Source organism: Diceros bicornis, chromosome 11 (genome assembly GCF_020826845.1).
Source record: "Diceros bicornis minor isolate mBicDic1 chromosome 11, mDicBic1.mat.cur, whole genome shotgun sequence".
In the NCBI taxonomy this organism is placed as follows: domain Eukaryota; kingdom Metazoa; phylum Chordata; class Mammalia; order Perissodactyla; family Rhinocerotidae; genus Diceros; species Diceros bicornis.
Genome location: NC_080750.1, coordinates 66,257,870 through 66,328,751, shown reverse-complemented (window position 1 = coordinate 66,328,751; position 70,882 = coordinate 66,257,870). Strand labels below are relative to the sequence as shown.

At 48.8% G+C, this 70,882-nt stretch overlaps 2 protein-coding genes across 6 annotated transcripts in view; one reads left to right on the top strand and one right to left on the bottom strand.

Annotated features, from left to right (window-relative positions):
- The window catches only part of CLU (clusterin), a 15,956-nt gene extending 2,762 nt beyond the window's left edge, over positions 1 to 13,194 (bottom strand). Inside the window, exons 1-6 of one of the 2 annotated variants that reach the window (XM_058550463.1) lie at positions 13,127 to 13,194; positions 9,458 to 9,589; positions 8,043 to 8,191; positions 4,940 to 5,110; positions 3,021 to 3,432; positions 1,848 to 1,952 (exon numbers count right to left, since the gene is read on the bottom strand). In XM_058550463.1, coding sequence (XP_058406446.1) covers positions 1,848 to 1,952; positions 3,021 to 3,432; positions 4,940 to 5,110; positions 8,043 to 8,191; positions 9,458 to 9,551 — 931 coding nt within the window. In that variant the 5' untranslated portion in view covers positions 9,552 to 9,589; positions 13,127 to 13,194. Of the gene's footprint in view, positions 1 to 1,847; positions 1,953 to 3,020; positions 3,433 to 4,939; positions 5,111 to 8,042; positions 8,192 to 9,457; positions 9,590 to 12,713; positions 12,906 to 13,126 lie in introns of those variants that run through there. The other variant, XM_058550464.1, reaches the window with a different exon arrangement.
- A 13,274-nt stretch (positions 13,195 to 26,468) lies between these two features.
- SCARA3 (scavenger receptor class A member 3) lies at positions 26,469 to 70,543 on the top strand. 4 transcript variants are annotated; one of them, XM_058550454.1, is made up of 6 exons: positions 26,469 to 26,678; positions 44,890 to 44,946; positions 46,219 to 46,338; positions 51,164 to 51,262; positions 52,243 to 53,286; positions 68,704 to 70,543. In XM_058550454.1, exons 1-6 carry the CDS (start codon positions 26,672 to 26,674, stop codon positions 69,153 to 69,155), a joined length of 1,779 nt encoding a protein of 592 aa, XP_058406437.1. In that variant the 5' UTR covers positions 26,469 to 26,671; the 3' UTR covers positions 69,156 to 70,543. The 4 variants fall into 4 exon arrangements, with proteins under 4 accessions (XP_058406437.1, XP_058406436.1, XP_058406438.1 ...); XM_058550453.1 differs by having other exon boundaries at positions 44,848 to 44,946; XM_058550455.1 differs by lacking the exon at positions 44,890 to 44,946.
- The last annotated feature ends 339 nt before the right edge of the window (positions 70,544 to 70,882 follow it).

The window sequence follows — 70,882 nt, the reverse complement described above, 5'->3', positions numbered from 1 at the left end:
GGATAAAAACTAGACTATTGGTGGTGAGCACGATGCGGTCTATACAGAACGTGATATATAATAATGTACACCTGAAATTTACACAATGTTATAAACCCTTATGACCTCAATAAAATAATTTTTTTAAAAAACTGTTTTTCTCTTCCTAAATTTTTCAAAAATATCCCGAAGAGGGCACATCAGACTCAGACAGGTCAGGGGAAAGGAGATCTTTGCACACCACAGAGTCGTAATCATTTATATTAAATGATTATATTAAATAATTGTATTAAATGTAATCATTTGTATTAAAATAAAATAAAATGTTAGGTGGGGCAAGAAATAGAATTACTAACAAGAAGCCAGGTTGAAAAAGATATATAATAAATACCCTTAACTCTTTTGCCGGGGAATAACTAAAAAATAAGAAAAGTCGCTGAGAACTGAGACTCCGTCTAGACAGCGGGTCTCACCTGGGGGCAATGCTGCGCCCCAGGATATTTGGCAAAGTCTGAGAACATTTTCGGTTGACACACTGGTGGGGGGCTCCTGGCATCTAGTGGGCAGAGGCCAGGGGTGCTGCTAAACATGCTACAGTGTACAGGACAGCCCCACGACAGACGATGACCCAGCCCAAAATGTCAACAGCCCCCAAGCTGAGAAATCCTGGTCTAGAGAGGCGGCAGTTCGCGCACGGTTGCGAGCACCTTAAATAAGAGGTTGTGAGTCTTCCTCACTGCAGAGAAGGTGCCTGTTTGGGGAAGCCGTGATCAGTGACCGTTAAGATCAGTGCTAGGGTGACGGTCCAAGCCTGGGCATCTCACATCTCTTCTTCTGGCCCTAACGTGACTTTCTCGTGGTGAGGTACTATGTAATTTATGATATTCTAACTGTGATATTTCATGGGAAAAGCACAAAAGGCTTGGTTATGTACTCATCTTCACTTCTTCATACATCAGCCTCTTACAGCACTTGTATTTATTTGTCAGTGGCTTCTAAAATTACAGGAATGAGGCTAGGAATATTTAACTAGACTCTGAAGGCCTCCCTGGCAAGCCCAAATGTATTAAGTAAGAGCAAAGCCACAAGGTCGATGGGCTGTGTACAAGGGAAACAGTTAACTCTTTCTGAGCACAGACTGTCGTGTGCCAGGAACTATTCTAGGTGCTTCCATAGCTGTTCCCTCAAAGTAGGAAGAAACTAGTCAATGACAACCAGGGGGACTGCTGCTGGGAAGCTAAGGGCCCCCTCCCAGGGACCCTGTGTGCTGGGAGAGAACAAAAGCAGTGGTTCAGGACACGTCCCAGACACTTGGCTCCCCACACATGGGTGTCCCAGAACCCCAGGAAGTTACTTAACCATCTGTGAGGGAGGTTCCTCCTCTGTGAGACAGGGACAATCGTTGTACGCAACTCGGGGTCATTCTGAGGAAATGAGTAAATATTTGCAAAGCGTTTATAACACTGCCTGGCACAGGGTAAGTGTTGTTAAACAGAATGCATACCATCTAAAATTTCATGATCAGCAGGGAAAAATGAGGATGTCTACTATGCTTGGCCCTCGGGAAAAGAATAACTGGGGAAAATCAAAGGATGACGGCTTTTTAAAAAAGCACCGCCGCCCGTCGCATGGATTGCCTCTTGATCACACGCTGGGTGATGTGGCAGGCACTTCGGATACTGTCTCCCGACCTCAGGGACAACCCTGCCTCTTAACCCTGGACTACAGATGAGGAGCCCAGGCAGACGGAGCGAAGGACCCAGAGCCACAGCTGGGAGGCAGCAGAGCCAGAACCTGAGCTCCCGTCTGTCTGACCCCAGAAAGGCAGCCCCAGGGAGGTCCCAGGGACCCCAGGCTCCCTGACTCACCCACTGACAAGATCTCCTGGCACTTCTCACACTGGTCTTTCATCCTCAGGCACCCCGTGGAGTTGTGACGGATCTCCTTGCACACGGCACGGTCGTGGTTGTCTTCTGGAGACACACAAGAGTGAGTCATGCTGAGGGACCACACAGAGCCACACAGGGATGGGCCACCCCCATCTCTCCTACCCCTTCCACACCTCTGTTTGAGATGGTTCTTCGGGGCAGAGCAGGTTGGAATTTGGTTGTTGGCCTGATCAGGGCTCCCTGCAGACCACCAGGAGGTGGTCCCCAGGGCTCCCTCAGCAGGGCATGGCCCCCCACCATCTCCATCTGATGAGACCTCTCCTGCCTCCCCACTCCCTTAACTATTTGCACTGCTCTTTGGCATCATAACCCATTTTGCTCTGCGTTCTATCTGGCTTATTTCTCTCCCCTAGAAGTACAGCAAGTCCCTGGAAGGCAGGAATGGGATCCTCTGGAACCTCCTTATCACACGGGGCTCCCCCCATCACAGTTATGCAGTAGATGCTTGTTAAATTCACTGCCCTCCTATATTTCCAATCCATTTCAAGCCCAACTCTGGTGCCAAACTGTAGCATTTAGGGATGGCATTGGCCAACAGATGTCTATTGGTTCAATGAAAGAAATCACTTCTAAAAGTATTGGCTTTTCATGTCCACATGAGACTTCACTCATTCAAAAACTATTCACTGTGCACCCATTCTGTACCAGGCCCTAAGGTTACAGCCAGGAACAGCTGTCTTAACTGTAATATGGGCTGATTATATCATTTGTCACCAATGTTTGCATGGCATCCACCTAAAGCCACCTGAGCTCCCAAGAGAAACGGGTCTGGTTCCCTAGAGGGAGCAGTCCACGTCATGCCCACTAGTTGCTGAAAAGAGGATGGTAAACTCGAAAGAATACAGACTCCAAGTCCTGCAGGGCTGGATTTGACCGGGACCCACTTCACCAGCTGTGAAAGCTTGGACTCACTCCCTTACCTCTGTCAGAGTTTTCTCCTCCTTAAATGGGGATGAGCTCCCTCACGGGGCTGCTGGGGGGAAATCAAGGTGACACATGCCAACCCCCAGCATAGTTCTCAGCATCTAATGGGTTTCTCACTAAAATGTTAGTTCCCACCCCTTCTTAGGAAGAATGAGACACCTTTCTAACCTCCTGGGATTTCTGTCATGGGGAGCTGGTCAGGCAGACTGTGAAGGTGGACATCCATGGCCTGTTGGGCCTGGTGGATCATGTCGAAGAAGGGCTGGAACATGTCCTGGAAGTTCAGGCGGTGGAACAAAGGGAAAGGCATTATGTGCCGCGCGAAGCGGGACTTGGGGTTGAAGAAGAGAGAACCCCTACGGGACGGGCCGAAGTGCGAGTAGTAGTAACCATCCTGGGGCTCACGGGCGAAGAACCTGTCCTGGAACAGTTCGTCCATGATGCTGGACGCCCGGTTGAAGCTGTCCTGCATGACGTCCATCACGTGGGTCTGCTGCCGGTCGTTCTCCAGCAGCGAGTCAATGCGGTCACCGTTAATCCAGAAGTAGAAGGGAGAGCTCTGGTTCAGGAACTCCTCGAGCTGTGACGGGCAGAATGGAGACAGTTAGGAGAAGCTCACCACAGGCCCAGCCTCCTGCGCCTTCTCCTGGTCGAGATGGGCCAGCCCGGCCCCTCGCTGCACCTCAGTCTCTTCAGAGTTGCACAGCGTGTGACTGAAGGCCCCCCTGAGACTGGCTGCCCAGTCTCTGAACTGTCAGGTGATGCCCTTCCATTCTACCGACACCAACAGGGAAGAGTTTAGGAAGACCTGTGAAGGCCTGTCATTTCAGACTAGTCTGCTGTCCTCTTCGGCCACCAATGATCCCCACCCCTGCTCAGCCAAGGGTCAACTGATATACCTTCAGGGAATGGCAAAATTCATGAGTCTCAACTGAGGGAGGCCCACAGGGGAAGATGGAATCAATGTTAATGTACTAAAAATTCTTAATTCCTTCTGCCTAAGTGGACCCCGGGCTCTGCCATACCATGAAGCCGTTTGTTATGTTATCCAGCTAGTAACTGCTAGATAAGAGTCTTCTAAGAGATGGCAAACACCTGGCACAGGTGCTTTTGATGACTCCACATTTCTGCACTCATAGCAGACATTACCAATTGATCATGGCACTCTGGGCCCAAATGTAGCCAGAACTAATCAATTGAATCTGGCATGTGAAATAAAGCTGTGATACTGTGATTTATAATAGAAAATAAATATTTGGTCTTTGTCCTGACACAAAGCTCCTAAAACCCTTAGAATTTCCTGTGATGACAGCAATACAGATGTCAGCTAATGAGGTAACTTGTGGAAAGTCCCTAAGGATGGGGGCTGGTTGCCAGGTGAACCAACCATGAATAGAGGGTTGCAACTTTCAATCCCACCCCCTGATTTCCAGAGAGGGGAGAGGGGCTGGATGTTGAATCAATCACCAATGGCCAATGATTTAATCAATCATGCCTATGTAATGAAGCCTCCATAAAAACCCAAAGGGATGGGCTTGCGGAGCTACTGAATTGGTGAACACGTGGAGGTGCTGGGAGAGTGAGGCGCACAGAGAGGGCACGGAAGTTCCACGCCCTTTCCCCATACCGCCCTGTGCATCTTTCCACCTGGCTGTTCCTGAGTTACATCCTTTTATCAAAAACTGATAATCTAGTAAGTAAAATGTTTCTCTGAGTTCTGTGAGCCGCTCTAGCAAATTAATTGAACCCAAGGAGGGTGTCATGGGAACATCCAATCTACAGCCCGTCGGTCAGAAGCACAGGTGACAAACTGGACTTACTATTGATGTCTGAAGTTGGGGGCAGTGGGGTGGGGCAGTCTTGTGGGACTGAACCCTTAACCTGTGGGATCTGATGCTATCTCCAGGTAGATAGTGTCCAAATTCAGTTGAATTGTAGGACACCCGGATGGTGTCGGCGACTGCTTGGTGTGGGGACCCCTCACACACTGGAACCGGGTGCGGAATAACAGAAGCATATTTCATCTGGTTCTCCTCATTCCCCGCTCTGAGCCCAGGCCACCCTCCAGGAGCGTTTCCCCTTTTCACCTGGTGGCCAACCAGCCCTGAGCCGCTTCTGCAGACACGCGCGTAGAACTTCATGCAGGTCTGCTTCAGGCAGGGCTTACACTCCTCCCAGAGGGCCGTCATGGTCTCATTGCACACCCCTTGGGACTCCTTCAGCTTCGTTTCAGAATCCTTGGTCTCACTTAGGGCATCCTACAGGAGGACACAAGGCAGGGTTAGCCACACAGAAACCACAGGCTTCGCCCTTCCCACGCAGGCCCGGTGGTGCCAGACCTCCCTGCTCTGGCTCATGCATTCCCTCATGTGCCTACTTGGAATGCCCTCCCCACCTAGCTTTAAACATCCCCTCACCTTGAAGACCCAGCTGTTCCTTGACCCTTCCTGGCCACAAGACCCCATGTGGACATCTCCTTTTCCCAGCACCTCACTTACAGTCCTCACCCCAGCATTTACCTCCTACTTACACCTCATCTTCTATGCTCAACTTCTGATGTTTAAATGTCGTCTTCTGAAGCTTCTAGAGGCCCCCTGACTCTTAGCTTTCTATTGCAACCATGGTCCCCTGCCACGCCCCAGGAATAGGCAAGCTTTCAAAATCAACGTCACAACAACTCCCCAAACTCTCATGTGCTCCTGTCATTTGACCCAATAATTCCATAAGAATCTATGCCGAGGAATCCCTGCCATAAAGGGAAAATCCATATGTCTAAAGATATTTGTACAGTATTCGTTTATAGCAAAAAAAAAAAACAAAATACTGGAATGAATTCAGATGCTCAAAACTAGAGGACAAGTTAAGCAAATTGTGGTCCATACAAAGAGTAGATAAGCATTACAAGGGATGTTTATAATAAGAGTTAAATATTATAATAAGCATTTTTTATGTTAAAAACTTAGGGTTTTTTTTTTTTTTCTTTTTTTGTGAGGAAGATCAGCCCTGAACTAACATCCATGCCAATCCTCCTCTCTTTGCTGAGGAAGACCGGCCCTAAGCTAACATCCATTGCCAATCCTCCTCCTTTTTTTCCCTTTTACTCCTCAAAGCCCCAGTAGATAGTTGTATGTCATAGTTGCACATCCTTCTAGTTGCTGTATGTGGGACATGGCCTCAGCATGGCTGGAGAAGCTGTGCTTCAGTACATGCCCGGGATCCGAACCCGGGCCGCCAGTAGCAGAGCGTGCGCACTTAACTGCTAAGCCACGGGGCCAGCCCCCCAAAAACTTATGATTTTGAATATAGCAACAGTCAAAAAAGTATACAAGAAAAAAATAGTAAGCAATAGATCAAATGTTAACACTAAATTGTCCAAAGGTTAAAGAGTTATGGAAAAACTTTTCCTCTTCTACTTTTCCATATTAAAATCTTGAAAATGAGGGCCGGCACCGTGGCTTAGCGGTTAAGTGCACGCGCTCCACCACTGGTGGCCCGGGTTCAGATCCTGGGTGTGCACCGATGCACCGCTTCTCCGGCCATGCTGAGGCCGCGTCCCACATACAGCAACTAGAAGGATGTGCAACTGTGACATACAACTATCTACTGGGGCTTTGGGGGAAAAAAAGGAGGAGGATTGGCAATAGATGTTAGCTCAGAGCCGGTCTTCCTCAGCAAAAAGAGGAGGATTAGCAACGGATGTTAGCTCAGGGCTGATCTCCCTCACACACACACACAAAAAAATTGACTAACAGATAAATTATGGTCAATTCAGACTTGACTCTGCCCTATTTGGCGGACATTTTCCCAAAAGTGAACAAAATCAGGTGTCACTTTAAAAATAAATAAATAAATAAATAAAATCTTGAAAATGAGTGTATTACTCTTCAAAGAAGAATTAAGAAGACCATCCACACCCCAAAGCAAAGCTACACTACGAAGATCTGACCAGGAGGCGGTCGAGTTACAGATCTTCCCCAGCTCCCTGTCCCCTGCTCCTGTCCCCTGCTCCCTGTCCCCTGCTCCCTATCCCCTGCTCCGTGCTGGTGAAAGACAGGCCGCCACACCTCCTACCCAATTCACAAGCATCAACTACGCTGCTCACTTCCCTTCTCTCAGGTTCACATATTCCTCAACTGACAAGTAATAGAGTCTTTTTCCAAACTTGATGTGCTTTATCATAAAACCTGGATTGTCAACTATCAAACTTCAGTGATAATCACAAAATTCAAGAACAAGATTTGCCCCTCCTACCATGAGCTATTTGAGGATTCTCACAGAATGGTGAGAACTAACACCAATGCCAAGAAGGGGCGTTAAGTTTCAAAAAAAGTTAGAGTTGCATCCAGGCCAGCATTTCCTTAAGTGGTTTCCATGGAATTGTGCTAAAAGTTATCAGGAAAAAAAAAAAAGGATTCTCTGGTCAATTTGATTTGGAAAACACAGGATTAAATGAAGTTACATGGGTTTCTTCACTGCAGAACTTCTCAGAGCCTTTAAAATGCTTTTACTATGCATTGTGGATCATGAAGGTGGCAAGTGGCCCCATCTTAGCATCTCCTTTGTCAGGGGTAGGGTGACAATGAACATAGGTTTTTAGGATATCCTTAAGGAGACTACTGATTTTTTAAATAAGTCGTTTATTGAATTATAGTGTTTTAGTTTTATTGCATCATTAAGCACAGGCTAGACCCACCATGTTCACTGTTGGACTTGGGTGTCTCTGGATGAAGTAGTCCAGAACTCTAGAGAGACATGGGGCAGTACAGTGTGAGCCTGCCTTAACCCCAAAGGTATTGCCCCTACCAGATAAGCTTTCTGAAGGTAGGAAGTTAAATACAATACAATGCAATACAATGTGTGCCTCCCCCTCCTAACCCCTGACAGACCCTATGCAAAGCTGACCTTGGAGCTTGCACACAGCCAGGGTTTAGAGAAATCTATTGAAGTGAATCTGGGCAGCAGGCCCTGGGCCAGGCTTGTAACAAAACCAGATCCAGGATCGCACCCCTGGAAGCTTTCAAAAAGCAAATAAACCCTATTTCCTAACTAAAGCCCCAGTGTCAGCTGACCCAGCCCAGGAAGGACTCCACTCCCGGTCACCATGGCAACCTAGCAGGGTACCCAAGAAGCAAGGACCCTGCCCTCCGCTCAAGCAGGGGTCAAGGTGGGGTGGGGCCACCTGGCTCTCACCTCTTTCTTCTTCTTGGCTTCCTCTAAGGTGCCCAGCAGTGATTTGCGCTCTTCGTTTGTTTGTTCTATTAGGGTCTTTATCTGTTTCACCCCCTTGAGGGCATTTTTAATTTCCTTATTAATGTAGTTACTCCCCTGGGTGGACATTTCTGCAGGAGAAGAGCAGGGAGGTATAATGAGGGGAGAGGAAGAGATGGTGATGGGGATACAACCCTGGGACCAGCTGGAATGGTCAGAAAGGCCAGCCGGGTCTAGGCGCAGCCTTTGGACCCCAGCTTTGCCCTGACAAGGCTCCCATCGCAGGGCTCACTGTGGACCCAGAGCCTGAGAGTCAATTACGCCCAGCTGCTCAGAAACACAGACCATCGGAGTGGACACACCCCAGAGGAGGGACAGCCACGCCACGCCCCTGCGGCTCTGGAGAACGAGCCTGCCCAGCTGCAGAAGAAAATTTTCAAAGAAAACAATAATTCTGGAAGTGTAACCACTTAAGTTTCAAAATATAAAATATTATTATTTTGGATACAAGTCCTTTCGGAATTCAATTTAACCAAACATCTGAACTTCTTCTTTGTTCCAATGCACAGTGTCAGGTGATGGGGACACAAAGATGAATTAACAGCACCATTCCTCAAGGAGACTGTGATCAAGACACAACACCCTGTGATAAATGCAATGAGACAATGTCACCGAAGTACTAAAGGAGTAACAGCTAATGCTTCTGTGGTACTGATCTGGGGCCACGCGCTGAGCCGGACACGGCACGAGCATTTTATTTAACCCTCCCAGCACGTCATCATCCCCATCACACAGAAAGGAAAGAGAAGCCGGTGAGATCAAGATCCTTGCCCAGGGTTACACAGCCAGACTCATACCCATTCTCATCTCAAAGTTTGGGTTTTTAACTACTACCCAGGAGAACTGGTCAGCAAGTAGGACAAGAGTGGGGTGGAGGGAGGACAGGTTTCAGGAAAGGGCTGGCAGAGGAGGGGACCACCAGCTGTGCTCTGAAGGATGACAAGCCCTCATAGTGAATGCCATTTGGTTTTGTAGGTAGAAGCAGGGAGGAAACACGTAGTAAGTGCCACAGAAACTCAGAAAGGGGAGAGCCACAGAGGATCACGTGGTCCAGCCTTCATGGACCTTCACGGAGGAGGCATGGGGGCCGGGCGAGCAGAATGGGAAGGGAACAGCTGAACAAGATACAGCAGCCAGAAAGGGCTTAGCAGACACCTGACAATGCCTAGAAGCCAACCTGCCCACAGAGAGCGTAGGCCAGGTAGCCAGGGAGAAGAGGCTCAGAGAGGGGCCCGGGCAGAGCAAATCCAATCCGATGCAAAGGATAAAAACGGTCTTTAACCTTTGGGGCCCTGATGGAGGAAGTGTGCTAAGAGGGGCACGCCTGGTCCACTTACCCTGGAGCTCTCTGTCTGAGACTGCCTTGTCTCCCAGCACCTGTCCATTCTCCCAGGTCAGCAGCAGCCCCACCAACAGCAGGAGAGTCTTCATCTTGCCTCCTTCTCCACTTCTGGAATCCTAGCACGCCTCTGTTTGTAGAGAACAAGAGACTGTCATGGTAACAGCTCGACAGCCTGCTGATTTCCGGCCCAGCCTGCTGCCTGCAGCAGCTTCCCAGGGGCCCTGCAGAGGCCCTGCCCTGGGCTATCCTCTCGGGTGGCATCACTGTGTTTTTACCCACCATGGGAAATTGGGAAAAAGATCAGACATGGCATTGGACACCTTCAAAAGAAAGTGGAGGCAGTGGGTACAGGGAAGAACCACAGGACAGCTGCCTAACACAGAAGAAATAAGAACCCTGCAGTCAGAGCCACTGGGCTCGGGTTCTCCTCCTCCTCCTCCTTCCCCATAATAGCTGAATATGCCTGAGCAAGGGGCACGCGCTTTCTGCATCCAGAAAGGGCGTCTATCTAATGATACCTGCTCATATCAAACAAACCCTGATAAAACCTCTCTTGGATCACTCACAGCCCTATCCTGCCCCTCCACAGCGAAGCCTGCATCCCAGAGCTCAGACAGCCCCATGCCGTGCGCATCACTAACCCCCCTGCCCACAGCAGGCATGACCAATCAATCACAGCACTTTCCTCCCCCAGAGCCTCGACACCTAAAACTGCTTTTCAAGAGTCTGATGCAGTGACAGCCAACCCTTTGGGTCCACACAGGAAAATAAAATCTGTTTGCCATCCCTAGCATGAAACTTGAGCCAGGCTGCATGGATTTGGGGGTATAAATAAAGAGAAGAGCGAGGAGAGGTGGACAATTGTCTCCAGGGAGTAGAGAGGGAGGAGCAGAGTGAAACGGTGAACAGTGGGCCAAGGAGCAGCTGGGCCCCGACGTCTCCCCAGGAAAAGTCCCTCTGCTCTGCCAGGTCCCTGTCACATGGCCTGTTCCCTCTAAGCTCACATCAGGGTGCCCTGCCAAGGGGCTCCTGCCACCACTGGGCTGGTGCCTGGTCTTACACAACAGACCCTTTCCCAGAAGCTGAAGTTGTTGCATAAAACAGAAACCCCTCCCCCTGCAACCTGCCCTCCCCCCAAATGCTCATCTGAACTCACCCATGTCCCACAACAGACCAGGGAGGCCCTCCTTCCTGAAACTGTGCTCTCAGCGCAGCAGGCCCATCTGGACACTGGGAGAGCACTAAGAAGGCAAGCCTCTCTGAAGGGTAATTGGTAAGGTAGCAGAGTCGTGGTTCCCGAACCAGCCACACGGAGCGAAGGAGCAGCGTGGGAGAAGAGTGGGTCATCGCATTCCCCAAAGCCAGGGTGGGCGGCTGAGCCAGGGTGCTAGTTGAGGCCCAGCAGAAGGCCCAGGCTCACGGGTTCTGCCTCAGCTGCTCACTGAGGCCTGAAACACCTCAGTAGGGACAGATCCTTCATCACGCCAGAGGGAGGAAGCCAGCAAGGAACACTTCTCCGGGAGAGGCCCCTGATGGCAGTGACTCCTGAGAAATCCAGAAGACAGGGCGTTCGGCCCTGAAGAAAGGGGAGGCAGGGCAGCCAAAGGCAAGAGCACTGGATGAGGAGTCCAGAAACCCAGCAGCCCGTGTAGGGTCTCCCACCAGGAGCCTGGGGTCCATGGGGAGCCATCGAGCTCAGAGCCGGGAGAGAGATCAGTCTCCTGCCCAATCCCTCCACCTCAGAGGGGAGGCCAAACCCAGAGACAGGATGGGGCCCCCCAAGGCCTGCAGCAAGCTCGTGGCAACCCCAGGAGGACAACCCAGCTCTCCCAACTCCCAGTCCACTGTTCTTTCCTTGACACCAAGTCACTTCTATCTCTGAGCCTCAGCTTCTTCATCTGTGAAATGGACCTACTATAGACCTCAGAGATGTGAATGTGTTCTGTAAACACAAGGGTCTTATATAATCATAGTAAATTCTGACTACTTCAAAAATTGATGTAGGGCCAGTTGTGGGCATTGGCAATACCTGTCTGGGCAGTGGGAGGAGGTGGCATGTTTGGGGAGGGGCAGAGGAACTGAAACAGGCACAGAGACGCCACATGTGGTCCTTCCCTGACCATGTGGCTTTGCCATAGTGAAACGATCAGCTCTTTAAAGTACCTGCAAATCACCTGGGAGTCTTGTTACAATACTGATTCTGATTCAGAATCTGCTTTTCTAATAAGCCTGCAGGTGATATTGATACTGCTGGTCCAAGGATGGCCCTAGAACAGCGGCTGCGTGGCAAACTGCCCTCCCGTGGCAGTGACTCGCCTCCTCTCTCATCTCATCTCCTGGCCTGGGTGCCTGGCTGCCAACTACTCCGACCGGACAAACCACGCAGAGGCCCTTCTTTCCCCACCAATACCAGGCAGCCTCTTTCCCCCAGAGGGGGCCATGGGGGGGACACAGAGACCTAAGCAAAGCAGTCACGCAGCTAGTAAGCTGCAGGGTTTAAAGCCCAAGGCCCAACCTCCTATCCTACTGCCTCCCCAAATGTAGAAAACTAAACCACAAGGAAAAATGAGAAAATAATTCCCCGGTAATTCATACCATCCAGAGGCAAATATGAGCACTGAAGTATATTTCCTTCTATTTTCTATGCATTTGTATACAATGGGATCCTTTATACCCACTATCTTCAAATATTCTCTAAAAGCACACTTTTGTGGCTGTATAATAGTCTGTTTTCTGATGTACTCTATTTTGCTATCCCGCAAGGTTGGGCATTTAAATTATCTATAATTTCCCACTGTAATTATAATGAACACTCACGAGCATCCTTTTGTAGTGTCCGTACTTACTCTTAAATTCCTGACCTCTCTCTTAAAAGAAAATAATAACAATCAGCTTCTTTTTTTACATTAGGTCTAAAGATTCTGGAAGGTCAAGAGGCTTCGGTTGTAATTCCAGTTCTGACACCATTTGCTGTTTATCTTTGGAGAAGGTCCTAAACCTCTCCAGGCCTCAGATCATCATCTATAAAATGAGACGTTGAATCAGATGTCTAAGGTCTGACAGAGGCTGTGTGACTTTTCTCTGATGTACCCTGCTGCATTAGGAAGCAGAAGGAGTAGGATTTAAGTGATTGCAACATAAACTTAAATCAAAACATCATACTTATAAACACTATTCGAAGAGCTAGAGAATTCCGGAGCAAACAGGATGACTCATGCACGCAAGCGGACAACCCCCACTGAGAGCAGTACCTTTACAGGAAGATGCTGCAGGAAGGCCCTGCGTGCAGGCCAGCTCTGCCACTCACGAGCCTGGGCCTCCGGCAATAGGCGTCCGTTCTCCAAGTCTCAGTTTCCCCCACTTTGCAAGAGGATCATTACACCTGCCTTATTTACCCCACAGAATTGTGTTTGAAGCTAATGAGCACAGGGAGTCCTGAGGAGCAGCGTGGACGCCGCCCCCCACAATTCGGCCGCCGACTCGGCTGCCTGGTGACGGGGCTCTGGCCACCTCCCTTCCCCCGCTCCCCGACTCCATCCAAAGCGCAGCTCTGACAGCCCTGTGACTGCCAGCGATCGTCCTCTCCTCGCCTGGCTGCCTCCCCCGCCCGCCCACCGGTGCCCGTGGGGCTCTGCGCAGGGGTAGGGAGAGGGGAGAATCTCACCAGTCAGCAGCCCCGGCGCCGGTGAGCTCCTGCTGGCGACGCGGCGTGGTGAGCACGGCGAGGCGCCGGGCTTTATAGCGCTCGCTCTCGTTACACCCCCTTGGGGGCTGGCTGCAAACCTGAATGACTCACGCCCAGAGAATGCCGGGGAATGCACCGGGAGCTTTCTGGAAGCGGGCGCGGGGGGTGGGGGTGGGGGTGGGGGGATCCGGTGCAGCGCCGGGCGGGGGGCGCGGGGGGGGCTGTGCGGGGCGGGGGGTGCATCAGCACCGCGAATGGCCGCGCAGGCTCCGGGGAGACAGACCCTGGGATGTCGCTGCGCGCCGCTCCCCGCTCCCCGCTCCCCGGGGGCGCAAAGCCGGAGGACTGCGCCCCCAGGAGGGGAGAGCTTGAGGTAACGTGCACAGCTGGGCGCCCTGTCCTCAGGGTTCGAGGGGTCCCCTGCGCTCCTGGCCGGTCCCAGTCCAAAATAAAGTCTCACAGTTCCGCTGCCCTATTGAACGTTAATCTTTCACATTAAACAGGCGCCACTGCTCGTTTCATTTAAGGAGCAAAGTGAAATAATGAGGATGGGATGGAGAAGGTTGTTGTGCTACAGAGGAAAACATGAAAAATGAGATACAGACTTCCCGAACCATCACAGAACCCGGCGGTCCCCCGGCAGACCTGCTAGCCAGGAGGAAACAGAAACACGTTTATAAGGACGAACAGAGCATTTATGTGAGGAAGCAGCAGGCCTCCCCGGGTCCTTGATTCCCGGACCTAAGCAATTATTGTCCCCATCCACTGGGGACCCAGCCAAGCAGGGTGGGTTTCCCGGGCCTCTGACCCTGAAGCGCCTTTTCATTTTGCGCCTGGCCCTGCAAATTAGGCCACCGGTTTGCAAGGGGGCTCACTCCTCTCCAACTGCCCCAAATTCCCTCCACTGACAGGAGGACTTGTTTCTGCTCTCCCTTTGGCCGGAGGCTTTGATGTGACAGAGGGATGGGAGCTGTCACACCACCCTCTGGCAGGGGGGGCGGGAACCAACCCAGAAGCCCCTCAGGTATAGCTATTTCTTGAGGAAGAAGCTGAGAGCCACCTACTTTGGAGCCCTAGGAGGTTTGAGCACCAAGAGAAAAATCCAGCCCCCAGAAGATGGTTCTCACGCTGATGGGGGGAGATGGATGGGTGGGGCAGGTGTGAGCAGCCTGTACTGGGTGGCAGGCTTGGAAAACCACCTGAGATGAAAGGGCTTAGAGGACAGCTGTATGGTCAGGGGCTCAGTTTTCCTGTTCATAACTTTCCCAGCTTGACGCCCAGTCGCTCATTGCCCAAGGTCCAGGGGCAACCAGGACCCCACTCCTTTTCAGGAGGAAACCTGGAGAAAGCTTCTAGGCCTGTGAGGAAGTGGGGGAGCCTGAGCGGGGTGCGTGCAATTCTCCTACAGTCTCAGCTCTGCCTCGAGGTGCTGGGGGACCGTGGACCACTCCCTTTGCCCTGTGGGCTTCAGTTTCTTCATTTTGGACAATGAAGAATCTGGTATGTATCATCTCTAAGGTCCCCTTTAACCTAAACTGAGACAGTGCCAAGTGTGAGAAGATCATCAGCCCAGAAGAAAACAAAAATTCAGCTAAAACTTGGAGCAATATTTCTCTCCCAGGCTTCACTTTATTTTCCTTAAAAAAAAAAAAAAAAAGTCTAATTATCAATAACAGCTACATTTTCTATGGAAACTGCCTCCTCTTTAGCATATCAATGCCCGAGGTCAGAAGAATTGTTTTTGAGCCCGCTCCTTGTAACTTTTCTGTTCTGTGGCTCCCCCAGCATCAGGCACAGGCAGCATAAATCTGTGATAATTTTATTTTTAAAAATCGGACTTTGGAGGAGAGTCAAGGAGATCTGCCTGAGTCAGCTGAAGGAGGGCAAGGCAGGGGAGGAAGAAGGGATTTAGGAGAAAATAACATGATTCACAGGCACAACTGTGGTCCCCTGGGAATGATTATTTGATTACTCCAGCTACGAAACAAACAAGGCTCAGAGGATTTAACGTGAAGAAAACAAGTGTGCATTTTCAAAGTGCCATAATTGCATTAATGGATTTTGAATATTCTAAGTAAATCATAGAGGTCAACTGGTTCAACCCTCACCTAATACTTGATTCCTAACTTCCCCACTCCAACCAACATCCCCTCCAGGTGGTCATCCTGCCTTTGTTTGAATGCCCCCAATAACTGGGAGCTCACTACCTCCATGCACGCAATTCTCTAGTAAAGCTGTTTATAGAGTCAGATTCTTCTTTTGTTGAGTCCAAGTCTGGCTCCTGAGAGAGCTAGCCCCAAGCCCAGTTCTGTCTTCTGGAATCACATAGAGAAAATCCAATCCATCTCTCCCCTGCTAGCCCTTCAGACATTTGAAGGCAGCTAACTGGCTTCTCGCAGTGACCCAAGCTTGTGGCTGCCTGCCCTGTCATTGTTGGCAGACTATTCCCTAGCCCTTTGGCCTCTGGACCTGGCCTCTCTTGAAGCCCTGGGCCCAGCCCTGGGCCTGCTAATAATGGGGAGGATGACCACAGAGCAGAGCAGGACCACCCCTTCACTTGCCCAAACACTCTAGATAAGCTTTTGTTTAGCTGCTGAGTCACTTTGCTGATTCATATAGAATTCATCATGTTTTTGGCAGATGCTGCTGTTTAATCATTCTTCTCCCATCCGGGACTTAATGCAGTCGGGTATGGAGTTTTTAGCTTGATTTCTTTTCTTGGACTTGGGGACCATCTCTTGGAAGGGGGAAGGGGGAAAGTAAAGAGCTTTACATTGATCTGTCTATCTCTTTATGCTTTGCCCACATCTCTCTCCTGCTATAATATCTTTGCTATGTGCCCCTACCACTACCACCATGGTGGGGCTCAGTGCCCCCAGCATGACAGCTCAACCCTCACTGTTGTAACTGGAACAAGCTAGAAATGGACAAGAGCAGTACCCTGTAGCCTGTAATTAAGATCAGTCTCCGGGCTCTAATTATTTTAATGGGTGTATTCAGTCAATTACAGGTCCATGAAAAATTCATGGATAATAAAATCATACAATAAAATCAGCCCACAGCTGGTACAGAGGCATCCCAAGGGCTGTTTCAGGGCCTCCCTAAAGTCCAAACGTTCACCCCATCAGTTGCATTCTTATCTTCTCCTCTAGGATCTTTCGGGGAAAAATATGAGGCCAGCCTCTCCTGAGTTGCTCATCATAGACCCATAAGTAGACAAATATTACTTAAACTATCTTCACTCTTAATCATGTATTGACTGGCTATGTGGTCTATATTGCCACTCCAGAGTTGGTCAACTCTAACCTTTAGCTCCAATTTTTAGATTAATGGGCATTTTTTTAAATTGGCTCCCAGATGTACCTCAGGTGAAATCTACTTTTTCCATAAGCACCAGGAATCCAACTAACAATTATTTTAGATCAATGGTTCTCAAAGGAACTATACAACGGAATTACCTGGGAGCTTTAAAAATTACCACAGCCTGGGCCCCACGTCCAGAGGTTGTGGTGGATTAATCTAGGGTGCAGGCAGAGAGAGCATCAGGATTTTTTCAGCTCTCCAAGTAATTTTAATGTGTAGCCACAGTTGAGGACCACTGTTTTCAACTTTACAAATCCCTGGCTTACACTTTGTCTCATTTGATCCTCACTGCATCTCGGTGTCATCGTTAGAGTATGTGGTATTATTCTCACTATATGGATGAGGAGACTGGGGGTCAAAGGACTCTTGGCAGGTATTTGCTTACACTGAGCTGAAATCTGCCTCCTTATGTAAGTGAGCATAAGTGAAGCCATCTTATTATACTAAACGGCCCCAGTCCCTCCTCTGTGTGATTATTTTCTGCTCTGCACATACTCTAAAAAATTCACATGCTCTCCTGATTTATGACCTCTGTTTACGTATGTACTCCCCGATAGCTTGATAAATTAAAAACTTTGTTCTATGAGTTTCTCTCCAGGAACAGGCTGACCACAGGCAGGAAACATACCTACAAAGTATCCATCACAGCTGACAGAAGAATGGAACAATGTGATGCCTGGAGCCCATCAGGCCTGGAGAACAACCTCCCTGAACCCCCTCCTTACTGCCCATTTTCACTAAAACTGCCTCAAGATTCTGTAATCTTTGAAGATGGGTTTTTTGAGACATTAGTCACTTGTCTTCTGATTTGCTGGCCAGTCTAATCTAATTAAACTTCCTTTCTTGATCCCTAACTTGTGATTAATTGGCTCAGATAGCAGCAAGCAGAGTGAGCCCATTGCTTGGTAACACTTATAACTTCTCTGTCCTCTATCTCATTTCCAAGGTGCTGCATGTTAAGTCGCCCCCTCCTCTACAGGACAGCCCTTCAAACATTTGAAAACAAATATTGTATCTCAACTTAAATGTATTTCCTTATACAAGTGCTTTGCCCCTTCTCGTAGAGTGAGATTACCAGATACCTCACTCTGCTCATCCCTGTCCCCAGGGTGCTCCATTTTGCCATTGTCTCTCTTGTGGCTGTAGGAACAAAGACAAGACACCAGCTTTGGCTGGCCAGGTGAAAGGGTAGGAAGACACTTAGTACATGTGACTTCATAGGAAGCTCCCTGCACCCCCAAGGCACACTCTGCTTACTTTTCTACTACGTTCTAACACACTGTGCTTCTCAGACCAGTGTACATTGACCCTGGGGCAGGCTGTCCTGTGTTGGGAGTACAGACACAGAGGCAACTGGCTGCAGCTTGACTCAAAGGTTTAGGGAGAAAAGTTAATATTTAGTGAGTAATCAATTTTCTTTCCTTCTCTTTCTTTCTTCTCTTTCTTTTTTCTTTCTTTCTTTCCATCTTTCTTTCCTTCTTTCTTTCTTTCCTTCTTTCCTTCCTTCCCTCTTTCTTTCTTTCTTTCTTTCTTCCCTCCCTCCCTCCCTCCCTTCCTTCCTTCCTTTCTTTCTTTTTCTTTCTGTCTGTCTGTCTTCTTTCAATTCCTCTCTAAATCTCATGCTTCTAAATCAATGGGTGTCTATTTATATATACATTTATATTTAGAAGATGTGTGTACATATATACATGTATGCATGATATATATTACACATATAAATGTATATGGGATTTGGCCTTTTTTTTTTTTAAAGATTTTATTTATTTATTTATTTTTCCCCCAAAGCCCCAGTAGATAGTTGTATGTTGTAGTTGCACATCCTTCTAGTTGCTGTATGTGGGACGCGGCCTCAGCATGGCTGGAGAAGCAGTGTGTCGGTGCGCACCCGGGATCCAAACCCGGGCCGCCAGCAGCGAAGCGCACGCACCTAACTGCCAAGCCATGGGGCCGGCCCTGGCCTTTTCTTTTTAAAAATTAAATCACATTACACATATTGCTTTGCAACTTGTTCTTTTCCACTTAATAAAATATTATGGACAGGGCTCCAAGTCAATAATAGATCATCTAACCATACTATTCAGTAGCTATATATTTTATTCAGCCATTTCCCTGTTCCAATGTTTCTGTCACTGTAAGCTGTGCCACAATAAACAGCCTTCTGCATGCATCCTAATATGTTGGTGCCTTTATCAGTATAAGGTAGATTCTCAAATTGGGATTGGGAATAACAGAGAATGTGTAGATTTAATGTTAATATATACTGTCTCATGATTTTCCCAAAAGGGAGCAACACCTTCCGCTCTCTCTGAAAACGCCCATTTCCTGCGTGATCATCAGGCTGGATGTTGTTGTCCTTTTGAATTTTTGCCAATCTGGTGGGTGAAAATGACATTTTGCCACCTTAATCCCTCCATCTATTTATTGTTTTTGACTATTCATTTTAAAATAAAGTTTCCTTTTCTGTGACTTGCCTATTCGTATTGTTTGCTCATTTTATTGAGTTTTTCTTTTTTCCCTAGCAATTTATGGGAGCTCTTTAAATAAATAAAGTAATCCTATGTGTGTTGCAGATGTTTTTGCCAAGCTATCATGTGTCTCATACCTTTGACTATGGAGGCTTTTAAATTTTTTTATGTGGTGAAATTTGTGTATCTTTTCCCTTATAGTTTCTACATCTCTTGTCTTGCTTAAGAATGTCTTCCTCTCACTAAAATATAGACAGCTATTCTCCTAACTTTCTTCTAGCTTTCTATTGTGTTAATTTTTATATTTAAATATTTAATCCAAATGGAATGTGTGTGTGTGTGGTATGTGATGTGTGTGGGGTGTGTGTGTATGGTGTGTGGGGTGTGTGGTGTGTGTGTGGGGGGGGTGTGTGTGTGCGTGTGTGGTGTATGTGTGTGTGGGGTGTGTGTGTATGGTGTGTGGGGTGTGTGGTGTGTGTGTGTGGGGGGGTGTGTGCGTGTGTGGTGTATGTGTGTGTGTGTGTGAAGGAGGGAGGTGAGGCAGAGATCTAACTTCATTTTCTTTCAGACGTATAGCCAGTTATGTCAATAAGATTTATCAAGGAAACCACCCTGTTCATGCTGAGTTGAAATGCCAGTCTGTCATCTGTGAAGTTTCCCAAATAAACTTGGATCTGTTTTAGGACTTTCTCGTTTATTCCCCTGATTTATTTCTTTATTCATGTGTAACATATTGCTTTCATTACATAGCTTTAAAACCATATTTAACATTGAGAAGGTAATCTTCTTCACTCTTCCTTTACAAATTTTCTTGGCTATTCTTGGACACTAATTCTTCTGCATGAACTTTTGTCCACTTGAAAAAAATGGTATTGTAATTATATTTGCACTAAATGTACAAATTAGTTTCAGAAGATTCACATTTTTATATTCTTTCTTCCTATTTAGAAGCATAACATATGTCTAGAAGCAACTTAAACTATTAATTTTGTTTCTAAATGAATTTTTCTTTTATTGAAGTAAGATGTGCATATAACTTTAAAATATCAAATAGTACAAAAAGTACCAATGCAGTAGTCCTCTGCCACACTCCTCGCTATTCCTCCAGCCTGCCACCACCCCCACCCCCAATCCAGGAAAACCATTATTTATATTAAATTATATTTCTATTAATATTAAACAAATATTGTCTCATTGTGATATGGCACGCAACTTTTATATTATTTTTTCAAATAAAAGGAAAGACTTCAAAGATCTATTTGCTACTTCTGTCATTATGGTAGTGGGAATGTTAGAGAAGTCCTGACTGAGTCCTGACTAAGAAGTCCTGACTAAGTATTATACTGAAATTTATCACATTATAGTTCAAAGGTTTCCCCTCTTTCATTCAGCTTTGTGCTCCCATTCTCTAAGACATGGCATAGCGTGCAGTAGGTGCTTAATAAATACTTGTTATACTACCTGAATTAATTTTTCAATTAGCACAATCTAAGATCCCCTTTTTTTTTTAGCAGTCTCACTCTATTTTTGATTCATATCAAAACTATAATATCTATGAGGGTGGGGACATATCCCCGGCACTAGCACAGCTCCTGGCTACGAATTTGTTTAATAAATGAATGAAAGCCACGTATGGCCAAATATCAACTGGATCTTTTTCTTTGAATTACTAAACTTCATCCTTTGCTGGTGCAACTGATGGTGACTCTAAACATAGGTTTAAATTTATCTCTCTGGAATTTTATCTTATAAGTGCACTGTAGACACCTGTCAAGACTGTTGTGAATTTTGTTCTTCCAGTTTTGAATGAGAAACAAAGAAATAAGCATGCCTTCCAGGTCTTCATCCAGAGTATAGATAGAAATGTCCATTAGGACCTTCCCATGATTTTAAAAGCCTAACCTCTTAAAGGCCTGCTATAAAGAATTCCTATGTACAATCCCTTGGAGAATATCTTCCTCAAAAGCATTCAGGCCCCTCCAGCTCTGATCTTTCCACTTTAATATGTGTAGTTCCTCGGCACGCCGGTACAGGCATTTTTCCAGTCTTATTTGCAGTACCCTAAATCGCGAGATTCCCATAGGAACCCCTTTCCATTGTCCAGGAGATGATTTCCCTAAAAGAGTCTTCTCCTCCCTATAGATCATCAAGGCCCTTTTTTTTTTCTTTTACATCCAGCCCCAAATGAAGTCAGCCACTTTCTTCCTGAATTTATAATTGATTCAGATGAACAATCTAAGTAGTTTGTCTTTGCTAAGCCTTTATTATATTAACCTGGAAGATCTGTACAGGCTCTGAAGCATCCTTTGTAATTAAACTGCTTTCCTCAGAACTTCACCCTTGCAGAGTTCATACAATAAGGTCCAATTTGACACTGCGAAGCCCCCTTTAAGGAGTTCTCAGGCTAGAATTCGTATTATATAGCATCATCCACTGGTAAAGAGTGGTATTGCAAGGCACCTCTTGGCCATTGTATCCTCAAAAATTCCAGTATTGGTAAATGTAAAGTGAGGCAAGAATCCACAGACATGGGAGAAATCTTAGGTAAACTTCTGGGAGGCAGCAATAAAAGATAGGAAACTTAAGAATTGTGAAAACATCACATAGTTCAGAGAATGGGCAAAAAAAGGCCAACTTAACACTTCTCTGGACGAAAGTCTTCAATTGAGAATGTTGATGGATTTTTCCCCAGGGAATTCTATTTCTTATTTTAAGTTAAAGCTAATAGGAAATGGCATTTAGATTTTCCTTTATGGCCAACTTTGCTGGAACCTGGACTGGCCCTCCATGTCCTTTAAAAAGTATTTTACTCCTGTGCAGCGTTAGTGGCATAGTGGTGAGCATGTCTGCCTTCCGAAAATACCCTACTCTTTAGCTTCCAAAGGATTGGTTATTCAGGTGGAACACTGGCATTAAGAAAGTGGTGACACCACATGGAGTTTGAGTCCATGGCGTTAGAGAGCTTAATGAGAGAGAAAGGGTGAAAAACCTAGCAAAGGTCTGAGTTGGGGCTGTTTGTTAATAAACGGTAGGGCTCACCAGCATCCATGTCTCCCCCTTTCCTCCCAGTAACCCAGCTAAGGGATATCTCCCAGCCCCCTTGCCTTTGGTTGGGGCCATGGGAATGGAGCCGACAGTGACTGTGTGCCTCTTCTAGGCCTGTCCCATGGTAATCTCCAATCCACAATCCTCCAATCTCTCTTCCCCCTCTACAGCAACCTGGGAGGCTACTTATTGAAGATGGCGGCATCACAGGATGGGAGAAGCCTGGATGCCCGAGTCAACATTTGTAACAGAGCCACCCAACCGGCAACGGATTGTGGTATGAACGAGAAATAAGCTATTACCATACTGTCATTAAGATCTTGCAGTTCATTGTTAAAGCTAGTGCTACTTGCTCTGACTACTACAGAAATCACGATCTTGAAATGGGATTTTGAGCTCAAGGCAATGACTGGGTGGGACTTTGAGTTTCTTCCTTGGGGAAGAGTAAATAAGTTTTATGTGTGAAAAAAAGAGAGCAAACAGGTGTTTGGTGACCAGGAAAGTGGACTGTGTGGAGAATGCCTGTGCTTGCTGATCTGTGCTTCTCCTCTCTGTCCAGAGCACCCAGCTAACTCTATTTTCAAGCCCCCTTGCTGTTAGTTGGGCTCTGGCCAATGGAATACGGGTAGAAGTGCTACATTCAACTTCCAGCCCAGCCCACAAAATTCTACGCGTGATCCTCCACTCTCTCTTCCATTTTGAGGCAACCTTAAAGCCACATGTTGAAGATAGTGGTAACACAAGATGCAAGGTCCCTGGGTCCCTGAGTCACCATTTGGAAGAGAACTGCCCACCCCAGATTGGACCGTGATGTGAATGAGAAATAAACTTTTGTTGCATTAATATAGTGGGATGTGGGGGTTGTTGCAGCAGCAGCAACTGTTACTTACACTAATATAAGGGTAGGGAATGCCTATATTTAGAGAATACGCCAAATAGGAGAAGCCATTAGAGAAAGAGAAGTCAAAGAAGTTTAGAAGGAGAACCAGAGTATGTAAGATCAGATAAACCTGGAGAAGAGAGAGATTCAAGAAGGAACTGCCAGTGGTGTTTATGACCCTTAACTTTATATGTCAACTTGGCTAGGTCATAGTACCCAGCTATTTGGTCAAACATTATTCTGGATGCTTCTGTGAATGTGTTTTTGTTTTTTGTGTTTTTTTGCTGAGGAATATTCACCCTGAGCTAACATTCACAGCCAATCTTCCTCTTTTTGTATGTGAACTGCCACCACAGCATGGCTACTGACAGAAGAGTGGTGTAGGTCTGTGCCAGGAAGTGAACTCGGGCTGCTGAAGCAAAGCACACCAAACCTAACCACTAGGCCGCCAGGGCTGGCCTTGAAGATGTTTTTAGATGAGATTAACATTTAAATCGATAGACTCTAAGTCAAGCAGATTACCTGCCCTCATGTGGTGGGCCTCATCCAATCAGTTGAAGACTTAATAGAAAAAAGGCTAACCTCCCCCAAGAAAGAGAGAATTCTGCCAGTAGTCTGCCTTTGGGCTTGAGCTGCAACATCAACTCTTCCCTGGGTTTCCAGCCTGCCAGCTATTGGTTCTGTTTCTCTGGAGAACCCTGACTAATACAGTGTTAAATCTACAAAATCGTTGAAGACAATACAGATTTTGAAAAGCTTATCATATTTGGCAACTAGGAGGAAGGGTCAATTTCAGTGAGCATTGAGGGCTGAAGCTACATTCTAAGAAGGAAAAGCGGCAGTAATGTCCTATGCTGGAGAAGAGCCTGGGTGGGGGAGCAAAGGATCAAGGGCAGAGGTGGAGGAATTGAGCTTTAGGAGAAAGAGAGATTTTTTTTTTTTTTCAAGTAGAAAAGAGAAAGGAAAGTCTGGGGAGCTCCCTGGGAGGTTTTATTCTGAGCAAATCACAACGCTGCTCAAGAACTGAGGTGGGACTTTCTATTCATTAACACATGGAAGGTTTTGCCATTAGTGATTCCGTTTTCCCCTCTAAATGACCTCTGCTCTTTAGCTATTTCCTTTGACTTTCAACATAAGTGTGGCTTTTGTGCTGCAACCAACTGCCCCCATCTCACCCCAGCTCAAGTTAGAAACAGTAGTGAGCCATTCTCCCTACCTACCCCCACCCCCGCGCCCCCCGCCCAACCCCACCCTGTCCGTGCCTCTACAATGAAATCCCAGCTGAGCTGCATCCCAATAGGCCCAGAATCTGGTCTAGCGGGGGGAGTGGGTCCAGTTGACCCTGGGTCCATCCCTCTGACTGTGGGTAGAAATTGCCTGAAATGGCAGCAGATTTTCACTGGGAGGCTGGTGTAATCTCTAGGAAATCGTGTCTCCTCCCTTCTTGATCTGTGACCTGTGATCATCCCTTACCCTCCTCTTTCTGCCTTCTTCCCTCTCTGGACTACTCAGTGCTTTGTCCCCTGATGTCTGCCAGCTACTCTCGAGCTCTTTCCTGCCACTCCACAGGGCTGGGTCTCCTCTCCCCAGAGGCTTTTTGGAACTGGAGTTCCTCCTCTGAACCTCTTCAGGGCGGGGGTCCAGGTCTGCCCCCCAGGGCCCATCTGCAACCAGACACTAGCATATTTCATTTCTTTGCTGATGCATCTGCATTCTCATAGCAATACCACCGGATGCATATGTCCTTCAATCCCCAAGGGGCGCGGGGGTGGAGGGGGCGCTCCCTCACACCAGGGTTAGGCCCTTTTTCTCACCGAGCATCTTGGATCTAGCCAACTAAAGAAAGCATGGACAAAACCAAGTGTCATTTGTTGTTTGTTTGTTCTTTCTGTCAACAAATATTTGAATCCTTCTATAAGACGCCATGTGGTGCACTCTGGCTAAGCACACAGGCGTGGGATTCTGTCTGCCTGGGTTCAAATCCGGGATCTCCACTTCCTAGCTGTGTGACACTCAGCACATTGTTTATCCTCTTCATGCTTCGGTTTCTTCCTCTGAAAAATGAAGACTAGAATAGAATAGTGCTATCTCAGAGGGCTGCTGTGAGGATTCAGTAAGTTAGTACACAGGTAACCACCTACATAGAGGTTCCTTTGATGTGCATATTTCCCTGGTGTTTACCAAGCAGCTCTCCTGATCTGTGTCACTGTCCCAGGAGACTGAGGCTCAAGTGGCAGACTGGGAATCCAGATTCAGGGCCACCGGAGCACATCATGACTACTACCAGGTGGGCAACATCCTCTCTGAACCTCAGTCTCCTCATCTGTAAAATGGGCAGCCTGGCTCCTGGTTACCTCTCTCAAGGTTGCCCTAAGGTTCTGCTGAGATAATGGAGAGAAGGGGCTTTGCGAACTCAAACCTGCCACTGAGAGTGGAGGAGATTACAGACTGCTGAACGTCATCCTTCCTGATCAGCTGGGATTTGTGAATGGGGCGGCTGTCCTTGGCGCCTCTGGCTCCTGGCTGAGGAGAAAGTTTCTCTGCTCCTTTGGCCTCACCTACTTTACTCCAAGGGCCAAATGGGGGTGGGCATGGAGGTGTGGGGATGGGGGAAAGGGCCTGACTGTAGCAATCAAGAGACCGGCGGGTTGTCCCCACTCTGGTCCCATCTCTCCCTGCTCTCCTGTCACAGCCTTCACACACCCCAAGACCATCCCTTGCTTACTTGTTGGCTTTCCTTCCCAGATGCCACCTCATGGAGACAGGGACGTGGGAAGCATCCTCGCGCTCCCAGAGTCGCGGGCAGAACCCGGTACCCGGCGGGAGCTCAGTAAACGTCTGTTACCTCAGGGAAGAATGACCGTGAGGACCCGAGAGGAGAGCCTGTGACAGAGTCACCACTCCTTGCTTGATGTCAGTTTCCCTCAGACGTCATTGTTTACACCGGAGGCCCCTCCACGCACAAGATCACAGAGTCTGGGAGAGCTCGGGGCCCAATTCTCTCAGGCAGAAAACCGAGGTTTGGAGACGAGAAGTGGCTGCCGGAAGTCACGCGCCGAGAGTGGCAGAGCGAGGGTGACCAACCGTCCCGGTGTGCCTGGGACTGTCCCAGGGGGCTGGGACCCCGGGATCCTTCCTTCTCCCAGGACCTCTACCCCTTAGATGGGCGAGAAAACGTCCATCTGGGGGCCCCCAGACACGAGGCGGCCCCCGTAGCGCAAGCGACTGTTCTGGACCACCCTCCCCGCGCGCTCCCCGCGCAGCCGCGTCCGCGGGCGGGGAGTCCGGGTTCGAGGCCGGGCGCGGGGGATGGGGGATGGGGGGCGGGGGCCGGGCGGCGGCCGCGGGGCCCCGCGGCGGCACAAAGAGGCCTGGCCGCGGCAGTTTTGAAAATACCGAGGAAGTCGATCTGGGCCGGGGCCCAAGAAGTGACGAGGAGGGAGGGAGCGCGGGGCGGGGGAGGGACGCCGGGAGGGAGGGCGCGGGCCGGGCGGCCGCAGACCTCGCCGGCCTCCAGCGGACGCGCGGCGGCATGGGCGGCGGGGCGCGGCGCTAGGTGCCCGGCGGGCGCCCCCGGCTGCGGCGCGCGGACCCTCCCCTCGGCGCGCCGCCTCCGCCGGGCGCCCGAGCATGACTCCGGCCCCGGCCCCACTCCCGCGGGCGGCGCGCAGGGCGGCGATCGGTGCCCGCTGAGGACCCTCCGGCTTCACCCCGCTCACCCCGCAGCTCCAGCCGCCTTCGGGGGCCTCCCGAGGCCCGGCGGTAGGGACCATGAAAGGTAAGCCCAGCGCGCGGGAGCTCCGAGGCGAAACCCTGCGGGACCACCCCACCCCCGCCCGGGACACGTCGGGCCTGAGGAGGGGAGGACCTCTCCGGGAACGAGTTCGGGGGCTTCTCCCTGCCTTTGGATCCTTCTGGGAAAGGTATTGGGAGGACGGGATGGAGCCTGAAGTCAAGAGGAAGGGGAGAGGAGGAGGATGGAGAAAGTTCACACACACTCCCTTCACAGTCCGGTCCTCACCGTTCATTGCTCCATCCAGAGCAATGAATTTTAAATTTTAAATTCTAGAGACGTTTCTGACCCCTTTAACTAGTCAGCGCAAAAAGATGGCAGTGTAAATCCCCAGCCAACGCACCCTCTTGGAGGCTCCTGCAGCCCCCACCTCGCCTCTGCCCAGCCCCATGCCCAGGATTCTCTGCCAGGTGCTTCAACCTCTCCCTCAGGAGAAACCTGTCCCTCAGCCTAGGCCCTGCCCTTCCCAACCTCTGAACCCTGGCTGACCCGCCCTCTGACCTCTGGGGACAAAGCAGCTGGGAAAGACCAGTGGTCCAGGCCTGCGCTTTGCCGAGGGCAGTGGGTCATCCCCACAGCAGCCCTGGCAGCCAGTTGTTGGGATGGAAACAAGACTTGGTCCCGGGTGCTCATCCCTGGGCCTGGCTATCTTGAGGCAAGGCAAGAGCTCACCTGGTCTTCAGGCTCATTTTCAGGTGAGGGGAGAAGCAGGCTTTGGGGTCATCCTGTGGGACAGGAAACCTTTGAGGGTTTTCAGTGCCGTCTCCCACACTCTTCAAGAATCCTTCCATAGCACCCGGGGCAGATGCTTGTGCTCCGGGCAGTGAGAATCTCACCCTCTCTTCTACTTACTGAATGTGGAAACCACAAAGCACCTTCGAGATCATCTGCAGGGCTTTAAACTACTCTCTCAGGTGGTAGAGAGGCAGCAGCTCTGTCTCTTTTACATACACGAGTCTGAGGGTTCCTATGCAGAAAGGGCTCCACAGACACACCTGTAATCGAATACCGCCTCCACATTGTATAGTTGAGGAAACTGAGGCCAAAACAGGTAGGACCGGCCTCATGGGTATGCAACGTGTGTTCCCACAGGGCACCACGCTTGGAGGGCCTCGCACTAGGTTTAATGCTCTGCTATCGCTGACTTGAAATTCTTAATAATTTTTTAACGAGGGACCCCTGCACTTAATTTTGCACTGGGCCCCACAAATTATGTTCCTGGTCCTCTGGGACTAGCTTAAGATTCACAGCTAGTCACAGGGACTAGAGCCCAGGGCTAATGACTTCCAGGCTGGAGTGCCTGTTAGTATACCCCTGCCTCTCTGTCGCTTCCCTCCCTCTGGCCTCTGGCCCCTCTCTCTGTGCTTCCTGATGGCCTTTCCGTGTTGGGCTGTCTGGGATAAGGCAAGCAAGCTATAATCAAACCCAGGGAGTTCCTTTGGCTGCAGAGAGGATCCTCACTCACGAAGCTCCTGCTCTCAGCTCCCACATCCATGGACCTATACCCTCCCCAGTCAGCCGGCCTGGGGCAGGTCATTACCCAGAAGCCTCTGGAAAGGTCTTAGACCACATCTCACCACAGGCTTGGGGCCCACACTGCCCTGGACTTTAATGATGATGGTAAGATGCTGCACATTCTGAGTGGTTTGGCTCCACCAACATTCCAGACAAACACTGTCAGAGAAAATACAGTGAGGGCCGAAATCCTCTGAAATGGAGGAGATATCCAGCTCCTGAGGAGGAGGGAGTCAGGAACACGTGACCTGCCTCTCTGAAACTCTGTGAGGCGATTCCACTCCGGAGTGGAGGAGGAAAGAGCTGGTGTGGATGAGTATTTGGAGGAGGTGCCTGAGGAGGACGGGCTGAAACGTGTCATTAGGTCTCAGGGTCCTCCTGGCTCGCTGGCTGGGAGGCTGTGGGCTCCCAGAAAGAGGCTCGAGACCTGTCCCTCTCACCTCCTTTTCCCTGCTCTCCACCAACAGCCTCACCACCACGTGGGGCTGAATTCCTGTCCCCTGAGGCCTTCAGGGCAGCTCTCATGTGTTTTTCCTCCAGTCTCCAGGAAACCCTCCCATGATCTCCCAGAACAACCCCGGGCCTAGGCTGCAGAGCTGCGGGGGAAGGCGAGGGCTGATTCCCAAGGCACCTCCCTGCAGGGTCTTCCCTCTTCCTCCCCAGAAGCCAGGAAGAGCCGCCCTCTACCTGGGATGGAAAAGGCAGGGCAGACAGCAAATATTTGGCCTTTAGGATCTGTGGAGTATGAAGCTTCAGGATTTTTTTCACCACATGGAAAAAGTAAAGTGCCCAGCAGAGCAGGGCGGCCCCTTCCCCGAGGAGAAGCTGGCTTCAAACGCCCCTCCAAAGGCCCCACCAATCTGAGAATTACATCTGTTGGCAAAGATTCACCATCCCCTCTCAAAGCAAAACACGATGATGTTATGTTTTGTGGGAGAAAGGGGCGTTGGTGGGGACAGACGGTACTTAAACAAGAAAACACGTTTGCTGAGAAGCACTGCCACCAGTGGCCGGGCGCCAGGGCCTACTCTGCCAGCTAAGCTGTTTCCACCCTGAGGCCCCTCCTGCCTGCCCACCACTGGCTGGTCCCAGGCCTCCCAGGCAGCTGAATCTCTTGATGCAAGCCAGCACCAGGCCCCCGGTGCCGCCCCCTCACACCTGAGGGGCACAGACCTGCCACCAGCCCCTTGGTGACAGGCCCCCCTTGGAGCTTCCCACTGGCTTGTCTGAACCATTAACAGCTACCTGTGGGATTGTTTCCACAGCTCTGGCGAGAGGGTACTGTCGTGGGAGCCCTCCCATCTATATGAGGCCTTCCCGAGAAGCAACCTGGTTCCCTGCGGAGATGACTGATTTGAGAGTCAAAGGCATGGGCTCGGGTCTTGGCCCTGCATGAGGCTCCAGTCTACGTGTTCCCCCCTTGGGCCTCGTCCTCCTCCTGGGTGGTCCCTGAGGCCCATCCTGCTCTGAGGGACTGTGGCTCAGCCCAGGAGCTCTGGGTCTGAGGACCACTCGGGGAGCGGAAGTGGCTCCGGGAGAGATGGTTGGAAACAGGCCTGCTGCATGGGCCACTCTTTGCCCCTGGGAGACTTGTCCTCAGCTGCCACGAACAGAGCAGAGCCACACCCTGCTGTTCCCCAAGCATGGGGGGAACAACCCCTCTCCAGGAAATCAGAGCGCAGTCCCCATACCCCATGGGCAAAGAGTGGGCGGGGAGAGGAGAGGGCTGCAGAATACAGCAATGTGATCCCAGGAAAATCTACCTCCCACAGCTTGGCGGGGGGAGATTCTATCCACTCACAAGTGGGAAGACTGGCTCCCCTTTGAAAGCCTCATCTTCAACCCCAGAACTTGGGGTGCTGGAAGGAACCTGAAACTGAAGAAAACCTGAACCTGAAGAAAAGGAGCTGACATGGCCACTAAATGGCCCGATTCGGGGAGGAGGGGTGCCCCAGGGGCTCAGGTGTTGGAGATCAACTCCCAACACTCAGACACACACACACACACACACACACACACACACACACACACACACACACACACTGGTCACCTTGCCATTCAGCTGGGGTAATTTTAATAACTGAAGACGCACATTCCAAAGCTAATTTGAGAGAGAGGAAAAAGAATTCTGCTTCTCGATGGATGGTGGATAGCTTGGCAGTTTTCATGAAGGACAGGCAGTTGTGTTGGGTGTTAAAATTGGCAAGTGCAGTGCCATGACGGACCATGCCACTCACATATGCACCATCCATGTCTGATTATGTTTACTTTAGCGTGTGTGTGTGTGTGTGTGTGTGTGTGTTGTAAGCACTGACACCCAAGGTTAAGCATCACAGATCAGCTTTATAACTAAGATGAAGTCATTGATACTCCCTGGCCCTCAGTCTCCTCATCTGCAAGTAGACTGGATGATCTTTGACATTCTTTCCAGCTCTAATATTCTACTCTATTGTTTTGCCTTCTATGAGGGTATATATATTTATATCTATCTGTATGTCTATCTATCAATATCTATATCTCCATATATATAATTTATCCCTCAGAATAAGACTGTAAAGCCCACAGGAAGGTATGAGAATGTGAGTTTCATGAGCATGGGGACCCTGTCTGCCTTTTTCTTGTCTCACTCCCGCACAGGGCCTGGCACTTAGGAGTGCCACTACATTTGTTCAGTGGGTACATCTGAGTCCCCCACTGGGGTAAAATCTTTAAAGGCAGGAATCACGCCGTGATGTCCCCAGAACCTAACGTAGGTATTCAGTGAAGATTCACGCTTCTGTTTAACAAACACTTATTGACCAAATACCAAATGGCAGGGCTTGTATGTCTATGAATGTCTAATGCCCAAGAAAGATGCAAAGAAGAACTCAGGAAGTGTCCTATCTCTCCAGGAGCCTCCCCTTTGCTAGGACACTTAAGATTCGTACCCAAATCATTCAAAAAAGACTTAAAGTGGTGAGTGTGATAAGAGAGGTCCCAAGGAGGCAGTTTGGGGGTGGTATTGGTTCTTTTCCTGTGCTCCTCCTTTGCTGCTCTTCTGGACGAGTGTATGGTTTCAGCCGTGGACTCCTTGGTTCCTACTGGGCACCCATTCCTTGAACAGTCTCCCCAGCCTCACAGATTTGACACAGGGGGATAGGCTGATGATACCAGATTGACTGCTCTGAGCTCCAGACCCATATTTCTGACAATGTCCTGACAGTCTCTAGATGGAGACCTGCAGACATCTTTTAAGGCTCAGATGAGATACCTTCACATCTACCTGAACCCAAGCTAAAATATTGGTTATTCTGGGATGTTGCCCCACACTTTTCAGTCAGCAAACATGCTTTTGGGGAGAAGGCATGCTGGTTTAAAGGTAAGCAAGAATGGTTCCCACTCTCAGGCAGAGACAAGACATACACACTTAAGAAGAAAACCCAAATAATCAAGGGAGATGAGGCAGAAGAACAAATGAGTGGTATATACAGTAGAGTCAATAGGAATCCCCGGGGAGAAGGAGAGCATTTCAAGTCCGGGCTGTGCAGAAGGGCTTTAGGGAGGAGTTCAAGGCTGAGCAAGATTTAGATCGGGTCATTCCAGGGACAGTCAGGAGAGGCAGCAGACAGTGTTGGTAAAAGCTGGGCATCATGTCCTTCGGTGAATGTGCTTTGGGGTGATGGGCAGAGCAATTTGCCTGGAGTTGAGAGTTGGCCAAGAGACGCAGGGAGCCACAAGACCAGGAGGCCTTGAGTGCCTTGCTAAGCACTTCCAGTTGTGTCCTGCCGACCTTCGAGAGGCCCTGGAAGGGGTTGTCAGGAGATGGCCTGACTGCTGCTTCTCCCTGGAGACGTTGGGAAATCTCCACTTTTAGGGAATAGGAGGGAGAAAATGAGCTTGTGAAGGAGTCAGGAGGAGTGGTCAGGGAGACCGATGGAGAACTGTGACAGTCATGTCATGGAAATTGAGAGGAGAAAGTTCCAAGAAGGAGGAAGTGGACTGTTGATCCACAGGGTTAGCACAGGATTGTTCAATTCAGAGACAGCCAGGCTGCACAGCTACACGGGGAATGGGTCCATTTGATGCAAAGGGGCGGGGAGGCCTCGTGTTAGAGAAGTTTCAGAAAAAGGCAACTAAGTAGTTAAGGTAAGCAGCAGGGCCAGGCATGAAGGGTCTTTCCAGGTGGGGCTGGCCTGTGCTCATGTGAAGGTAGAGGGCAAGAAGAGAAGGGGAGACGGGGGCACGGTGATGAAGGAGGCAGGAGTGGGTGAGCTTTGCCATGCAAAGAAGAATGTCTCCCTTCATGGGGAACCAAGGGAAGGGAGAAATGACACATAGAGACAGACTTTTTGCATTACTAGTTGCATTTAATGTTGTTATAATACATACTCATTATGAAGAATTTTGAAAATTCAGAAAAGGAAAAAAATAGCACTCACATGAAATCCTATCCCTCAGAGATAATTGACAAGATTTGGATGAGCCTTCTTCCAGAAATCTTTCTGTGTGTATTTGCACACAGATTTTTTTTCACATAGGTAAGATTATACTATCCATGTTATTCTTTTTTTTTTTTTAAGATTTTATTTATTTTATTTTTTCCCCCCAAAGCCCCAGTGGATAGTTGTATGTCGTAGCTGCACATCCTTCTAGTTGCTGTATGTGGGACTCGGCCTCAGGATGAATGGAGAAGTGGTGCCTCGATGCGCACCCGGGATCCGAACCCGGGCCACCAGCATCGCAGCGCGCGCACTTAACCACCAAGCCACAGGGCCGGCCCTCCATGTTATTCTGTATATGTATTTTTAAAATTCAAGAATAGAACATAGATATCTTCCCTGGGCAATAAAAATAGATCTGCATTATTTTTTAAATGGTTGCATAATACTCCATCGTACAACTTTACAATAATTTATTTAACCAATCCTTTATTGATGGGCATTTGAGTTACCTACATTTTTCCTCAGGTCTATCATAGCATGTAGCGATAATCTTTACACATCCATCCTTGCCTAGTTGTATAATTATCCCCTTAGAAAAAAATTCCTAGCAAGGAGATAGCTGAGTCAAAAGGCACACTCATTTGGAGTTTGGAAATAGAGTGCCAGACTGTGCTCCAAATGCACGAGAGGGCCCCTTTCCACACACCCTCACCTGCACTGGGTTTAAGGAGTAGGCACCTTGAGGGAGTTAGGGGGGAAGACAAAGAGCTTAAACCTAATGGTTTTGATCTTCTGATCTTTGGAGAATGAGATGGGCTGAGAAGAGGAGGAGTAGCGAGTGAGGATCCAGATGGCAGGACTTGATTGGGGCCAAATCCACACCCCTCTCTGAGGTGCTCCCACTGTGCCGGGTTTCCCACCCAATCCTGGGGGCTAGGCTGGTCTTGCGGTTCAGAGTAGCTGATGGCCTGGGTGAAGTAGGGAGCGTAAAGGCTTAGTGCAGGGGGGATTAGGAAGAACAGTGGGACAGGTGTAAAGAAAGGAGCTTGAGATCATGCAGCTGGAACAGGGGTAAGCTTTACACTCCAGAGGGTGGGCAGGCTGAGCTGTGGCCAACATGTGGATGAGCCCTATAGATTCCAGGCCACGGAGCCCTGAGGTCTGGGGGACCAATGGGCTTTCAACATAAATGTTGCCTCCAGACGACAGGATAAAGAAATAATCTAATCTAGGTGAGGTACTTATCCAGAACGGTGTTCCCTGAAGTAAGTGCACCTCTGAATACCAGTTCCATGGGATTTAATAGATAATATTTTTTTCAAGAATGGCAGGAAGTTCTATGGTCAAATAAGTTTGAGAAACAGAATTAAACACACATTGAAATGGGCCTGTTATTTTGCAGGACTTTTCAAAATTTTTGGTATGTTAATGTGAGTCTCTAAGGTGGGATAAAGTATGCAGCATTTTCCATACTGACTTGATCAAAGAACCTTTTTCCACAAAGGAAATTTTGAAACTAGTGTTCCAGAGGACATGTTTTGAAAAATAGATTTCTCGGAAGTTGGATATAGGTCCTGAGAGGACAGGCATTGAGAAAGGGAGATAAGTGACAGCAGCAATTTAAGTAGGATAGAAAAATAATCCTGATAAAAATGGCTGTTACTACCATTTATCAAGTATTTACTATGTGCCAGGCACTTTTCATATATCATCTCATTGAATTTTCACAGCAGCTCTGTGAAGTAGATGATATTCCCACGATTTTTTGCACATGAAGCTCAGAGAAGGGAAGGGGAGTCTCTATGTGAGAGATAGCCTGGACCTTAAGTGGTGAGAAGCAGAGAGAATGTGGGGTTTGAAGGCCTAGAGGTGACAACTGAGATCAAGAAACTGGTGATTCCCACCCCTCCCATCCCACTGGATCTGTGGGGTTCAGGGGAGTGGAGGAGTTGCTTCTACACAGAGGAGACCAGTGTGTATGTGATGGCGGAGGGTTAGGGTCTGTTGTATTGAGTGAATAGCCTGGGTTCTCTTCTCAACCAGAAGCTATGCCACCCCTTGAAGGAATATTTAGAAATGGAGAGTTCTCACAATGACCAGGGATTGCTACTGCATTTATTTATCTATTTATATATGTATGTATGTATGTATGTATGTGAGGAAGATTAGCCCTGAGCTAACATCTATGGCCAATCCTTCACTTTTTGCTGAGGAAGATTGGTCCTGAGCCAACATCTGTGCCCATCTTCCTCTACTTTATATGTGGGACACCTGCCACAGCATGGCTTGACAAGCAGTGCATAGTTCCAAGCCTGGGATCCAAACCTGCGAACCCCGGGCTGCTGAAACGGAGTGTGCAAACTTAACCACTACACCACCGAGCCGGCCCCTGCTACTGGCATTTAGTGGGCCAGAATGCCAAATGTCTACGCAGTGTGGATAAATCCTGTCTAACGAAGAATTGTGCCGCCCAAATGCCACGAGTACCCCAGTTAGAAACACTGAAGGCAAAAAAGGGGAGGAGAGTCATTTAGGATAAAGAGGGCTTAGGATAAAGGGAGAGTTTGCCCACAACCTCTGTGGTTACTAGAAACACAGGCTTTCCTTCATTTTAGGAATGAAGGAGCAGAAAGGAGCTGAGTGTTACAGGGAAGCAGATCATGACAGCTTGTTGAGCAGGAAAGTCTGAAAGGGAGGGCCCAGATTCATTAGAGCAGGGAGGGGCAGACAGATTCCCATCTGAATATAGACCATCCGCAAAGGAAGCCTGTGGGGAGGGGATAATGGCAGGAGGGTTCTAATGAAAACAATTTTGTGACCTTAATTATAGCATTCTCCAACCTTAAACTATAGCTATTCTGCAACTTTAAATATAACATTGGTTTCTGAAATGACTCTGAAATCTTTATTTTTACTGACCCAATTGGCTGTTTTGAAAACCCACTCGGTGACCTCTGTAGAAGATAATCATCAAAAATTGTTCCTTGAAGTTCACAAAGAAAGACCTTTTATTCCATTCCTCGAATCTCTCCCCCTTGCTGACTCTGACGAAAGATCGCAGTCCCAGAAAGGCTAAAGAGGGCATTAACTCCACATTTTTGGTCAACTGAAAGAAAGCCGGAGTCGGCGACCAGAGTTGAATTAGCAGTTGGTTAACAGGTCCGGGCTCTCTTCCACCTCCAGAGGGAGAAGTGAACCAAGCTCAACCCCAGCAGAATCAGCAGTCCCGCCTAGCAATGTGCCAACACACGCACCTTCAATCAAACTTTCTACGTGGCACTGTGGGAGCAGAGGCTTGAAAAAAAGAGTTCCTCTTGTGGCTCTCCTGATATTTGAGTTGGATGTGATGACCGTAGGTATGAGTGGAACAGAGGCTCTTTCAATCTCCAGTGGTTGCCACTGCTTTATGAGTCTGAGCTTGCAACACTGGCCTTTGAACCTGTTTGATTTTTTTTTAAGCACACTGCCTGCAATTTGGGTAGAGATCCCTAGATGAAGAGCGGGGCCTGGCTGTGCCTTTGGTAGGTCATCCGTGGGCCTGGCTTCTTTATTACAGGGACCAGGACACTCCCTCACGACAGCTCCAATCCCTCGGGGCCTTTGGAACAAGGGGAACAGAAGCTGGCTCATGGAGTCCCAGAGCAGCATGCTGCCCCGTGCTTGTCCCCAGAGCGGGGCTTTCCTGAAGACTTACAGGCCCGGGCATTGTCGTAGGTTCTGCAGTGTCCTCTCCCAAGCCCACTCCTCCTGTGACAATAGACGTTATCCTGGAATCAGCAAAATGAAAAAAGGAAGAAAAAAAAGAGAGAAGGCAACAGGGGCTACTTCTGCCTTCCTGGAAACTTAACCTCTCTTCAGACACCCATGGCCTACAGTACAGCGACTTCCGCAACCCTTCCAGACTTCTGGCAACCCATAATGTTTGACCCTTAAGTGCTCTTCAATTTTCAGCATGTCAAAGTCCTCCATTTCAGTCCTCAAATTCATCATTTATGTGTGACACAGGGAAGAACCAGGGCCTTATTTTAGAGGGCCATAAAAACGCTGGTGGTATACTGAGGTAGTTAACTGGGATGCTAATGGAAAAAAATACCCCTCTCCCCAAAAAACAAGAGAGACCTTTTAGCTTTAGGTGAGGAATATCAGATCCCTTGTTCTGGTTCTGAGACAGAGAGGGGAAGAACATCCTAAATTTTGCTGCACCCCACCCCCCAGTTCATTCCTTTTCAATTCAAACTTGAGTGCCCTGTTTGTTAACTCTAAGTCTCTGCTGCTTTAAGCCTTTGCATCCTCAATGCATCAGCGCTCCCCAACACTCCCTAGCCATGGAGAACACTAAGAATAAACCATATTTAAACCATATTTTAAGTCATTAATCTTTATTTTTTAATGCAAATGAGCTCAATTAAAACAGCAGAAGTTAACGATTAACTAAGAATGCAGACCTCAAAGGGTTAGTAAACCCATCATTTTTGAACACCTACTATGTCATCAGCCCTGTGCTAAAAGAGTTTGAGGGAAGATTTCCTGACCTCTCGGAGATGACATACTGCTGGGAGGCCAGCCGTGTAAACAGATGTCAGGCCTGGATGGAGAAGCCTTAGCGCAGCTCCGTGGCCTGTCTGAGCTGCTATGTGCAACTCTGCAAGCATTCTGTATGTGTATCTGGATCTTGCTGCAGATCCCTGGGCATTTCGGAACCACTAACTAGCTGTCAGGTCACGTAACCTCTCTGAGCCTTTGTAACATGACACGTGGGCTCTGTGACTTATAAGTTCCCTTCCTTTATAAGCTCCCTATCTCTGAAAACACTTTGGAAAGCCGGTGCACCCAACAGATCGCCCCAGAAGGCATGGGAACAGGCAGGCATGGGAGGTGGAGAGGGAGAGGAACGTTCTTTTCCTGTCTCTGTCGACCCTGCGTGGCCCAGTGCATGGCGGATACAGATTCCTGTCTAATCAATCATCCTCTAATCAGTCAGAGCCTCTGTCCTCAAGCCAAGCTTTCCTCAATGCGTTATGTCTATTTCTTCCTCCATCCTCTGACCGGAACAACCTTGGTGTAATGTGAACATAATGAGGCCACGCTTGCAAAGCGCTTGGCTTATAAAAGCCTCACAAATGCTTTGGATCATGTTCTCGTTAAAATGAACAAGACCACGGTGGAGAGTTGCTGCGGCATTCCAGACACAGGTAAATTAGCGTCCCCGAGGGCCGTAGCTCAGCGCTGGTGAACAGGAAGTCCAAAGGCTTAGACAGAGGAGAAGACCTCTTTGGGGACCGGGGAGGGCTGTGAGTTATGGAGCTGAGATGTCAGCAAAGGGAATGTGGCCAAACACTTGTGAACTGCGTTGTCTGGAGAGAGCCGAGAGCCGTGCTGGCAACCGTCGTTTCCCTTCCCATGGGCTGCTCCGCAGAGTACCGGAACAGGGTCTGGATTAATCCCCGCTTGCTAGTGATTGCCAATTTGAGGGGCTCTCAATAGTAGGGCAAAGTTAGGACAAAGCTGTGTGCTTTTGGAGAGGGTGTTTGCTGAAGGTCGGTGTCAGCCTCACTTGATTTTGGTCTTCCCAGATCCCCTGCAAAGGCTATAAAAAGTAAAGTGAGGAAATTGGCCCTGGAGCCAGAGCAGGGAGGAGGCGGTCATGAGGGAGGGCGGAGAAGCACCGTCAAGGGGTGGAGAGAAATGAGAAACACGGACAGGAAGGTCTGGAAGGCGTTTCTGCTCCAATAAGTGGAAAGAATATCTCCCCGAGGGGTCCTGAGGTGCGGTAAATCTGACAGCCCTCAGCGTGGTTCTGGCTGAGATGATCGGGGGTGAGAAAGCATGGCTAGTTAGGGCGAGGTTTTGGTCAGACAGAGCACAGAGGCACCAAGGAATCCTAGCTTGCCTCACCTGAGGCATGAAGTTTATGGGAAAGGGATGGTAATCCTGGCAACATCCCAGGCGAAGTTATCCTCTGAAACCGTTGGCAGATTGATGATGGGACAGCAACCTAGACACAAAGCAGGGCTGAAGAGGTGGATTTCTTCAGAGACATATAAGGGGATCAGTCATACCTGCCATGTCATCCTTCCTTCTGCCACTGTACCCACCTCCTCCAAAAGGTACACACACACACACACACACACACGCACACGCACACGCACACGCTAGCTCTATCAGAAGGAGCCTACCTGGAGTCTGTTATTGTGGAGAGGAAACCTCAGCCAGGATTCAGGAGGCTTTGCCACCAGCTGGTTCTGTGACTTTAGTTAACCCCCTGCCCCAGCAACTCAGTTTCCTCGCCTGTAAAATTGGGAGAATAATTTCTCACCCTGTGAATCTCTCAGGCTAGTCGTAGGGATTAAATGGGATAATGGATGTGAGCTCAGGTCTCCACTCTCCCCCCACAAATTAACTCGGAATCTTCAAGGGTAGGGTGCTGACCTTCGTCTCTTGACCAAGCTCCCCAATGATTTTTGCAGGCATAGGCCCACCACCAGAAAGCATAATACAAGATCATTCATAGATGCATTCGAAATTGTGTGTTGAGCATTTCTCTGTGCCAACCACTGCGCTAGGGGCTTTGGATAAAGCAAAGAACAAGACAGACACATTCCCCACCCTCAGATCTTAAACACTGGGGAAGAGAGCTGTTGAATAAATAACTAAAGGTATATTGCGTTCTACAAAGGGAAAATGCAGAGCATGTGGAAGTATATGTAACGAGACCTACTCCAGTCTGGCAGCTCAAGAAAGACTGCTGAGAAAGTGACATAGAAGCTGTGACCTGAAGGACAAGCAGAGGGCATTCATGGCAATGATGGTGGCATCTTTAATTTGGGGTCACCCACAGTCCCTCCCCTACTGAGCCCATGCAGGGCTGCCTTCACTTACTGAGTGTTCCTTGCCCATTCTGCCTCCTGCCTCCAGCATTGATCACGATGGTTACAAAGGCACAGCATTTGGGAAATGAGGTTGCAGATGCTACTCAGGCTGCTTCTAGGTCATTGCCAGAGCCTCTGAGGCTCCATCACACACTGGGTCATGGGCCCAGTCCCCTTCTTGTCTACCCGCTCACCTTGTCGTCACAGAAGCAAGGTTTCTTAGCATTTGTAGAACCTTTGCTCATCACTCTGAGGAGGTAGTAGGTATGGTAGAAGAGATTTCTGAACTCAAATCTCAGCTTCACTGCATATTCTGTGTGCTGTGAAGCAACACTCTTAACTTCTCTGAACCTCAGTCTTTTTGCCCATAAAAGTGATACTTTAGACTGTAAAGTTTATAGCGTCATTGTGAAGATTGCCTCAGGGCAAGACTCAGTCTTTCATCACATTAAAAAGGAGAACCAAGAAAAACAAAACTTGGAGCTTCTACTTCTAGGGTTACTTGCTTAAAATATTCTTGGACTATAAAGTCTGGGTACTAAACTACCAGCAAACTGCTAAATGCATAGCTAAAGTGGAAAGAAAATGGGAAATCACCAAGGACCAACCTAAAAAAAAAATTAAACTGGTCAACAAATACAGAGGCTGGATGTCAGGAACCTAGAGTCTTGGTGCCGGAGGAGACAAGGCTGTGAGTGACACAAGTGGGGGCAGCTGGACCAAAGACCCCCAGCGTAAAGCCCCAGGCCCTGTCACCATGCGTCACCCTGGGACAGCCATTCTGGTTGTGTTTTTGGCCCCAGGCTTTTCTGATTGGTAACAGTCTTCTTACTGATCAGTCAGTGCCGATACCTGTGGTTAGAGATTTTGAGTCTCAGCCCAGCTAGTCTGTTCCTTGAATAAAGGGGAGGGAGGCACAAGAGGCTAGGGGGAAAAGTCCACCTGCCGGAGAGCTGACAAGGAAACCGGGTATCCCTAGAGTCCAGGTGAGGGGAAGAGGGCTGTGCGGGTAAGGTAGGCTTGCCTTCGAGTGGGTCTGGGTGTCCAGTATTCTATGTGCACATTGCGGGCGGTCCAATCTAAGAAATCAGACTGCAGTGGTCCCGGTTCTTTCGCTCCCTAGCACCTGGCGAAAGTCAAGGAAATGCCTTATGGAAGTGAGTCTTGAACACACACCCCTCAGGACTCTACTGTTCAATCAGGGGTCCAATGTGAATGTCCTTCCACCCCTCCCCACCCCCACCCAACTCCTGGAGGGCACCATGGTGGCTCTCTCTGGAGCTGTGCACACACATACTTTAACAATTTTCAGAAATAAATCTATTGAAACATCTGGAAGACACATGATGAAAGGTTATGTTCTTATAACAACCTCACATGAACAGAAAAATCAACAGCTCGACAGAAAAATGGGCAAAGGCTACATGGAGACAATTCATGAAAAGGAATGTCTGCAAGCACTTAAAATGTTCGGTCTCGCTAATAATTTTTAAACATGCAAAATAAAATATGGAGATTCTTTGCATTAAACTCGTAAAGACATTTACTTTTGTAAGACTCCTTGGGGGAGGGACTAGTACATGGGTGTATCTTCATAAGCTGTGTGGGGAGAAGTGTAATTTGTATGCCCTTTCTACATGGCAATTTGTTCATTTGTTCCAGAACATTAAAATGTTCTTACAATCTGATCCAGTGAATTCACTGTTAGGAAATTGTCTTAAGAAAATACTATATGTGCATAACATTTTACATACAAGGATTTTCCCTGCAATGCTATTCATACGCACACACATGTGTGCATATGCACAGACATTCACACACAATTTTTTCTGAAGCACTTGAGGGTAAGTTACACACATCATGGTCCTTTACTTCTAACACTTGAGTGTGGATTTCCTAAGAATAGGAGTACTATCAGAGTAGTTATGGAGTTCATGAATTTGCTTTAATACTTTATCTAATCTACTGTGCATGTTCCAGTGTTGTCAGTTGACCAAATATCTTCTATAGATTTCCTTCTCCCTCCAGCACAGAGTCCAGTTTAATGTTAAGGACTGCATTTAGTTGTCATGTCTCTTTCACCTTTATTGTCGTTTATGACTCTAATATTTTTGAAAAATACAACCCCCTCCCCACACTTTTTTTTAAAAACAGTGATCCTCACTTTGTGTTTTTCTCATGTTTCCCCATGATTCGATTGGGGTTATGCATTCTTAGCCAATAAATGACATAGGTGATGGTGTGTGCTGCTCAGGCTGTCACCTCTGGAGGCACACAGTGTCCACCTGGCCCTCAGAGGTGATGTTAATTTTGATCACTTGGTCAGGGTATTGCCTGATTTCCCTAATATATAATTACTGGAGTTTTTTTCCTCCCTTGCAACTAATAAGTAGTCTGTAAGGAGACACTTTAAGACCGTGTATAAATGCTGCTCTTCATCAAAATTTTCCCTAGAAGTGGGATCCATTGGTAGTTCTTGCCTGATCCAGTCTTTACCACAATGATTGCAAACTGCTGATTTCCCACCTCCAGCACGACTGTAAGGAAGAGTCCTCCCTTCTCTCCGTCTATCTGTCTGTCTGTCTAACTATCGTTGATAGAAATCCATGAATTCCTGTTTTTTCAGTGACTTGTAATTGCATTATTATGCTTAATTATTTTAGTGCTCAAATTGTTTAGTGGGGACATCTTCAAGCTGTTTTCTGTTTCCTTGTGACATGCCCCTATCATTTGGCTTTTTTGAGTATTCCCTTAATTTCTGAAATAAGATGTTCCAGGTTCATCTTCTACCTAACTTCTGCCCCAACTCTAGAATCAGCCATTTCTCCTAGGTGCCCTGGTTCTTTTTAGTGGGAAATTCTAGTAGAGACCAAGATCTGGATTGCTAGGCATGTTCATTGCTATTTCAGTGTCTTTGCTTCCTAGACCTTTCAGCAAACAAAGTTATATACATACACATAGCTACGAATATAGATACATAAATACATCATATGCACATAAACATGAATATATACATATACATATTTTAGAAGTTATGAGTTCATATTGATACCTTCAATTTCCATCCATCGCCAAGGGGTTCTCTCTTGTCTCTCCCATTCCATAGTTCTGTGTCCATTTGTCCACAGTGAGAACCCTGGAGCCAAACCACATCAACACATTTACTCATTTGCGCAATCTGGAATTAATCTAAAATAATTTCAGAATTGCTCTATCCATGCTACAACAATACATAAAATTACTTTGAAAGTTCAAGATTTATCTGCACTTCTTGCCCCGACATACCCTGTCATATGCCCTGACTGAGCTCACGTAGTCAAAACTATGCCGTAATTTACGTAGGTTAGCTCTTCTTTCCTTTTTCCCCTTCGGTGTGCTTATTGTATTCATTAGAAATGCAAGCAAGATTCATCTCGTTCCAGATGAGTGTTTTTAATCAATAAAATTTAATTTTTTGAATATGTAAAATATTAACATGTTTTCAAAAGTCAAAACTATACAAAAGTTATACTCAGAGAAATGTCACTCCTTCCTGTGTCCCTTCCACCCCATCTCCCCCATCCCATCCCTTGTAGAAAACAACTTCCTCGTCTTTTGGTTTACCCTTCCTCTGTTTCTTCTTTCAATGATGAGAAGATATATGCATGTTTTCTTATTTCCCCTTCTTTATTACAAAAATGTAGCATACTGTATATGCTCCTTTGCACTTTGCTGCTTTCATTTACTATCTCCTGGAAATTACTCCATATCAGTTAATAGAGATTTCCTTATTTGTTTGTATAGCTGCATTGAGCCCCGTTGGGTGTATATATACCATAGTATATACATGAACTATCTTTAGATAGTTCCTAGTTTTTACAATTACAAATAATCCTGCAGTGAATAACCTTGTCATATGTATTTTCAGATTTTGGAGGTGTATATTATGGATAAATTCATAGAAGTGTCATTACTGGGTCAAATGGTAAATGATTCTGTTAAATTCCCCTCCTCGAGGTTCAGGCCATTTTGCATTCCCACCTGACTCCCCACGGACTGGCCAACACAGTGTGCTGTCAGGCCTCTGCATTTCTGCCAGTCTGATGGCTGAGAAATATCACAGTGTAGCTTTAATCTGCATTTTACCTTATGAGTAAAGTTGAACATCTTTTCATTTGTTTAGGAGCCATTTTTATTATCTCTTTTCATAATTGTCTGTTCAGGTCTTTTGCTCAATTTTCTATAATATTTTTGGTTCTTTATTTCCTCAATTTTTAGAAGTTCTTTATAAATTTGATATCCTAGCTCATTATCTGTGATATATGTTGTGGATATTTTCTCCCAGTTTGTCATTTGCTTTTTTGGCCATGCAAAAGTGTTTTTATTTTATTGTAATGTAGTCAAGTGTGTTGATCTTTTCTTCTATTGCCTCTGGATTTTGAGGCATAGTTTAAAAATCCCCTCAACAGGCAGCTCCCCAGCAATTTGGTTGTCATCATCAGCTTGCATCCACCACTTCCCAGAACAAAAGCCCTGGTTGGCTCAGTCCAGACCATCTCATTTCTCAAACACCCACTTGGAGATTCAGCTCACTCTGCCTATTTTGGGCATCTTTCTTCTCATCATTCATAAAAGACCAGGTCTTTTCAGAAGGAGGAGGTATGAGATGTCTAGGGGGATGAGAGCACTCCTCTGAATGAGAGACCACATCACTTAGGTCTTATTTAGGAAGCACATGATCCCAGGGAACAAGCACCAAATCAGCCTTCTGACATGAGACCTGCTCCTCCCACCGTCCCTTCCACACTGCAGGTCCTGGACCAGGTGGCGTGTGAGGCAGAGTTCTGTGACCATCCATACCCTCCCACCCCCCGCTTCCTCCTCCCTGCAGCCCCCAACTTGGGCCGGATGCAGAGTCTTGGTGGGGACTATGCTAGGGCCAGATTCCCCCTTGTCCCTGGAGCAGAGTAATTCTGCTTCGGTTACCATGTGTCAGGGCACGGAAGGACGCTGAGCCGGATCAAGCAGCCAGCTCTTATTTCTTCGTAGTCCACCCCAAGGGGTTTGAGCAAGTGCAGACAGAGTAGGCAGCTGAGCTGGCCTGTGTGTCTGTATCAGCTTGTTGGAGATCCTGAAATCTCCCTACCCAGAGGTGTTAGGACATCCCAGTTCCTCAGCCACTTGATGCTTACCTCCGTCCCCCTTTCTCTGCTTACCGTCAGGTCACCTGGAGCTCAAGTGGGCTGACTTGGACCCCAGGGCAGGAGTGGGCCCAGGGTGTGGAGACTGTCAATGAGTGGGGCAGCTGGAGAGGGGTGGGAGTGGCTCGGGGTCCCAGCCCCGGGTCTGATGGCACTGGCTCCATCACAGTGAGGTCGGCCACCGACGACGGAGATGCATTGTGTGTTACAGAAGAGGAGCTGGCTGGTGACGACGAGGACATGCCAACCTTCCCGTGCACACAGGAGGGTAAGGGCTCTGGGGGCTGCCCTCTCATCTCTTTAGCCCCATTTCCAGGCTGGTGACTTGTTATCTCTCTATATGGCTTCAAAATCCCAGCTGTCCTCTCCCTGCTGCTTCATGGAGGGTGAAAGGGCAGAGTTGGGCGAGGTTGTGCAGTATGGATGAAGTCAAAGTTTGACACAAGTGACATCCGTTTCCAGGGCTCCTCCTGAGGCCTGTCAGGGACCTTTGCCACCTCCTCCAAGGCCTGTCTTCTAGCTGGCCCAGAACTGTCTCCTTCATTGTGTCCCATGCCACCCAAGTGGCCCATCCTTCTCAGGCTCACAGGACCCAGCTTGGCATTTGGCTAACCTGAGAAACCAATGCCACCTGAACTGTTACAGAGTAGGGCTTCTCGGTGGGTTTCAGGATAGATTAGAGCAGCTCTTCTCAACCTTGGCTGTGCGTTGTAATCAGTCGGGGATGCCTGAGCCCAGCCCTCAGAAATTCGGATTTCTTTCGATCTGGAGTGTGAACAGGGCATCAGGATTTTTAAACATTCCTCGTACTCATAGTGTGCAGCTGAAGGTGAATTCACCTTAGAAATTTCATAGTTCTGGGAATGTCACTGCATTCCTGCTGGTTATTGGCCACCTGCCAGAGGAGTCAAGAACGCTGGGCTCTCTCCTTCCTCCACACCAGGGACCCGGCTGGTGGACTGGCACCATTCGTGTGGTTTCCAGGAGAACTGCTGGTTACCTGAAACTTTGGGGGACTAGTGACAAACCTTCTGGTTTGTCTGGGACTGAAGGGTTTCCCAGGGTGTGTGACTTCCAGTTTTAAAACTGAGACAATCTTGGCAAATCATCCTGGTTTCCCACACTGAGGAGTTCCCATAACATGAAACTTTCAGTTCTAAAACCCAGAAAATCCTAGGCAAACTGGGCTGAGTTGGTCACCCAATGATGAAATAATTCATGTTGTGCGTCATCAATCAGGCCAATGTACTGGGGAGAGGTGTTTCCCCATACAGTGGGCTGCATGATGATGCCACGCAGAGAATGACGGTAGTGATGGGAGTGTTCTTTGAAGACCCTGACTCTGGTCTCTTCTAGTCCTAAAAGCACTAGGACCTAGAGAAAATGCAGTGGGATGGGTAGAGATGAAGAGCAAGAAAAACTCCCTTTTTGAGGCTGGTTCGAAATGTGATGAGACAGGTTGGAGCAGGAGCATGAAACTGACGCTTCAGCTGCAGCCTCAGCCGCTGGCCTAAGCCTGCCCTCCATCTGTCCCCCACAGGCCGGCCGGGGCCCCGCTGCAGCCGCTGCCAGAGGAACCTCTCTTTGCACACGTCTGTGCGGATTCTTTACCTCTTCCTGGCCCTGCTCCTGGTGGCCGTGGCCGTGCTGGCCTCTCTGGGTGAGTGCGGGCTCCCAGCAGCATCCGGCCAGTCCGGGGCTCCCCTGCCCTGGGCTGCAGGGCAGTTTCTGATCAGGGGTCGGCACCAAAACCCCTACACAGACAAACAGATCTCTGTGGCTCAGGGCCCAGAACAGCATCTTTCTGGCTAGAAAATCTTAAGCTCAAACTGCAAAGACTGCGTCCTAATTTCTGGTTAGTAATTAGCTGTGTGGCCTCAGCAAGCCATGTCCCCTCTCAGAGCCTCTGTTTTCCTATTGGTAAGATGAGAGGATAGGACCAGATCAGTGGTTCTCAGTTTCAGCTCCATGTTAGAATCAACTGAGAGCTTTAAAAAATATTGATGCCTGGGCCCCACCCCAGACAATGGAATTAATTCAGTATTTTTAAGCTTTCCAGGTGATCCTGTTGTACTTCCAGGGTTGAGATGACTGGATCGGGCCATTTCTAAGCCCCTTCCGTGGTCTTTGTAAGTGTTTCTCAAAGTGAAGTTGGATGGCTGCCTGCATTGAGTTCACCCCCAGGGTTTGGTAAAATGCAGATTCCCGGGTCTCACTCTGACCTACTCAATCCGAGTCTTGCAGGTAATGCCCAGGGATCTGAAGTCCAGTGGGTCACATACACACTACAGTTTGCATGACTGTGATAGCTGACCCAGGTGAGGGCATATAGCCAGATTCAGGTAACTTCTGCCCTCTGGGTGCTAACAGTTTACCTGAACTGATGAAAAGAAATCTGACGGCTTCTCACTGCAACCCCAGTCCGCTCTTAGACACAGATTTTGAAAATTGTGACTTCTTTACTAAGGGAAGCCAGCAGATTTGTTTGCCCAATAGACTAGATATTAGAGACAAGGCGGGGACTAGGGTGAGACAAGCGAGGCACGGAGGGTGCCTCGCTCCAGGTGCCGACCCAGCACTCGTACGACCTGGGAGTGAGCGCCACCCTAAGAGGGGGGCCTGGTCCAGTAACTGGCTTCCTTGGCTTGAGGGCAAGAGGCCAGCATATTATTGGTTTGAATAGACACTCTCATCTTCCAGAAATCTCAAAGGCGTTAATTAATCCAACACAAACCAGCACCTACTGTGTACCAGGTGTAGGGAACACAGAGAGAAGTCCATTACACTTCACCATCAAAGAGAGCTGTTCTCAGTTTTGTCTGCATGTTAGAATCCCTCGGAGAGCATTGAAAAATACCAGTGCCGGAGCCCCCACTCCAGACGAATGAAATCACAGTCTCTGGGTGGGACCCAGGCCTTAATAGTCTGTGAAAACCCCTCAGAGGATTCCAGTGTGCAGCCAGGTTTGAAGACCACTGATTTCAGGAACTTTCCAAGCCTCCCCCCACCCCTTCAGCTCCATGTCTCTGGGCTAAATCACTTCCCAGGACTTGGCCTCTCAGAAAGTGTCCAAAATCCTGGGCCAGGGGAGGGGAGGAGCTGCAGCCCCACCATTCGGAGGCTGCAAAGTGGCTGTTGGAGAACTTTGAAAGGTTCCTGGTCAGCCCTTTCAGGGCCTCAGCTCCCAGCACCCATGGGACCATTACTAAAGCTCCAATAGCACAAACTTGAGCCCAGAGAAGAGTGTAGGCACTGAAACACCTCAGAGGGGATGGACAGTTATCCCACCATGCGCCAGGCACTGTCATACATGACATCCACAAATAATCTCAGCAAGCCCTGAAATGGGAGGCTGGCCCCATTCTGCCCATGAGGAAGGTACAGTGATCTGCCCCAAGATCCAGAGTGAATGGGCAGAGGATCATAAGAATTGGGGGTAAGGAGTGTGTTTGGGGAATTGAGGGAGAACTTTAGGGTTTTCTTTTTATTTCGCCTCCAGCCTGGGTATCCTGAGTCCCTAGAACAGTGCTGGCACCGTCCTGTCCTGGTTGGTAGGTGCTCAATAATGTCTGTTGAATGAATGATTAGAGATTTGTGAGCATATATGAATGGTCCTAGTCAATGCTTTTCAATTAGGACTGTGGCCAAAGTCCAGAGGGTTGGGCAAAATCTGCCTTCCCCTCAGTGGACAAGGAAAATCCACTACATGCATTTAATTGAGTATTTTTTTTATCATGCATACTATAGGCCAAGAACTGTACTAGACTGGACATAAACTGCCTAATAAAACATAGGCCTTGTCTTCATGGAGCTTATAACTAGAGCAGGGCTTTAAAAAAAGTTTTTAAACTTTTTCTGTAAAGGGCTAGATAGTAAATATTTTAGGATTTATGGGTCACATATGGTCTTTGTCACAACCACACTCTGCCATTATAGAGCAAAAGCAGCCAGAGACGATGTGTAAATGAATGGGGTGTCTGGGTTCCCATAAATCAGACATTGGGCCAGATTTAGCCTGCAGGCCCTAATTTGCCAACCCCTAGTCTAGAGCAGTAATCTATGAACTGTTTTTACTCCTCACCCCATCAGTAAAACATTGATTTAAAATGCATCAAAAAATTAGATGGATTGATGGATTGATGGATGGATAAAAAGATAAAATAGACGAACAGATGTACAAATTGATAGGCTCACACCTCCAAAATATACCTATTTTATTTATAAATCATACATGTATACTCTTTACTACATAGTATACATTATAAAACACAATTTTGAAAGGATGAAAAAAATAAAGTCTAAAAACTAAGGAAAACAGCTAAACAAACAAATTAATATATAATTACAAATCGTGAAATGCACAATGAAAAAATGAACAGGGTGAATTATATGAGTGAGCCCTGGGCTGTTGGCTCAGAGGTAGACTTTACAGAGCATCAGAATAGGAATCAAAGTCATTCAGTCTCTCTGCACCTCTGTTCCTCCATTTACACAAGGGATCTTAATTGGTGGGAAGCTCCAACAGAATAATGAATGTCATTAACCGTAAAGTGCTAGTCTAATATAACAGCATATAATTGTTCCTAGAACTTCTCAACATGTCATTGTTACTAATTAAATCTTGACAGCTCTGAGATGTACAATGTTAATTAAAGCCCAGAGTTTCCAAAAAATTTGGAATCATAGAATTTTGGAGTTGATAAGAGCCTTAGAAGTCATCTAGCTTCATCCTTTCATTTTACAGATGATTCAGTTGAGCTCCAAAAATATTAATTGAGTTGCCTGAAGTCACCCAACAAATTTGAGGCAAATCTGGACTAGAAGTTGCATTACCCAACTCTCTTGGCGGGGCTAATTCTATCCCCTGCCACTTGACCTCCATAGGATCTGTGGGAAGCATCTTATTGACCCTCCATCCAATCCAGGCCCTCCTCTCACTATCAGGCTCAGCCAGGCACCCGCTGGAGAAAGCCAGGAGTCCTGCTGCTGCCCCATGTGCCCTAACACCAGCCAGCACTGACCCCTTAGTAGGGTGCGAGGCTGCCTGTGCAGTGTAAACCGGCATAAACTTTTCCAGGGGACAATTTGGCAACACGTATCAAGGACTTCAAAAATACCCTATGCCTCAATAATTCTACTTCCATCAATTTATCCTAACAGAATAACCATATACACACAACGTCACATACAGAGATTATTTCTAGGATCAAGTGTTACTCATATTTACATGTCAAGTTTCATTTCTAGACTCAGAAGGGGAGGTGCCTTAATGTCCCCAACAATAGGGAATTTTTATATAATTGCTGAATCATTTATATAGAGTATGATACAGACATTAAAAGTGATGATTTTGGGGGGCTGGCCCGGTGGCACAAGCGGTTAAGTGCGCGTGCTCTGCTGCGGCGGCCCGGGGTTTGCCGGTTCAGATCCTGGGCGCACACCGACGCACCACTTGTCAAGCCATGCTGTGGCGGCCTCCCATATAAAGTGGAGGAAGATAGGCATGGATGTTAGCCCAGGGCCAGTCTTCCTCAGCAAAAAGAGGAGGATTGGCAGATGTTAGCTCAGGGCTGATCCACCTCACAAAAAAATAAAATAAAATAAAAGGGATGATTTTAAAGGTATTTAAACCTCAATGGGAAAATGTCCATGACATGATACAATAAAACAAAAGAAAAGAGATGAGATTTCAGAACATTCCCATTTTCTGCTGCTGTTCTCTAAAAATGTATATATCTATTTAGCTATAAAATGGTTGTAGAGATAAGATTATAAGAGATACACAAAGATGCTGATGGCAGTTCTCTCTCAGCTGTAGGATTAAGAATAGTTCTTTTTTTATATATATTTTTTTTCTTAATTTTCTCTATTCTATCCTGTGGTCAGGTCCTAGTTCTAAAATCTTAGGGGAGAGGAATTACATATATATAATACATACATATGTTAATATATACATATGTATAAATGTATGTATTATACATTATAATATATATACACATAGATATATGTATACAGTCATACGTCCCTTAATAACAAAGATATATTCTGAGAAATGTGTTGTTAGGTGATTTCGTCATTATGCGAACGTCATAGAGTGTACTTACACAAACCTAGATGGTACAGCCTACTACACACCTAGGCTATGTGGTACTAATCTTATGAGACCACCATTGTATATGCAGTCAGTCGTTGACCAAAACGTCATTATGTGGCACGTGACTGTACATACATATATACACCTAAGGGAGATATATAAAGAGATACATGTCTATCTATGTCTACAGATAGAGATACGTAGATATATATTTTTAAGGGATGTGTGACAAACTCTGGCTGTAAGAAGCATCTTCCCTTACCACCATTGGGAAGCCCCAATGTGAATGGTTTTGGTTGCAGAGGGGCTGATAAAAATGCCTTCTCAAAAAACAACTGCTCTTCCTCTGAGCTAAGACTCTGCCTGTTTCTCATCTGTATTTCCTCTACAGTTTTCAGGAAAGTGGACTCTCTCTCAGAAGATCTCTCCCTGGCCCAGGCCATTTATGACAAGAAGCTTGTGTCTATGCAGGAAAATCTCCAAGGACTGGGTAAGTGTCCAGTGTCCAGATATGCTAACGACCATGATGGAAGACCAATACTAACTGGGGTGGGGCGAGGGCTCCTCCCCATGCCATGGTGCCCCAGAGCAGGGCAGCCTTCACCAACCTTCTAGGCACAAGGGGAAGACAGTCATGGCCCCCTGCCTCCCTGTGCCGCTGGAGAACCATCCATTCAAAGAGGGCTGCCATCCTGGGATATACTCAGGAGTGGGGCCAGGGGTTCTGTGTGTGGTACAGATCTAGCCAGAGCCCACAGGTAGAGAAGGAAGCAGAAGACAGTCCATCCCCAAACATCCTCACATATCTGAAATTATTTTTAAGATCTTCCAAAGCCTCTTGACAAGTCAGCCCTTTCCTCATCACTGCCTTAAAGTGTGCACAATTCGTGATGCACTTTATCTCCTGCTTTAACTAGGGACATTCTCCTTCTGAGAATGACAGAAGGAGCCATAATAGAAGGATTTAGGGGTGGTCTGCTCTGATGGAAAGAGTCCTGTTCTGCCACTAAGTACTTGAGTGGTATTTGGTAAGCCACTTCCCCATGCCTCATTTCTCATCAGTCACAGGGAGAAAAATCCCTACACCACATTCCCCACAAGTTTCTGAGAGGATCAAGTAAGGTAACAACTATAAAAATATTAGGAGAAATTTTAAAATAAAATGTAAATGGGAGGTTCTTGGCAACCTCAGAGAAGTGATGAAGATATATTCTTGAGAATTTGGTGGTGAGATGGAGAAAATGTCCTAAATCCTACATTTCAGGTCGTAGTAAATACATTTGGTAAAAATAAAATTTCATAGAGATGGCAAGGCTTGTCCAAAAAGGATTTCATAGCAGGGCTGAGGAAAGGAAGAGGGATCAGGAAGCCACTTGCCAATTCATTATGCTCCGAAGTATTTAATTTAAAGAAGCAACCTTTGTCCCTTGATCCTTCAGCAACTCAAAATGTTGTCCCTTTCTCCTGAAGATCTGAAAGCCCCGAACAACTGCTCTTTCTGCCATGAGGCTGGGCAGCTGGGGCAAGAGATCAGAAAACTGCAGGAGGAGCTGGAGGGAATTCAGAAGATGCTTCTCGCTCAGGAGGTCCAACTGGACCAGACCTTTCAGACCCATGAACTGCTCTCCACCACCAGCAGTCAAATCTCCCAGGAGATGGGCAGTTGTTCCTTCTCCATCCACCAGGTCAACCAGTCTCTGGGGCTCTTCCTGACCCAGATGAGAGGCTGGCAGGCCGCCACAGCCGGCCTGGACCTCTCTCTGAAGGACCTCACTCAGGAGTGCTACGACGTCAAGGCTGCAGTGCACCAGATCAACTTCACCGTGGGGCAGACCTCAGAGTGGATCCACGGGATCCGGCGGAAGACGGATGAGGAGACCCTGACCCTCCAGAAGATGGTCACTGACTGGCAGAACTACACCCGGCTCTTCAGCAGCCTGCGTACCACCTCGGCCAAGACCGGAGAAGTGGTCAGGAACATCCAGGCCACCCTGGGGGCCTCCTCACAGCGCATCAGCCAGAATTCCGAAAGCATGCATGACCTGGTGCTGCAGGTCATGGGCTTGCAGCTGCAGCTGGATAACATCTCCTCCTTCCTGGATGACCACGAGGAGAACATGCACGATCTGCAGTACCATACTCGCTATGCCCAGAACCGCACGGTGGAGAGGTTCGAGACGTTGGAAGGACGCATGGCGTCTCACGAGATCGAGATTGGAACCATCTTCACCAACATCAATGCCACCGACAGCCACGTGCACAGCATGCTCAAGTACCTGGACGACGTGCGGCTCTCCTGCACACTGGGTTTCCACACCCACGCCGAGGAGCTCTACTACCTGAACAAGTCCGTCTCCCTCATGCTGGGCACCACGGACCTGCTCCGGGAGCGCTTTACCCTGCTCAGTGCCCAGCTGGACTTCAACGTCCGCAACCTCTCCATGATCATGGAGGAGATGAAGGCTGTGGACACACAGCACGGAGAAATCCTTCGCAATGTCACCATCCTCCGAGGTGAGAGCCAGATCTGGGCTGGGCTACTACGAAGCTCCCAGAGGGCCTTGGTGATCTTGCCAGATACAGAAGTACCTGGTTTTAGGCAAAAATCCTAGTGGGCTAATACAGTCCTGTAGCAAATGCCAAGGGCAACTGGCAGCTTTAACATACTTACAAACCTCTTTTGTAAAGGTGTTATGGCTCCTAACTTTGCCTGTCATACAAATGTGGATTTTTATATATGGATTTGTTTAATTGGGTCCACATAGAGAAATAGGCTGACCTCATCTTTGGGAAACTTTGACTCCTCTTGTTTTCTCCCTTCCTGCCCCCTCCTTGGTCCTTTCAACCATATCCCCCTCAGATGCCTGTCCCTCTGATGCTCTCTTCTCCTCCCTTCTCCCTCATGATTTAGTCAGGGTTCTTCAGAGAAATAGAGCCACTGGGAGAGAGAGAGAGAGTATAAGGAATTGGCTCATGTGATTATGGAGGCTGGCAAGTCCAAAATCTGCACAGCTGATGTCACAGTTCAAGTCCGAAGGCTGGAGGCTGCTATAGAAACAGAAAGAGCTGATGTGTCAGTTTGAAGGCCCTCAGGCAGGAGAATTCTCTCTTACTCAACGCAGGGCCAGCCTTTTATTCTAGTCAGGCCTTCAACTGATTGGACAAAGCCCACCTACATTGGGGAAGGGCAATCTGCTTTACTCAGTACCAATTTAAACATTAATCTCATCCATAAACATCCCTACAGACACACCCAGAATAATGTTTGTCCAAATATCTGGGTATTCCATGGCCCAGTCAAGTTGACACATAAAATTAACCATCACAAGTCCACCCCTTGTCAACTTGGCACCCATGTGCATCTCCCTAAATCATACTTAATCCCCAAATGAAGACAATTACAAGGTCATAATTCTGCCTAATGTACATGATACAACTATGCTGTGTACAACAAAAAATTTACTAACCCCTCCCCAGAAGATGAGGTAAAGTCCTTGAGTGATGTTTACTCTTCTCAGTGATATCCCATAACTTAAATACTATGATATAAAGTTAATATTTAAATACTGTGATATAAAATCAATACACTTTATATTTTATGTTACATGATAAGAGGATAAGAGAGGGAAGAAAACAAAGATAAGTGTATATATATATTCATAACACAATAAGGAGGAAACACTGTTGACAATTACAGTCCCCATTTCTGTAACTGGTCACGTGGTCATAGCTGGTATTTATAACTACCTTCTTCCACTACCCATCCCATAATCCCTTTGCCCTCAGCAATCACCTCAGTTGGTTGTGATTCTTTACCTGGTAAGGTGATTCAAACCTTCGGTCCTGAAGGGCCATTCACTAGTCCTGCCTGGTTTGGGTTGTTGTAGTTTTCCGTTGACCTTAATCTCAGGGCACGGTAATACTAAGAGATCCCCAGGTGATCTCCTGTATTCCAGACATGCTCTTCCTGACCTCCATTGTGGAGGAGTAGTCCCGTTTCCGCTTGGAAGTCAGGATCAATCACCCCAGTCAGCACAGTAACTTCTTTCCCTGTTAATTCAGAGGCACGAGGAGCCCAAAGTGACCAGGAGGCAGTCTAAACTTCCAGTTCAGTGGAATCATTGTTGTATCTCCTGGCGGAGACGTTCCTCCCTTTGGATCTAAGGTCTCTAAGCCAGCAGAGCATAAAGTCGTGGGAACAAGAAGCAAAAATTTTGCTAGGGGGTCACTAGGGGTAATAGTGGTGCCCCTCCCATTTCCACCCCTTGATCCCTGGACCTGTGAATCCTGGCTATCAGAGAAACAGCAGCACAAATAGGATGCTTATGTAGAGCATATATAGCCCTACAAGGTATTGCCACCTAACTGGCGCTATAACTGAGTCTTCAAAAGGCCATTCCACCCTTCTGTCAAGCCAACTGCTTCAAGATGGTGGAGAACATGGTAACACCAGTGAACCCCATGATCATGGACCCATTGCTGCACTGTGCTATGAAGTGAGTTACTTGATCGGAAGCAATGCTATATGGAATACCATGATGGTGGATAATGCATTCTGTAATACATGGATGGTATTTTTGACAGAAGCATTGGGTACAGGGAAGGCAAATCCATACCAGAGTAACTGTCTATTACAGTAAGAACAAAACACTGCCCCTTTTATGATGGAAGCTGTCCACTGTAATCAACCAGGTAGCTGGCTGATTACCCTGGGGAATGGTGTCATATCAGGGGCTCAGAATTTGTCTCTGCTGCTGGCAGATTGGGTGCTCAGCAGAGGCTGTAGCCAGGTCAGCCTTGGTGAATGGAAGTCCATGCTGCTGATCCATGCATAACCTCTATCCCTGCCACCAGAGCCACTTTGTTCATGAGCCCATTGGGTGAACACAAGGGTGGCTGGGGAAAGGACTAACTGGAATCCACAGAACACATCATCCTGTCCTCTTGATTATTAAAATCCTTCTCTGTTGAGGTCACCATTTGGTGAGCATTCACATAGGACACAAATATCTTCACATTTTTTGCCCATTCAGAGAGGACTATTCATACACCTCTTCCTCGAATTTCTTTGTAACCAATTTTCCATTCATGTTCCTTCTAAGTCCCTGACCATTCAGCCATACCATTGGCCACAGCCTATGAATTGGTACATAATCACATGTCTGACCATTTCTCCTTCCAGGCAAACAGAACAGCCAGGTACACTGCCAGAAGTTCTGCCCACTGGGAGGATTTCCCTTCACACTGTCCTCAGGGATGTCCCAGAGAGGGGCTGTACTGCTGCAGCTGTCCACTTTCAGGTGGTGCCTGCGTATGGTCGTGCAGAACTATCTGTAAACCAGGCCTGAGTCTTCTCTTCCTCTGTCAACTGATCCTAGGGAACTCCCCCAGGGGCCACAGGTGCAGCATGGGAGAGAGAAGGCAGTGTAGCAGGAGGGGGGACCGTGGACATTTGGGCCACTTCTTCATGTAACTTACTTGTGCCTTCAGGGCCTGCTCAGGCCCAATCACCTGTATACCATTTCCATTTGATGAGGGAGTGCGGCTCTGCACGCCCAATGTTATAGCTTGGTAGGTCAGATAACACCCAGTTCATGATGGGCAGCTCAGGTTGCATGCTAACTTGGTGGCCCATGGCTAAGCATCCACTGTCTACTAAGGCCCAATAGCAGGTCAAGAGCTATTTTTCAAAAGGAGAGTAGTTATCCACAGAGGATGGCAGGGTTTTGCTCCAAAATCCTAAGGACTTACGCTGCAGTTCACTGATAGTGGCCCGTCAAAGGCTCCAAACAGCGCCCCTATCTGCCACTGACACATCAAGCACCATTGGATCTGCTGGGGTCGTATGGCACAAGTGGTAGAGCAGCTTGCACACTGCTTGGACCTGTTGCAGAGCCTTCTCTTGTTCTGGACCTCACTCAAAAGCAGCAGCTTTACAGGTCACTTGGTAAACGAGCCGGAGTAACACACCCAAATGAGGAATATGTTGCCTCCAAAATCCAAAGAGGCCCACTAGGGTGTGGGGCCTCTTTTTTGATTGTAAGAGGGGCCAGATGGAACAGCTTATCCTTCACCTTAGAAGGGACATCTTAATATGCCACACACCACTGGACCCCTAGGAATTTCACTGAAGTAGAAGGCCTCCAAATTTTTGTCGGATTTATTTTTCACCTTCTGACATACAAATGTCTTACAAATAGAGCTATTACAGTGAGCTACTGCTTACTTGCTCACTAGGTCCAGTCAGCATAATGTCGTCAATGTAATAGACCAGTGTGGTATCTTGTGGAAGACAAAGGAGATCAAGTTCCCTGTGAACTAAATTATGACAGAGCTAGAGAGTTGATATTCCTCTGAGGTAGGACAGTGAAGGTATACTGCTGGCCTTGCCAGCTGAAAGCAGACTTGCTTCTGTTGTGCCTTATGGACAGGAATAGACAAAAAAAACATTTGCCAAATTCATAGTTGTGTATCAAGGGAGGTGTTAATTTGCTCAAGCAATGAAACCACATCTGGTACAGCAGCTGCAATTGGAGTCACCACCTGGTTAAGCTTATGATAAGCCACTGTCATTCTCTAAGATCCACCTGTCTTCTGCACAGGCCAGATAGGCAAATTGAATGGGGATGTGGTGGGCATCACCACCCTGCATCCTTCTGGTCCTTGATGGTGGCACTAATCTCTGCAGTCCCTCCAGGAATGCAGTATTGCTTTTGATTTACTATTTTGCTGGGTAGAGGCAGTTCTAGTGGCTTCTACTTGGCCTTTCCCACCATGATATCCCTCACTTCACAGGCCAGGGAACCAATGTAGGGATTCTGCCAACTGCTCAGTATGTCTATTCCAATTATGCATTCCAGAACAGGGGAAATAACCACAGGATGGGTTTGGGGACCCAATGGGCCCACTGTGAGATGGACCTATGCTAAAACTCCATTGATCACCTAAACTCCATAAGCCCTACTCTGCCTGGTGGACCACAGTGATGTTTGGGTCTCCTGGAATCAGTGTCAGTTCAGAGCCAGTGTCCAGTAGCCCCCCAAAAGTCTGATTATTTCCTCTTCCCCAATGTATAGTTATCCTGGTAAAAGGCTGTAGGTCCCTTTGTGGAAGGCTGGGAGAATGATTAACAGTATAATTTTTGGCAGTGTACTGGGGTTCTTCCTCAAGGGGTCCTGGCCTCCTCTTCATTCCAGGGCTTCTGGGTCTATAAACTGGCTCAAGTCTGAGAATTGATTGAGGGCTACAATTCTCTATTCTTATGATTCAAGGTAGACTTCTGTTCACTTGACCCAGAATTTTTCTGCTTATATGGAACAAGTAAGAATTCAGTCGGCTTCCTACCTATTTTACTTCTAGGAACACCCTGATCAGCTAGCTAACACCATGTGGGTCTGTGCATGTCGGACTATACTGACGGCTGCTTTGACTCTGCTGTCCATCACAGTAACCATGTCCTCCTTGACCTTGGTGGTTGAGTGCCTCTACTTGGCCCCTGCCATCCCGGGATCCAATTACTCTCAATGTGGTTAGGTTTCCCAACTCAGTGACTGCAGTTCCCGCTATAAAGTCTGGCTTACAGAGAAGAGTGATCATAGATCTTTTTAAGGATGCCAGGGCTCCACTCACAGATTTATTTCTCACAGTCGTGGTGAAAGGCATGTCTTCTGGACTCTTGCAGGGTGGGTGAGAGGTCTCAAATGACAATTCCACTCCAACATTCCAATCTCCCTAAGTCTTTTAATCCCTTCCTTTACGTTAAACCAAGGCAGGTCAGGCATTTCTAACTCACTCACCATGGGTCTCCTTTTGGCCCATATTTCAGCCAACCAACCAAACCAACTGTTAGAGCCCTTCCTAACTCCCTGAGATGCAACATTAGATGCAGAATCCCTGCCTAATGAGACCATATCAATAAATTCTCTTGATCCAATTTTATGTTCCTTCCACCCTTATCTCACACCCTTAATATCCATTCCCACATATTGTGCCCAGATTTCTATCTGTGTAAATTAGAAAACTCAAGTTGTTCTTTTGGAGTCTGGCACACCTCCTCATGGGTCACACTTTGTACCTCACCTTTAGGGACCTGCTGGGACTTGAGTCTAGTTATAGGACTAGAAGCAAAAAGAGGATGGTGTGGGTGGGCCCTGAGGAGAATCAGCATTGTCTCACTTGGCAGCTGCCTCAAGGGAGACCATTACCCTTTCCTCAGGCAATGCAGGGTTAATACCCCTGGACAGGGGTTGAGAGGTCACTTTTACTGGGGGTGGAGAGACTGCTTGCATTGGCAAAGAAGACTCCTCAGAATTTAGGGGTTCCATGTCCCCAGCTTCATCAGAGTCTTCCCACACATCCCCATTCCAACTTTCAGGATCCCATTACTTCCCAATCAATGTCCTCACTTTAACAGTAGACATGCTACAAGGCTGGGAGTTCAACTTGCATTGTAATTCAGCCAGTCACAGGATCAGATTGTGGCCTTGATTTTCAGCAATCAGCCCTGTGGCTACAGGAAATAAGGGTCTCCTTCAGGGCAGACAAAGAAGATTTCAGGTCATTTATGGGGCTCTTGAGCTGGGAATTTGAATCCATGAGCTCATCCTTTTCTTTCCTTACTTTGTCCAGTAACATTAGGAGCAACCAGCCAATCTCATTATACTTGTTATTTGGAAAAAAATATTCGAAGTATCCTGTACATGGTTACCCAGATCCTTGCTTCTCATAAGTGGTTGATTAGGAATCTCCAATATTTTGCACATCTCTATAGCCAGATCATGCCATGGACTATCAGGCTTTCTTTATTGCTGGACATAGAGTCATTAGCAGCCTTAAATCTAATCAGATTAGACAGCCAATTCCAGAAACCCCAGACCAACTCAGAAAACTCAACTTTAAAATTCTGTTCCCCTAGCATCACTCTTGGTACCAAAATCTGTATTAGTCGGGATTCTCCAGAGACGCAGAACCAACCAACAGGAGATATATATATATATATATCCTGTAGTCCATTAGGATCTCTGGAGAGAGAGATTGGAATAAGGAATTGAAAGAATTGGCTCACACAATTATAGAAGCCAGCAAGTCCCACGATCTGCAGGGTGAGTCAGCAAGCAGAAGACCCAGGAGAGCTCATGGTTCAATTCAAGTCTGACTCCAAAAGTCTGAGACCCAGGAGAGCCAATGGTGTAGTTGCAGTCTGGAGGCTGGCAGGCTCAAGACCCAGGAAAAGCCAAGGTTTCAGTTTGAATCCAAAAGCAGGAAAAAGCTGATGTCCCAGTTTGAAGCGGTCAGGCAGGAGGAGTTCCCTCTTACTTGACCTTTTTGTTCTATTCAGGCCTTCAACTCAATTAGATGAGGCCCACCTACATTGGGGAGGGCAATCTACCTTACTCAGTCCACCAATTCAAACGTTAATCTCATTCAAAAACCCTCTCACAGGCACACCCAGAATAATGTTTGACCAAATACCTGGGCACCCTGTGGCCCAGTCAAGTTGACACATAAAATCAACCATCAGAGGTGACATCCAAATGGAGACCTGAGAGAGGAAGAGGAGTAAGCCAGGTGTAGCAGGGTCGGAGCAGAGGAGCTCCAGGTGGAGGGAGCAATACGTGCAAAGATGCTGAGGAGAGAGTGTGTAGCACACGCATCATCTCCTTTAATTCTCATGTTCCCTGAACCTGTGAACCCAAAAAGCCCCTGGCGAAGAACTGGATGCCACATGAGGTTTCGCCAAGCCCACACAGCTCGCAAGGAATGGACCCAGGATTCAAATTCAAGGCAGGTCAGATCCTAAGTTCCAAGCTGCCTTGAGTGGCCTTCTCCAAAGTCACATAAAACCCTATGCCTCTAAAAGCACCTGAGCAAACAGGATATGTCCCTTGGTGACAGCACAGGCTGCCCAGTGTAGCTACTGCAGTCTACTCCTGTCTACTCCCCACCAGTTTCCCCAACAGGAGACTGACTTCTTCCTCCCCTTGGGGCAACTCGGCCGCCCACTGACCCTTAAATTCCATATCCAAAGTTGGTGATCTGGCCCACTCTTCTAATTCACTTGAAATGCTCTATGACTTCTGCTTATGAGTGCTTCATTCTGAAATAAACATTCTATTGGTCGGCTTGGGCTGCTGTAATAAAGTACCACAGACTGGGTGGCTTAAACAACAGACATTTATTTTCTCATAGTTCCGGGGGCTGGGAAGTCTGAGACCAAGGTGCTGTAAGAGTTAGTTCCTTCTGAAGGCTGTGAGGGGAGGATCTGTCTCATGCCTTGGCTTGTAGATAGCTGTCTTCTCCCTGTGTCTCTCCATATCATCTTCCCTCTGCATGTGTTTGTCTCTGTGTCCAAATTTCCCCTTTTTATAAGGACACTAGTCATATTGGATTAGGGGCCACCCTAATGATACATTTAAACTTGATTACTTCTGTAAAGACCCTAGCTCCAAGGAAGGTCACATTCCGAGGTACTGGGGGTTAGGACTTGAGCATATGAATTTTGAGTGGACACAATTCAACCCACAACAAATACCATTACCTTTTCATTCTACTCCTTTGCAACATTATTTCCAACACTTTTTCTCCTGGAAAAATGGCCCAAAAGACTCCTAATCAGATTCCTTTATACCAAGAGTTTGGATGGCTATCCCCAGGTTCCCGGGACCCTTCCCAGGAAGTGTATGTCTTTGCGGGAAGAATGTTCAACCTGAAAATATAGCAAATCTTGGCTCTAGAGAATAGAATAAGTAGCCATTGGGATCTGGCAGTTCCAAACCTATAGTTCATATTCATGGGGCCAAACATCTGGGCCTGATCATCCAGGGAGCTCCAGGAGGAAGGAAGAGGGCCCTACAACCCTAGACAGCCCTGTCCTCTCTGCAGAGCTCAGACTTGGAGCCAGCCTCTCTGATTCTCTAGTTCACTTTAACCATTTAATCTCAAACTTGTGTTGCCTTTATTTTATATCATTGAGCATTTCTATTGCCACCAGAGCTAATCTTTTCTTTAATCTAGAATGGTGGTGTTGGGGGCTATGAGGAAGTAGATCTTGTTTGTCCGTTGTCATATTTTTGCAACAAAACCAGGTAATGAGTATTTCCTTGGTAACTGAAACCTTCCCACAGCATTTCACCTAAAATAGGTATCTGTGTGACCTCTAGGATGCACTGTTCCAGTGAAGGCATTCATAGTTAGTTCTTATGGTTCATCCTCCGGTAATTTTGTACTTTTGTTGCATTCAACCTAAGAATACATGAAATATAAAGCTCTTGATGACGAAGCCCATCCACAGACTGTTTCATTTTAGCCTCACGACAACCTTTGTACAGTGGACAAGGCACGTGTTGGTGTCTTTATTTTACAGAAAGGTGACCTGAGCCTGGGGAAGGTTACAGAATGAGCTGAAGGTAACACTATGATTTAAAATCCTGACCCCGTGCCATGGCTCCGAGATGCACACGTCCAGTGCCCAGCCAGAAGAGGAGACACTGAGACCAGGAGCTTGGCATTTGTAGTAGAGGTATAAAAAGGCATTTCTGCTCAGGTCCTGCCGAGGTATACGGTATGGAGCGGAGAGTGGAGGAGAAAGGGGAGATGGCACCAAAAGTGTTGGCAGGGAACCATTTGAGAACCTTGTTCTAAGTATAACCCAACAATAGTTATGGGAATTTATATTTGCTCCTGTCCTAATAATGGCAGAGTTCTCATCAAAGGACCTCGTCTTAGCTGGAGAACAAGGTGGGACCTATGTTTGAGCTACGTCTGACTTTTAGTTCAACCTCTGCACATTTGTTTCAATTGTGTCTATTAGCCAACGTTCCTCTTGGTTGGTAGAGCACCACATGTAAAATCTCTCACATCTGAAAGAAAATTTCAGAGACAAAATGTACATCCCTTCCTCCAGGGACTTGTCACTCACTCATTCATGCCCAGACAGGTGCTGACAGGTCTGCTGCTGGAGCTGGCAGTGAGGTCTCCCTCGGCCAGAGCTGAGCTGCTCTCTAGAATAGACAGGGACGGCAATGGCCACAGCCAGTGTGGAAGTTGCCGAGAGCTGACTGAAGGGCTGGAACTCTTAAACTGCACGGGAAGGGAGCCTGGCTTCTAATTTGCTCTGGGTCTTTAGGCAGAATCACTTAATCTCTCCAGGCCTCTGGGGTTTTTTTCATCTGTAAATGAAGGGATAAGACCAGCTGTTCTCTGAGACCTCTTGCAGCTCGGTGATTAATTCCAAGCCTCCATTTGCTCCACAGAAACCCTGTGGTACTTCCATAGTGTTTGTGCCTCTCAGACTATTTCTCCCTTCCTACTCTGGAGGATGATTTCTGTGTCTATGCTAGAGAGTGTCTGTGCTGGGACTATTGCTTGGGAATCGGAGGCAGGAAACCATCCATCATCCCTTATTAGCTGAGTGACCTTGGACCAGGTTCTTGGCTACTTTCAACTCAGTTTCGTAATCTGCAAATAGGAATATTAATACCTGCCCTGCCTCCATATCCCATGGGGTAGTTGTGAGTATCAGTATTAACAACGGATATGAACAAGTTTTTGTAAAATATATAATGTAGGGGATGATTCTGCATCTAATCTGCTTGATGGTGGGCTCCTTGTTTTACTCCTCAAGTACCCGGCAGAGTGCCTGGCCCGTGGAAAGTACTCCAGAAACCTTTGCTCAGTGAATACTTACATGAAAGCATGAACAGAGGGAAAGCTGAGGATGAGTGAGAAAGGCAGGACACAGAGGTATTAAATTTGCAGACTTGTTCCATCAGCACCACCCAGCATCCTACTCCCACACCCAACGTGTTCAGGGGTTGACATGTTAAAAAGGAGAAAGGAGAGAATGTCACCTTATTCTGTAGTTTAGGGCAGAGGAGCTGGGGAGGTGGAGAGGAGGAGAATGTCTACAGTGGAGGATTAGATTTGCTTGCTGTTGAGCAGCCAAGGCGATGGATGAAAAGGAGCACTACGCAAGCTTCCGTTGGTGCCTGCGGAGACATGACGCTGGCCTGTTTCTGATGCACTCTTACTTCCAGGGCACAGTCCTTGAGGAGTGTCCAGGGCCCTACCCCTTTGTCGGCCTGGCACTCCGATTACTGTCTCCCCAGCACCACTAGACGGAATGAATGAGGCCGAATGCTCTGCTCAGCTTCTCTGCTCTTTGCTCCTTATAGCAAGTGCACACAGATCCCTTTCTCCTGAATCTCCACCCTGAACCTTGGCATTTAAACCAAGTTCAGCCAGTTCATTGCAGCCCTGAACTCCAGCCCCAGGGAAGCTGCTGAAAGCCCTGCTCGGCGTCTCCACCCACACGGCAGCTGCAGCCTTTTGTGAGGCTTCTCGGCCTCTCTGCCCAAACCAATTACCAGTCAACAAATGCCTAAGAGGAAGAGCTGCCAAGAGTGTCGGGCTCACTTCAATGACTCTCCCAGCTCCCTGGGATCCTGGCCCTTGATCGCTCTCCAAAGCCTTCAGAAGGATGTCTTGGGATTTTATCTACTCTTTCTGGTTGTTCTCGGTGGGAGGTTTAGTCTGTTACAGACCAGACCATTATAGGCAGAAGTGGAAATCCACTGGCATGTTTTCAGTGCTCCTCAGGTGACAACAGCCAGGACTGAGAGTCCCTCACTCAGGCCAATATTCTCATTGAACAGGGGAGCCTGAGGTCCAAGGAGGGACAAAGACTTACCCAGCCACCCACTTTGTTAATACCAGAGCTGGGACTCAACCCCAGCTTCCCCGAAGTCCAGGCCAGTATGCCTTCCATGGCACCAGGCCAGTCTCCTGAGAGGCATCCCTTATGGTTCTGTTTCCTTCTCCCCTTGTAAGCTGCCTGTTGCTTTGAACTATGAGATGGACTGAGGGCCCCTCCTACCATGCAGTACCCCCACCCACGGGTGGGCAGTGTTGCGGCCCTGAGAGGTTGGTACTTCTGCTCACCCCACGCCCTCCCTGTTCCCCGTGCAGACCACCTACTTGTCCCAGACATGCAGTCAGTTGTGGCTCTTCCCTAATGGGCCGAGATGGCCTAATTACAGCCTGTGGCTTCCTGCGTAATTATGGGCCTCCCCACGACTCCAGGGTGCTCTGCTCCTCTCTCCCAACTCCACACCTCAGCCTCTGCTGCTCGTTTCCTCCTTTGCCTTCAATGTCCCCCCCCCTCCAGAGCAGCACTTAGCCCCCTACTCCTTTGCCTTTTAGCCCTGCCGATACCAAGATCTTATTACAGGCTGTGTCAGGGCATCCTGTCCTGGAGAGCGCCTTGGTCAGCCTCCGGCCACATTCCTCCCCCCTACGCTAACCACTAAACTACCATTGTTGACTTCCTCCCGGCCAGACCCAGCGCCGCCAGCTCTCCTCTCTGACCGCATGATTCATGGCTGGCCCAGGAGGGACAGGCCGAGGCTCGGAGGCTCGGCTCACCTGAGGAAGACAGTCCTTCAGGTTACCCCCTCCCTCTCCTCTGGGCAGCACCAGGGCAGGAGGCCCCAGCAGTGCGAGGACAGTGGGGGACGAGGGGGGAATGGCCTGGAGGCCTAACCGTGATGTAATGAGGAGCAGAGGCAGCAGGGTGGGGAGGAAGGAGCCTGGGTTTGAATCCTATCTCTACTCCTTAGTGGTTGGTACTCTTGGGCAATTCGCCACTCTCTGTACCAGGGTTTCCATCTGTAAAATGGGGCAACAGTGTCAATGTACAGGCTGGGGACATACAGAGATTAGACAGAGGTTCACTGCACTCATCGCCCTTCTCTCCTCCGAGAGAAGGCAGGTCACAGTGGAGATAGAGAGCGAGCGCGGGTCTGAAGATTGCAGTGCCGTCTGGGTGCACCAGCATGGTGCGGGCTCCATCCACCGGCCATGTCACAGGCAACGAGGGCGGCCAGCATCTGCAACACAGGCAGTAGTCCCGGTGAAGCCACACACTTGATGTCCTCAAGGCCTGGGACTGCTGTCTAGGATCTCAGAGACGAGGTCAGTGGTGGCAGCTGTGGCTGCGGGTGAGAAGAGGGAGGTAACCCTTTTCCTCGCAGTCCGCTTTCCGCTCATGCTGGGAGGCGCAGCTCCTGGGGGAATGAGGTGGACAGTGTGACCCAGGCTTCTGCACAAACCTTCACCCTGGGCCTGTGGGCACCCAGCCTTCCCCATCCAGGGAAAGACGCCTGAGAGCTTCCCCAGAAAGAGGAGCCAAGGGGGCTGGTGAGGAGGAGCGAAAGAGAGGGCCTTTACTCTCTGCCTTTCCTCCTCCTCTCTTGGTACAGAAATCCTTAAAATCCTCTCAGCTGGCTGCTCTGGCCCTCAGGGGCTAGGGAGTGGGCCTCGCAGAAGATGGTGGCATGGGAAGGAATGGGTCCAGGGCGAGAGTGAGAGGGCTCTCGCTGGACCTGGGGCCGGGCGGGGCGCTCTCCTCAAGGTGAGACTTCACAGGCTTTTCCTCAGTTGAGGCTGGAGGTGGGGATTGTGGACCCTGCATTCGGGGGACAAGAGTGGAAGCCACAGAAGTGGTTGTGAGGAGAGAGGGTGAAGAACCAGGAAGCTGGGGGCGAGCCCTGGGGAGCCGTGTTCCTAGAGCAGGCGGAGGAGCCCAAAGAAGCAAGCCGAGGAGCAGGGACAGAGGCAGGAGGGTGGGGGTCGTGGAGCCACAGGGGCCCTGAGGAACCGGCAAGTGCAACTCTCAGCTTTATAGACGCGGACCGGAGCTCCAGATGGGGCAGGGAGTCGCCCAGCATCGCTCCACGGCCCTCCGACTCCCATCCACCCGCACAGCCTCCAGGGGCCTCTCCACCTCTGAATGGCTCTGCTTTTCCAGCCTCAGCTGGCCCAGGTGCCAAGGGCAGAGCTGGGGTGAAGACAGGCACCATGGCCTTGCCAGTTTCCAGCAAGTCCTGCCAGACGGGGGAGGCGGTTCCTGTGTGGGCATCTCCCTGTGCCCGTGTTGTTTTCTGTTATTCTGGCTGCCGTGCTCGTGCTTGGGGAGGGGGGCTCACTGCAGATGAAGGGCAGGTCCCTTCTCCAGGCTGCTCCCAGGCCAGGTCGTGGCCACTGCCAGCCAACCCACCCCCCGCCAGCCAGCCGGATGACGGAATCCCAGCCTATGCGGCTGGCAGGCCACGTGAGCCAAGCCCACACAGGGCCACATCCCGCTGTGTGTGGGAGGTGGGAATGGGCAGGCAGTGGCAGGGAACGGCTGGAAGGTTTTTATTGGCCCTGGTGGGGCTGACTCTGTCTCGGCTCCGGTTTCCAGTTGCGATGGTAACAGAGGACGGTACTCACTGACACTGCTCCACTTAGAAACACTCCGGGAAGTAGACGAGAGAGGGGGCAGCAGGGATGGGGAGCTTGGGGGAGGTGGCGGTGGGCAGCAAGTAGCATCAGCCGGGATTAACAGCAGTGGCGGCTGCATTAGCCAGGGAAGGGGCCCTGACACCACAGAACTGGATCATGGCCCCTGGGAGGGCTCCCAGCTCCCAGCAGACAGGATCTCTTCTCTCTGAGAGGCCCACCTGGGTTCCGGGTTCTGCCCCTGGGGATATCACTGCATCTCTCTGGGCTTCAGTTGCCTTCTCTGTGAAATGAAGGAATTGGACTAGCTCCCAACTGGCTCAAAAACTCTAGGATTCTCTTGCAAAAGGGATGATGTAACAGCAGAGTTCTCAGGGAAAGCTGAGCATGGGCATTAGAATTCATCTCCCAGGCCAGGCCTGGGTTCACTGCTCCCGCCATCCCTACCCAGTGATCCTGTGAGGAGACAACTGAGGAGAGCCAGGTCTTCGCTGTGCCTTGGCCTCTCGGGCGCTGAAACTGTTCTCACCGGCCAGGCGGTTCTCTTTCCTCTGTGCTCCTGGGGCATTCGGATGTGCCTTGGGCAGAGTGACAGCCACACTCCGCTTTGTGTCCTCAGGGCTGGTACAGGTCTGAGAGGTGGTGACTCCCAGACCTGCACAGCTGAAAGGGTATTAAGGTCATCTGACCCTTGCTTGGGCGCTTGGGCGCTGACCCTTGCTTGGGGCTCTTTAAGGAAGGGCCATGTCTTCACGTTGGCATCTCCCCCAGGCCCTAGGCCATAGATGGGTGGGAGCAGGGTCCACAGCTGTGTGGTGAGTCACCCTCTGCAAGCAGTGTGCCAGGCTTCATGCCCAGGGTGGGGGATAGGAGCTGTGGCCCCCTATCTTCCTGGGGCTCCACAGTCTAGTGGGGTCCACCAGACAGGGACCAATGGTTTGCTTTCACTGTACTGTGACTTCTCTTCTCTCCACATGTCAACTAAAAGACTCAGAAAGTGGTAGCCCCAAGAGCTTGGAGAAGAGGCTAGAGTGTTCAGAGTGGGCTTCCTGCAGGAGGTGCCCTTTCTCTGGGCTGTTACTGTGCCCCTCACTCACCCTGGGAGGCGTCTACTTCTTATGCCCCATTTTCTCCTCCATGTCACCTGACTCCACCTCTGGTCCCAGACCCCTGAGCAGTCATGGACAAAGCCTGGGCTTGAGATGGGGGGTTGGGGCAGAGAGTGAGTACAGCAGTCAAAGACCACGGGAGGTGTAGAAGGCCAGGCCAGCCTCTGGAGTGGGACAGACAATCCTAGACAGCCTTGGCCTTTTCCCAGAGCTGTCCAGCTCTCTCGGTCCCCAACTGAAGTGAGCATGTGGAACTAAAGACAAGCCCTAAAGGCAGAATGTGCCCGCCGTACACGTCTCAACTCGGAATCCGATCAACAGCCTGCAGGTGAGCATTCTCATCTCACTTCACAGATGGTAAAGCAGACGCAGAGGAGTCAAGTAACCGGTCTGAACTCCCGAAGCCGGCAGTCAGCAGACTGGGCTTTGCGTGTGTCTAACCCTCGAGGTGTCACTGTGCACACTGCACCACACCTATTTCATGGGAAGCCTCGTGACACCTGCCCGCGTGGACTGACCTTTCCCCTCTTCTCTCTGACCCTAGGTGCCCCCGGCCCTCCAGGACCAAGAGGACTCAAGGGAGATGTGGGCCTGAAAGGGCCTGTTGGCGGCAGAGGACCAAAAGGAGACCCCGGCAGCTTGGGCCCCCCGGGACCCCAGGGTCCTCAGGGGCAGCCCGGGGACGCTGGACCTGTGGGAGAAAGAGGGCCGGTTGGCCTGCGAGGTTTCCCAGGCCTCAAAGGCTCCAAGGGAAGCTTTGGAACTGGAGGCCCAAGAGGACAGCCAGGCCCCAAAGGGGATGTGGGACCCCCCGGGCCAGAGGGGCCCCCAGGGTCTCCAGGGCCAGAGGGGCCTCAGGGAAAACCAGGGATTGCCGGGAAGACAGGGTCACCAGGCCAGCAGGGGCCCATGGGGCCTAAGGGTGAACCAGGGATCCAGGGTCCCCCTGGCCTCCCGGGGCCCCCAGGCCCACCAGGAAGCCAGAACCGCTACTGAGGAGGGCCCCAGTCCCAGATACTGCCACACAGAATGCCAGGAAGGGGGCTCAGGGCAGAGCAAGCCCCCCAGAAAGCTGCACCTACAGACAGTTGTGGTCCTTTGATCTCGAAGGGGGTTCCCCCAGCCCTGCCCTGCACTTCCAGGCTCCCCAGTAGTGACTGTACCAGAGAAAGCAGCCCCTCACGCAGACACACACACGCACACACATTTCCCTGCTGGCCAGGGGGGCTGACTGGGTTTCCTGGCTGGGCAGGAGGAGAGGGCAGGAGAAGACCCCCTCTCCCATGACTGAGCCTGCCAGGACAGTGGCTACCTCGGGAGGAAGGTCTTGAATCAGTCTCTGAATTGGTGACCCACTCCAGTCTCTCTGGCATCCTCACACCCATCCTAGCCAGCAGGTCCCTAAGGCTCCCAGTGGTTGAAAAGACCCAGGAACACCTTTGCAGGGGATGATGTTTGAACTCTAGGGACAAGATGGATTTGGCAACCTCAAGACCCTCCCCTCAGCCATGGGAACAGAGTCCCAGGAGCTGCCCCTGCCTCACGCAGGACAGAGGAACTCCACAGGGCCATCATTCTCGGGCCCTGCGCACGGCGTCCCCGGCGAGTTCAGCATTTTTTTCACATCTCTAGAAAATGCCTCGCTTCATACTTGCCTTCACCTCTCAGGAGCATCTCGGAAGGAATCCAAGCAGGAGTCTCCTCTGCATGGGGAGACTATTCAGGCCCTGGAACATTCTGCCAAAGTAGGGCCCGGCCCCCAGAAAGCTGGAGGAGGGGAGGCAGAGGAGAGCGCGAAGGCGCTGTGTGCGAAGCTGCCTCCTTTGCTCCCTGAGGTGGGCCCCTCTGTGGTGGCTGAAGGAGGGCCAACCCCTGATAGCAGGGCGGCTCTCCCCTCCCACACCCGGCTCTCCTTCTGACCACAGCTGCCCACTGACCTCACCCCACTGTGACCCAGAATGGCCTGAGGCCTCTCTGCACGGGCAGCAAGACCAGAGGAGGAGGGAAGTGCCCAAATCCACAGGAGGCTCACTTTGAAGTCACCCTCGCCCACCTCCAACTTCCTGCACACACTGGCAGAAAGGAGCCCTGGGAAGCTCCTCTGGCAGCGTGAAGGCCACCCATAGGCTAACCTCGCTGTAAAGCTGCCCTGCCTTTGTGTTCAAACAGATTCTGCCCACCCCCGGGGTAGAGGGCATGGCGCTGTCTCCTCCCCAGTCTGACTGAGAGACCAGCCCTTCCCCCCGCCCCTTTCCAAAAGCTTTAATGCCACCTTGTAATAGATGTGCAACTGGTTTGCACTCCTGCCCCCACTGCCATGTAATTCTCCTGTCTACATATGATATCATGTGACATAGTATTACTGACTCAGTAAAGAGCTGTTTCTAGGAGGCAGGTGTTTTCTTGTCCTTTCTGCCCAGCTGGGGGCATGATGCCTTCAGAGGTTCCGCCTCACCTGGCCTTTGAAGAGGAATCAGTGGACGAGGGATCTCCTAGATATTCAGGCCCACTGTGGAGTCTGGGTCTAAACCCCTGGCCCCTCACTCCAGAAATGCTGAGCTCTGCCAAGGGTTCACCGTGGTCCTGTTGGGCCAGGGCCCAAGAGCGTGTGAAGGGACTACCCATGGGGGCAGGGACCCAGTGGGCAACAAGGTAAGCTGTGTTCGTCTTGCAGCAGGGCCCCATACCTTTTTGGCTAAAATGAGACTGGAAAAGAAGACAGG

What these genes read in the sequence shown, in the direction of transcription:
- SCARA3 (XM_058550453.1), top strand. An exon ending in CTTCCCGTGCACACAGGAGG is followed by an intron (nt 44,947 to 46,218) that starts GTAAGGGCTCTG and finishes TGTCCCCCACAG; the next exon opens with GCCGGCCGGGGCCCCGCTGC. An exon ending in GGAAAATCTCCAAGGACTGG is followed by an intron (nt 51,263 to 52,242) that starts GTAAGTGTCCAG and finishes TTTCTCCTGAAG; the next exon opens with ATCTGAAAGCCCCGAACAAC.